This window comes from Muscardinus avellanarius (genome assembly GCF_963383645.1).
Source record: "Muscardinus avellanarius genome assembly, chromosome: 14".
Lineage (NCBI taxonomy): Eukaryota > Metazoa > Chordata > Mammalia > Rodentia > Gliridae > Muscardinus > Muscardinus avellanarius.
In genome coordinates, this window is record NC_137800.1 from 48,443,978 (window position 1) to 48,516,066 (window position 72,089).

Here is a 72,089-nt window from a genome sequence, read left to right on the forward strand (position 1 = left end):
GTAGTCCCCTCTGTGCTTACTGCCCTATTATATTATTCATAGAGAGAAGAGCAAAAGTAGCCATCCAGCCTACCTGGCCCGCGTGGAAAATGAATCCGTAACGCAGAGATAATTAAACAGAAGTGCAAAAGGAAAAGCGGCCCCTTGATACAATGATACAGGATGGAGGAAGAAGAGCTGAAGCCAATCCATTGCTACCTGGAACAGACACTGTCCCTTAAGTCCTTAACTCCTGCCTGAGAGGTCACAGCCAGGCTCTCTCGGGGGTTTTTATATGGTTTGTGAAGGCCCAGGTGAGCAAAAGCCAAACAAAAGCACTGGAGATAAGCAACATAAAAGTCTGCTTTCTGATAAGGGAGTGATACTATGGAAACAAAAACACATTTCAGTGTCATTACTTCATAATATGTGCTAAAAGCATCACTTTCAGAAGCTGTGGTTTTGACTTTACATAATGTGTTATTTGCTTTTCCAGTCATCACATTGTCATATTTTCTTCACTAAGTCAATGAAAAATCTCATGTTCCAATTGTGGACAGACAATTCCTAGGGCTGGGGAAGGGGAGTGAGAACATCAGCTGGAAGAAAGAGAGCAGGATCTTTTTATTCTGGGGGTGGGGTCTGGGGGTAGAACCCAGGAGCATTCTTGAGGTCTGACTATGAGGCCTGGCCAGAGGAGGTTGAGAACAGAGAGGACGTCAGGAAAGGCAGGAAAATGCCTCTAATCATTCCCCTGCTCCCAGCCCCATAAATTTTCCTGCCCAGGCCTGCTGTCCACACTCACCAATAAGAGAAATACATGACTGCTTTGCTCTCTCTCACTCCTAAGGCCCCATAGAAAGCCCATAGTCTTCAAGGAAGGGGGCTCCTGACTCTTGTGAACTCTCTCTCTGATCAGTGCCCCTCCCAAGCTTTACTCCAAATAAAGCCTGTTCTGGTCTATCAAGCAGTGTGTCTTATTTATTTATTTATTTATTTATTTATTTATTTATTTATTGCAGTACTGGGGATGGAACCCAGGGGCATTCTACCTCCAAGCTATACCCCCAGCCCTATTATTTAGTCTTTTTATTTTTGAACCAGGGCCTCATTAGGTAGCTGAGGCTGTCTGCGAACTGCCATCCTCCAGTCTCCACCTTCCAGATGCTGGGATCACCAGTGTGCGCCACAACAGCCAGCCACGTTGTGTCCTTTTCATCCCTATATTTTCTAACAATTCTCTCTCCTAGCTGCACCCTTTTTATTTTTTATTTTAAAGCAAGGTTTCACTAAGTTTCTGAGCCTGGCCTTGAACCTGTGATCCTCCTGCTTCAGCCTCCCAAGTACCGGGTTTACAGGTGTGTGCCACCACGTCCAACTGGGAGGAAGATTCTTAAGGCAGAGACAGAGACAAAGACAGAGAGAAAAGAAGAGGAAGAAGGAGGAGGAGGAGAAGGAAGGAAGGAAGGAAGGAAGGAAGGAAGGAAGGAAGGAAGGAAGGAAGGAAGTGAGTCTTCAGGCTGGGGATGTAGCTCAATAGCAGAGTACTGCACTAGCATACAGCGGCCCTGGGTTTCATTTCCAGTACTAGGGGAAGAAAGTAAAAAAGGAAGAGAGGAAGGGAGGGAGAAAGCCAACCAAGATTTCCCTTACTAACTGCTCTTTTTCTCCTTATATTACATTACCACATTAACACCCTTATATATCTATTTTTTATTAGCTTATTATCTATGCTTTACAGGCAATGTGAGCTTTACAAGAGAGGGACTCTGATTTGTTGGTTGCAGTACCCCCAGCACACAGAACAGTGGTACACATAAAGCTCAGGAGCAGACATGCAGTCCTAGAAACCCTTCAGCACGTATGTCTACAAAAGTATTTTCTTTATACCATTATGATGTATGAATACATTGCACCAATAAAAAATAAATAAATAAATAAATAAATAAAAATTAAAAAAATAAAAAATAAAAAAAGCAAAGCAGGAGTTTGACTTATAGATGTAACATGTATTGGTAGACTCCTGCGATGGTCTTTTGTGATACTTAATTTTTACATATCGGAGTCTCTGTATGTACCTGCATAGACAGGAAATATTTTAAAAGAATTTTTTTCAAGCTGGGTGTGGTGGCACACGCTTGTAATCCCAGCATTTGGGAAGCTGAGACAGGAGGAGCACGGTTTGCAGACAGGACAGCCTCAGCTACTTAGTGAGGCCCTTCACAACTCAGTGAGACCCTGTTTCAAAATAAAGAATTAAAAAATAGGGCTGGGGGTATAGCTCAGAGGTGGAATGCTCCTTGGTTCCATCCTTAGTACAAAAAGAAAAGAAAAGAAAAGAAAAGAAAAGAAAAGAAGAGAAAAGAAAAGAAAAGAAAAGAAGTTCTTCTTTTTAACTTCCTACAGGCAAGGCAAAAATGAAAGGCCAAGCTGGGCGTGGTGGAGCACACTTGTAATCTTAGCATTTGGGAGGCTGAGAGAAGGATCACAGTTCACCGACAGCCTCGGCTACTTAGTGAGGCCCTCTGCAACTTAGGGAGACCCTGTTTTAAAATAAAGAATGAAAATAGGGCTGGAGGTGTAGCTCAGAAGTAGAATGCCCCTGGGTTCCATCCCCAGTACCGCAAAAAAAAAAAAAAAAGAATGAGAGGCATCTCTCACCTAGTAAAGATCCGTTTGCTAGCTGAATGTGATGGCACATATCTGTAATCCCAGTACTTAGGAGTTTGACACCGGAAGATCGGAAGATTGCAGGTTCAAGGACAGCCTCAGCAAAGTAGCAAGACTCTCAACAACCTAGCAAGATCCTGTTTCAAAATAAATAAATAAATAAAGTTAAAGAGGGTGTAACTCAGGCTTTGAATGCCCCTGGGTTCAATCCCAAGTCACACACACACACACACACACACACACACACACACCCATCTTCTGGACCCCAGGCATTTAGGGCTTTCCCTGATTAGCTGCTTTTAATCTTCCAAGACAAAAAAGAACAAGGAGCCTTAGCAGGGCAGAATAGCACACACTTGTAATCCCAGCTACTCTGGAGAATGAGGCAGGAAGATCACGAATTTGGGGCCATTCTGGACAATGTAGTGAGATCCTGTCTCAAAATAAAATTAGAAAATGGGCAGTGGGAGACTGCATACCTACCATGTAAAAGGCCCTGAACTCAATCCCCAGCACACACACAAAAGAAAGCCTTAAATAAGTATGGGAAGGAGCACTGTTTGGAGACAGCCAGCTCTGAACAGAAGACAAAACCCAAAACTTCTTATTGACTGTGGGGCTCGAGCGAGTCACTTCACTACACTGACACTTAAGATCATACATAATAACGCCTTAGTAGAATTGTTATGAAAATTAGATGAAGCATAGGAAAACACAGAGTATAGTCCTGGCTGGCTGAATGTAGTAGAAGATAAAAATCACAGGCATTATTATGCTACCACTTGCTATGGTTTGGATGTGTCCCTACAAAGGCCCATGTGTTAAAATGGTGGGGCCTATGTATAGAGCATGGGATATAAAACAACTTTTAGAAACTCATGAACAACTTGTCTGATAGGTAGGGTCCCCCCACCCCCACAGGACCTCGCAGTGGGGACAGGAGGCAGAACTCCAGAAGCCAGAAGCGGGAATATTGTGAGAATCCAGGTGCCTCAAGACTCCAGGTATCACAAGGCAGACTCCAGATGTGTGCAAGAAGACTGGCATTCTAGACCCACCCCAAGACCCAGCTATATAATATCCTTATTTCCTTTCTGCCACGTGACTCTGCCCACTGACCAAGACTACTGGCTGACCACGTGGCTCATCAGTCCCTTCCCCCATGGCCAGGCAGACCAGCCCGAAGGTGCTAATTAATTAGGCTGATTAAAGCTGCTTTTAAATAACCTGGTTGGTAGCTGGGCGTGGTGGCGCATGCTTGCAATCCCAGCATTCGAGATGCTGAGACCAGAGGATTGTGGTTTGCAGACAGCCTTTGCAGACAGCCTCAGCTACTTAGTGAGGCCCTCTGAAACTCAGTGAAACCCAGTTTCAAATAAAGAATAAAAAATTGGGCAGGGGTTGTAGCTCAGAGGTCAAATGACTCTGGGTTCCAGCCCCAAAACCACACACACAAAAAAAATAAAATAACCTGGTTGGTGTTTGCCTCCTTCGAGACTCCCCAAGCTCAATTTCAACATTACATTGTCCAAACATGCCAATATATAGCTTCAGAAACTTGTCTGGACATGTCAGCATAGGGCTATGACAAGCATTTCTATGCTGCAGCTGGTAATGGACACTTGGATCATGAAATACCTTCTCACTGCTCATGGACTTACATCATCAATACATCTGAACTGGTGATAGGAGTCTGGCAGGTTTGATAAGCTTGATAAACTTCCCAAAGGCACTGGTAAATGCCCAGGAAGTTCTATAAAGAAACTAGCCTTCCTACGGGCAGTGCACTGAGCTTTACACCATAACAGTCTACCTGTGTGTGTGACACTTATCCAGCAACTTGCTCTAGTTCTGCTCTTCTCACTGACCAAGAATCAGAGTGATCAGCTGGCACTCAGCCAAGGCCTGGATCTTCTCTTCCATCCCTGGACTTGGTTCATTATTCCCTACTCCCTGTTTGTTTGTATTGCATTCTTTTGCTAATTATTTGAAGTGCTCTTAGGTTTTAGGATTTGTATATTGTTTAATATGCTTGCCCAACCTAAATTGTTAGATTTGCTAGTGTGAAGTGTATTGTTTGATGCTCATTCATTGCTAATTGGCTTTGGCAAAGCAGCCACCCAGCTTCCAAACTTAGAACTTAGCTTAACTTTACTTAGACAATTTTCTGATAAGTTTCTGTGTGCTATAACCTTTGAGTGGTGAATAAACCTGGTAGCATTGTGGAGAGACACAAATTATGTGTGACATTGTCATAGACAGCATGATAACTTCTGTGGGTTCTTGGTTTCCGTGGCGAAAATAATTTCAACACGGTCCAATTAGAGATAAAAGTGCTGGTATTGGGAAATGGCTTTGGTTCTAATTTCTAAATGTATTGGAAAATAGCTTTGGTATTAATTTTCAGAGTTTGGGTGTGGTGCAGACACTCAGGCAGGGAGGTGGAGGCTGCTGTTACCCTGCAGAGTTCCAGGCACCAAAAGTGATTTAGCAAGAACACAAAAGAGTTGTAGCCCAGGACTTTCGTTGTGTGTGTGTGTGTGTGTGTGTGTGTGTGTGTGTGTGTGTGTGTGTGTAGTACTGTGGGTGGAACCCAGAGCTCACAGTATTGTTTTATACTTTATAGAAAACTAATTTGCTGAGAGCCTCACTCACTGAGGCTGACTTTGAACCTGTGCAATCCTCCTGTCTCAGCCTCCCAAGTGCTGGGATTACAAGCATGCACCACCACCCCCAGCGGGCCTTCATATTTTAAAGACAAGTTCACATAATAAATAACTTCTAGTCAGGTGTGGTGGTGCACGCTTGTAATCTCCGCGCTTGGGAGGTGGAGATAGGAGGATTGTGTTGGTTTGAAGCAAGCCTCGCTGGCTTAAGAAACCCTGTTTCCAAATAAAAATATAAAATAGATCTGGGAGTGTAACCTGAAGGTAGAAGGGTTTCCAGGAACCCCAGTACCACCAAAAAAAATAATAACAATAATAATAACTTCTAACAGATAGGCTAAAACTCCCCAAGGACTGACAGGAAGGTATCTCTGACTTTGTTAAACCACTGGAGACAGGGGTGGACCTACACCTGCATTAGGTCTGGAGCAAATGGAAAGGCTAAACTGGATGTAAGATAGTGAATCCTCATAATCACATCAAAGGGCTTGACCTGGAGATCTACACCTAGTCATGTCAGGAAGACTATTGGTTAGGCTAGACAGAAGATAACAAATCTTATAAAAACTGTTCTGTATCCCAAATCTTCAGTGTCTTACCTTCAAGGCACTCCACTATACCTCTCTCTCTCTCTCTCTCTCTCTCTCTCTCTCTCTCTCTCTCTCTCTCTCTCTCTCATAGTGCTTTAATAATTTCTGCTCCTTCTTTCAACCTTTGTAATAATAAAAATTGCTTAAGCTTGCAAAAATAGTTCTGAGGTAGCTAAGAACAAGAACCCGCAGCTCCATCTCACACCATTACAAAAGTAGAGGTTTTAATTCAAGTAAAGTAAAGATACATGTTCAGAAAACACCGGCCATCTTGAAAAGCACGAGAGTAGCCTTAGGAGAGAGACCAATTGCTGCAAATGCTGCCCCAGAGCACCCCCAAATCAATAAAAATGACAAAATGGCTAAGAATGGCCAAAAAAAGAATGGCAAAGAGCTCCTCAGAGCTGTCCTTTTTATACTGCATAAAAGCCCTCTAGAGAGGGAGTGGCCAGGGGCACATTGAATGGCGGACTCTTTCTTTGAAGCTTTCTAATTCACAAAAGGTGGGAATTACTTTTAGATAAGAATCCCAGGGTGCAGAGACACAAAGCTGGTCTGTCTTGGTGCAGGAATCTTTAACAAAAAGTGGAAACTTTGACAAAAGATGACTTCTCAGGCTTTAATTGCCTCAGGAATTTTCTGAGCCAGCCCATTTTGATTTAAAAGTGTGGGCCTGGCTTTCTAAGAATAACCAAGCTCTGTTAACTGAAGATTTTGGATTTTAAAATCACATCTTGCTTCCCTTCCCAATGTGTCTTCTTTCTATCTAAAATTTATTTCTTCTATTCTACCTCATCAACACAACTCATTGGTCTTAGGACCTTGCAGCTCCATTGCTCATAACAGTCTAGTAGAGGAAAGTTAGGTCACTGGGGCATACCCTTAAGGGGGATATTAGGACCCTAGCCTCTTGCCCTCTCTCTTTGCTTCCTGGCTACCATGATGGTAGTAGCCTCCTCCACCATATGCTGCCAGTCACAATGTGCTATCTAACCACAGGCCAGATACACTAGGGCCAAGTAACTATAATCTGAAATCCCTGAAACCACGCACCAAAATAAATCTGTCCTTTTTTTTTTTTTTTGTACTAGGGATTAAACCCAGGGGCATTCCACCTCTGAGCTATACCTCCTGCCCTATTTTATTGATTTGATTTCTGTAAAAATTCTGACAGAGGAAAAAAAATTATGAAGGAGGCAATCAGCCAGCAATCTGCTTTAATCAGCGCCCTTCGGGATGGGTCAGCCAGTTGTGGGGGAAGGGACCAGTCCCAATGGCCAGTGAAGTCACCCACCTGCTAGAGCAGAAGTACTTCTGTTTTTAGGCCAATATTTTGGAGGGTGGGACTAAGCATGGTAACACTGATTCTCTCACAACATCCAAAGTCTCACGAAGCCTAGTCTCAAGGCACCTAGACTCACGATATCTCCACCTCCAGGGTTCTGCCTCCTGTCCTACTGTGAGATCACGTGGGGGAGGGGAGGAACCCGACTTATCATCCCCACCTTTTGGTGATAATGGGCAGAGACCAAGTCTTAAGCTACTTCCTGCTATCAGGAGGTGTCGCGGGGGGGGCCCTTGGCTGGGAGAGGTCGGGTCCTCCGGAAATGGTCAGGTGGAAGTATGGCTGCAGTGGGAGTCTGAGGTTACCCTGGACAGCTTGGTAATGTGCATTCAAGGAGACTTTAGCAGACGAGGAGCTATTAAAAAGCAAATTGTGAGAACGGGTCCCAGGTTGGGCAGGACCCTATCAGTTATTGGCCCTTGCCCGGAAGGGAAGGAGTCCAGCAGCTGCTGGCCCCTGGAGCCCTTTCAGATATGAGGTAGATTGTCACTAGATTTATTAATATGATAGCAGCATTTTTCCTGAGAAAGACATACACCACGCTTTTAGCAGTTTTTCCTCATTAGACCAGAATCATTAATACCAGTATTTTCCCTGAGAGAGACACAGGCCTCTCTTTTCAGCAGTGAGTGGGTATAGGTCAGTTTGGTCAAATGGAAAACATGCTATTGGGTCAGGAGCATCAGTAGCGAATTTTAGAGAGTTTAATGTTTATGGCCGTCTGGCATCTAGAGAGGGAGAGCACCGTACCATGTAAACAGGTAGACCTGCTGAAAAAATATTAAAGAGAATTATGCCAAGAAAGATGGAGCTTCCATGGTGGGGCCCAACACTGTACAAGAGAATTTGTTATGAGGCCATTGTAGTGGAGCCCTTTTTAGCCAAGTAAGGTGATGCCAGTTTGGGTACCCCAGCAGTTTGGCTGCAGTAGGTGTGATGAGGATCACTGTAAAGGGCCCAGTCCACCATGGTTGGAGATGTTTCAGTTGAAGCAACTTGAGAAGAACTTGATCCCCTGGCTTAAGAGCCTTGACTGCCAGGTGTGGAGCTGCTTCTTCAGTCTCAGGTTAGGGAAGATATCAGTCAGCATGTTCCCTAAGAAGGTGCCTAAGAAAAGACAAATAAGGGAGATAGGAAGCCAGAGGAGGGGGGGTCCAAAGGGAGAGCATGATTAAGCAAAAAAGGGCAACCATACAACAGTTCAAAGGGGCTTATAAAGGTGGGGCTTCAAGGGATGGCCCTCCCACAGGCCAGAGCTAGTGGCAGGAGTTCGGGCCATGATACCCGCAGCTTCAGAAAGAGTTGCGTTTTTTTGGGGGGGGGGGGGTTGTTTTTGTTTTTGTTTTTGGTGGTACTGAGGTTCCTGGAAACCCTTCTACCTCCGGGCTATACTCCCAGACCTATTTTTATATTTTTATTTAGAAACAGGGTCTCTTAAGCCAGCAAGGCTGGCTTCAAACCTGCACAATCCTCCTGTCTTTGTCCCCCAAGCATGGGGATTACAAGCATGCGCCACCACTCCTGGCTCAGAGAGAGTTTTGTTGGATGTATTTTAAGAATCCCATTTATTTATTCTACTTTCCTGATGACTGCAGTCAATATGGGATGTGGAGCTTCCAAGAAATGCCAATAGCTTGTGCCACCTGTTGAGTAACCTTATAGATGAAAGCTGATCCATTATCAGACTGTAAAGAATTAGGGAGTCCAAACCGAGGGATGATGTCCGACCATAGAACATTGGCCACTATGCTGAGCAATTCTGTCCTGTAAAAGAGGGCCTGTAGTGTGTGGGCAGGAGAGCTTGCCATCAATCCCCTGTACCAAGATCGGAAAAGGAAAACTAGGACTTGAAAGAATGGAAGGACTGAGCAGGCGACCAAAAAGGAGGTTGGCTTACCCATTACTTGAGATGGCAAGGATGATAGAGGCTGAAGAATCCAGGAGCTGTCAGTCTTCAACCAGGCTGAGTAGGGCCAGTGGCAGGGCCTAGTCTGGAAGAGTAGTCCCCCTATGTTGAGGTACCTGGGGCTCACCACTTTTCCAAGGGCACTCGCTTTTCCAGTGTCCTTCCTGGCCAAATGCCAGGCATGGTCTGGTTGGTGGACATGATTGAGGGCAACTATGCCCAGTGGCCATTTAGTCCACATTGAAAACAGACTCCTGGAGGTGGTTGTCATTGCTGCCCTCCAACCCTTGGTGGTGCTTGTCATCCAGAGGGCTGAGCCTCCTCTACTGGCTGTAGGGCAGCTACCAGGGCTCAGGCCTGCAAATCTGCCTTCTGGCAAAGTCGGAGTATATGCTCCACCTCAGCCTGTTCCTCTCCGGAATTAAAAACTTTAAATGCCATGTTCACCAAATCTCGAATAGGTGTTTGAGGACCATCCTGAGCCTTTCTTAATTTTATCCAAATATCAGGGGCTGATTGCCCAATAAAATGAGTTGCCAATACTATAGCGTCTGCCTCAGAAAACGGATCTAAGCAGGTATAGAGGGTAAAAGCCTTCTGAGTTGGTTTTTTAAGGGGGGAAGGAGTGGGTTAGAGTGGAAGGCTGTCCTGGGTTAGGATGGAGACTGGGGCGGTGAGAGAGAACCTGTGAATCAGGATCCTCAGAGAGCAGTGCCTGCAACCCAGCTCGGTCAGATGCTGGCTGTGACTCAGCAAAACAGCAGGCTGGCCCAAGCCAAGATGGCGACTGCGTAATGTCACAAGGTCACAACTGTGAAACGTTACAAGATGGCGACAAAGATGGTAACTGTGACGTCACCAGGTAGCGACTACCTGCCATCACAAAATGGTGGCTGACAGGAAAATGGTGGCTGATGGGGGAGAGCGTTTGGAGGGATGAAAGTGCAGGAAAAAGAAAGCCTAGACATAAAGGACTTCCAACCATATACCAGACCACTTAAAAAAGTTGCTAACCATTCTTGGGCCATTGCAACCCATTACCCAACTCATACGGAGACCAGACAGGCACTCGGGGTATAAATCTCCCACTTGCTCCCCATAATTGGTCTGCAGGCAAGAATGAAAAATAGGAAACAGGCGTCCCCCGATAATACTTGCTTAACGTCCTGAAATAGGGGTCGTGGTCGAGAAGGACGTCTTCACTCTTTTTACACCACTAAAGGGCAACCTTGTCTTCCCAGGGACAATGCGCACCAACTTTTGGATTTTGAGGTCCCAGTGGACTGGCTGAGGACCCAAGTCCAGAGAGGAGGCAAGAAGCCGGAACCCGCTGACCATGGGAAGGGGAGGGAGCTTACCCCGTTTGAAAGACCTGTAAGTGAAGGAGCACTGAGCTGGAATGGCGGTTGCGGGCACGTGACGCAGGATGCCTGTTGTGGGTGGCACTGGTGGCTGGCACGTAGGGGGAATCAAATGGTGGTGTGTGGGCGGTGTGGCTGCTGGGCCTGGGGCACGGAAATAAAATGGCTGCCAGGCGCCCAGCAGATGCTGAGGCCAGGCCACGGGACACGCACTGCCCAGCGAGCCTGGCTCCAGGTAGGTGGAATAAACGGCCAGAACCGGAACAGTGGTTGTATGCTACCGCATATCATGTAGATCTTGAGAAAGCTCCATCTGGGGATCCGCAATGGCGTAGATACCCCATGAAGTATGTCTAGCATTCCTTTCTTCATAAAATTATTTTAGGATTATTTGGATTAATATGTATGATTGAAATTTTATGTATAAACATTATAACTAAAACTAATGGGCAGCGGCTTGTGAGAGACTCAGACAGCAAGGATTTTTTCCCAAGCATGAAGGTATTTGGTCAAACAAATAGTTTAAACTGACCTTAGTTAGAGCCACTGTATACGATTAAGTTTGAGACAGCCTTGTGAAGTAAGACAAAATATACTATGTCTAGCACCCTTGCCCTAAACTTTATAAAAAATAATAATTTTTACTGTCCTTGGCAATCCTGCTTGAATGATTATGCTCTTGCTTTTCTGCCAAAAAATAAAGTATAAAAACTGTAACAAATCCTGAATAAAATGGAGAAAGATTTGATCTCGTGTGTCATTCTCTCATCGGCCTCGGTTTCCCCCTCATCAACACACGAAACCCGACTCTGCTAGGGCTGGACCCCGGCACTTGTTGGTGGAGCTGCGCCTGCAATCCAAGCCTGGCATGGGGCAGGCGGAGGTGCCTGTGGCAGGCATTACTGGTAGCTGGTGGCCAGGCAGCTGGCAGCCTGCTGCAGCTGCACAGAGCTGGCAAGCAGCGGCAGGAACGGAGCCTGCATGCTGGTAGTGGCAGCAATGGCGGGCGGAGGCGTGCCTGCAAGCCAAGCACCAGGCGCAGAACCTCGCGGTCAAGCCACTGATGGGTCGGAGAGTCCGGGCTCAAAAAGAGAGGAAAAAAGAGAAAAAAAGGGGGTGGGAATCCAAAATCTTCCCAGAATTGGCACTAATTGTAAAGATTCCAAAAGAGGCAAAAGATTACAAAGGAGGCAATCAACCAGCAATCTGCTTTAGTCAGTGCCCTTCAGGATGTGTCAGCCAGCTGTGGGGGAAGGGACTAGTCCCAATCGGTGGGCAAAGTCACCTGCCTGCCAGAGTGGAAGTACTTCTTTTTTTAGGCCGATATTTTGGGGGGTGGGACTAAGCGTGGGAACACTGATTGTCTTACGACATCCGTAGTCTTGCGAAGCCTAGTCTCAAGGCACCTGGACTGGTGATATCTCCACCTCCAAGGTTCTGCCTCCTGTCCCCTTGTGAGATCACGTGGCATAGGGAAGGGACCTGACTTATTTCTTTTTGCAGCACTGGTGTTAAAGGGTGACCACCAGAGAAGACCACTCAGACTTAGGTTAAGCCAAATAGAAAGTCTTTATTAGCTTGCTGGTGACCACACTGCAGGGTGTTTAGTCCTGAATGCAGCCCCAAGCCATTTCTTGGGGCTCTTTTTATATGTCAAAATGACAAGATCAGAAGCAAAGATGTTAGGTTCCTACAGAATCTTTTAGTGGATGTGCAAGTCAAGCAGAAAGTACAAAAACCAAGATCAAGATTGTGCAGGAGCTCAAAAATCCATGTTGGTCCCTTCTATTTTCCACCTTTTGATTGTTTTAAAGATAAAAGGTTCCTAACGCCCTATATTTCTCTGCAGATGCAAACTAAGCAGTAGTTACAGAAGCCAGACAGGCAGTTATGCATGACTAGTGAGGTACCTGGTAGCAAACATTAGTTCTCAGGATGATGAACATTAGTGCCTTGGGGTCCCCTAGAGTAACATCATGGTGTTACTGAAGCTAAGGCCTAGCGATCTGCTTTAGTCACTGCTCACTTTATCACATTTCTCGCTGGTTCTACAGGCATGAGTCAAATCACGGACTCATTGTTGGAGAAAGGATTGTATTGATCCATTAGTACAACCAGCCTGATAGAATTAATTTTTAGAGTACATATTTCATGAGGCAGTTAGGCAGGGTCCTGCTGTTAGGGCTAGAAGCAGAAGAGTAAGTGGGCCTTCCAGAGCTGTGATTAAAGTAGCTGACCATGGGGACCAGGAGAACAGAGACTTCCAATTGGTGGAAGCAAGCCTGACTTTTTTTTTTAGACTGTTTTTAACTAAGGCCAAACTATCCTGAATTACTCCCAACTGGTTGGCATAGAACAAGTTTTTTCTAGGGCCATACATAAGCCTCCCTGTTTTATGAATAGGAGGTCTAGTCCTCTCTGGTTTGGGAGTACTACCTCTGCCAAGGAATCTAGTTGTACTTCTAGTTAAGAGAGGGAGTTTATTAAGTGTCCTCAGTCAGCGTCAATTTGAGCATTGACATCCCAAGATTTTAATCTATTACTAGGCTGAGATTCTAATAACTGCAGCACTAACTAGGATTGGGACTAGAATGGCCCCAGCTCATTTTTTTTCTTTTAATTTTTTTTATTGGTGCATTATATTCATACACCATATTGGGGTAAAAAACTTGTGTATACAAACATGTACTCATCGCTGATTTAACCCCTACCCAATTCCCACCCCATTCCCTCCCCATCCCTCCCTCCCTTGCTTGGCTTAGTGATTGACTTCGATATGTTTAAGTACATTGTGAGCTTTAGAGATTTTCCTCTTCCCCCCTTCTTTCTCCTCCTTTAGGTTGCCTTGTTTGCTCCTCTATAGGAGTTCCTCTTTCAAGAGTTCCTCCTATGACCCATTTCTCCCTAACTCTCACATATTAGGGAAAGCATCTGATTTCGTATTTTTTGTGACTGACTAATCTCACTTAGCATAATGTCCTCCAGTTCCATCCATTTCCCTGAAAATGATGTAATTGAGGTTTTTTTTTAATGGATGAGTAAAATTCCATTGTGTACATATCCCACAGTTTTGTAATTTATTCATCTGTTGATGGACATCTTGGCTGGTTCCATAGTTTGGCTATGGTGAATTGTGCAGCTATGAACACAGATACACATGCATTAGTTTAGTAGTTTGGTTTCTTTTCTTTTGGGTAGATACCCAACAGTGGTATTGCTGGATCAAATGGTAGGTTTGTTCCCAGTCTTCTGAGTATTCTCCATACTGTTTTCCAAAGTGGTTGCACTAATTTGCAATCCCACCAACAATGTTTTAGAGTTCCCACTTCTCCATATCCTCACCGGCATCTGTTGTCGTTTGTGTTTTGAATGATTGCCATACTAGTTGAAGTTAGGTGAAATCTCAGGGTAGTTTTGATTTGCATCTCTCTGATTGCCAGTGATGTTGAGCATTTTTTCATGCATTTATTGGCCATTTGAATTTCTTCTTTTGTGAAGTGTCTCTTTAGTTCACTTGCCCATTTTGTTATTGGATGCTTTGTTTTCTTAGTGTTGAGTTTCTTGAGTTCTCTGTATATTCTAGATATTAGTCCTCTATCAGTGGTGTAGGTGGCAAAAAAATCTTCTCCCATTCTGTTGGCTCTTGATTGAGGTTCTTGATAGTTTCCTTTGTTGAACAGAAGCTCTTCAGTTTCATGCAATCCCATGTATTGATTCTCCTTTTAATTTGTTGTGCCTTTGGGGCCTTGTTGAGGAAATGTTTGTCTGTACCTATGTGTTGTACTGTTGGACCTATGCCCTCTTCAAGGAGCTTCAAGGTCTCTGGTTTAATTTCCAAATCTTTGATCCATCATGAGTTGACTTTTGTACAGGGTGAAAAAGTGGGATTAATATCCAATTTTCTGCATATGGTTAATCAGTTTTGCCAACACCATTTGTTGAAGAGGCTATCTTTTTTCCAGTGTATGTTTTTGGCCCCTTTGTCAAAAATCAATTGGCTGAAAGTGTGTGGACTTGTTTCTGGGTCTTCTATTCTGCTCCATTGGTCTATATATCTGTTCTTTTGCCAGTACCATGCTGTTTTTATTACAATGGCTTTGTAGTATAGTTTAAAGTCAGGTATTGTGATTCCTCCTGCGTGGATTTTGTTGCTGAGGACTACCTTGGCTATTTTGGGCTTTTTGTTATTCCAGATAAATTTAAGGACTGATTTTTCTATGTCTGTGAGGAATGATCTTGGTAGTTTAATGGGCATTGCGTTAAATCTGTAGATCACTGTTGGGAGGATGGCCATTTTAATGATATTTATTCTGCCAATCCATGAACACGGAAGGTCTTTCCATCTTCTAAGATCTTCTTCGATTTCTTTTTTCAGTGTTTTATAATTTTCTTTGTAGAGATCTTTTACCTCCTTGGTCAAGTTTATTCCTAAGTATTTTATTTTCTTGTGGGAGATCCTGAGTGGAAGTGTTTTCTGAATTTCTTTTTCAGTGGATTTATGTTCGATGTACAGGAAAGCTTCTGATTTTTTAATACAGATACTTTGCTGAATTTGTTGATCAGTTCTATAAGCCTTTTGGTTGAGTTTGTTGGGTTTTCTAAATATAGTATCATGTCATCTGCAAATAGTGAAAGCTTAAGTTCTTTTCCTATTTGTACTCCTTTGATTTCCTTTTCTTTTTTTTCTTTTTTTTTTCCTTTTTTCTTTTTTCTTTTTAATTGTTTATTGGTGCACTGTATTCATACATCATAGTGGGATACAAAAAAACTTTTGTAGACATACATGCACACATCGCCCAGTCAGCCCCCAATCGATCCCCATCCCATTTGCTCCCCATCCCTCCTTCCCATGCTTGGCTTAGTGGTTGACATCTAGTATTATAGCAATTTATCCAAAATTAAAAATGATAATCTCACATAACAGTTTCATTTGTTTGATACCAAGCTTTTGATAACTTAAAGATAGCATTTCAATATTTCTTTTTGCTTTCTTTCTTACCAGAGAATATTTTTTTTCTATTTTTTTAGGTGAAACTATCATATGTTTATATATTTATTTTTCAGAAAAAAATCTATCCTAATATGGAATATGGACTCTAGATACCCAAAATGATCTTGAAAAAGAACAAAGCTAGAAGATATATATTTTCTAATTTCAAACCATATAAAGCTAAAATAATTGAAACAGTGTAGTACTGTTATAAAGGCAGATATATAAACCATTGGAGTTAAATAAAAGCCTAGAGATACATTCTTCCATATATTGTCAAGTTATTTTTGACAAGGTTTCCACGAACATTTGGTGGAGGAAATACTAATCTTTTAACTAAATATTGTTAAAAAATAATAATTACATGAAAAAGAATAAAATTGGACCCTTACCTAACACCATATACAAATATTAACTCAAAATAGATAAAAGACCTAAATATACATCTTAATACTATACACTTTTAGAAGAGAATCTGGGTCATAAAACCTCACAATACTGAAATTGGCAGTGATTTCTTGGATATGATTTCAATGGCACAGGCAACAGAAGGGTATACAAACTCCCTAAAAAAAAACATATTGTATATCCAAAGACAATGTAAACAGAGTTAAAAGTTACTAATAGAATGGGATAAAATATTTCCAAATGTTATATCTGAAGGTAATTAATATTCCAACTAGAAATCCTAAAAATTAACAACAATAAAAACAAACAATATAATTTAGATATAGGTAAAAGACTAACATAAATAATGAATCTCCACAGATAATCAATCTTAGTTGTCTGTTGGATGGAAAATCTTGTTTCTCTGGTTCTGGTGTGTGTTACCTATTTCTTCTTTGTAGTTAAACTTTTAAGTATTTTCTCTAGTGCTGGTTTTGAAGACATAAATTCCTTCAGTTTCTCTTTGTCATGAAAGCTTCTTATTTCTCCATCTAATTTGATAGAAAGTTTTGCTGGGTAGGAAATTTTTGGCTGGAAGTTGTTTTCTTTCAGCGTTTGGAATATGTTACTCCAAGCCCTTCTGGCTCTCATGACTTGGTTTGGGAAGTCTGGAGTGATTCTAATTGGTTTGCCTCTGAATGTCACTTGGCCCTTTGTTTTTGTTGCCTTTAAGATTCTCTGCTTGGCTTCCACATTGGTCATTTTGACAATTATGTGGTGTGGGGATCCTCTTCTCTGATCCTGTCTAAAGGGAGTTCTATAAGTTTCCTGGACCTGTGCATCGACCTCTTGCTCTATGTCTGGAAAATTTTCTGCTATTACTTCCTTGAAGAGATTGTTGATCCCTTTGGTTTTACTTTTTTCCCCTCCTCTATTCCAATTATTCTTAGGTTAGCTCTATTAAAATGGGCCTATATTTCTTCAATATCAGATTCCTGCTATAGGATATTTTTTTCTAGATTAGAAACTATGCGTTCATTTTTGGATTTATCATCTTCTAGGAGCGAGATTCTATTCTCCATGTGGTCTAATTGGTTGTTTGTGCTTTGAATTGAGGACTTTACTTCATTAATTGCATCCTTTATCTCTTTTTGGCTCTCTCTGAATTCTTTTCGAAACACCTCTATTATTTCTACAGTTATTTTCCTGATTTGATCTTCTAGAAATCTCTGATTTTCTGTTTTATCGGGTTCTGATGTTGTGGGGTTGTGGGCATTCATTGCTCCATTGTTATTCCTCTTTCCCATGATTTTTGAAGTTTGTGCCTTCTCTGGGTTCTTCCCTTGGGTCACTACGACTTCACTTAAGGTGCTGTGGATCTCGAGTCTGTGGTATCTCAGACCCCACTACTCCTTTACTGGGTTGTATCGCAGAGTCTCAGACCCAGGGAGTCAATAGAGGCTGCTTTAGACTATGGGGGGTGCCAGGTTGTGTGTTCTCCTATGGTGTGATATCTCTGCCACCACCACTCCCCCACTGGGTCAAGTCCCTGGGAGTCAGTACTGGGATTTCTCCTCTGGGGTCCGCAATTTGACTCACTGTTGTTGAGTACGCATATGGAGCTCTCGTGGACTCAGTGAATTCGCTGCTGCTGCCGCCGGTGGCAATATGGTGCTGCTGTCACACTTTCGGCCATGAGGCTGGTGTATTTCTTCTCTGGTTTTGAGCTCCACTCTGAGTCCCTGTAGCGTGTGCTGAGCCTAGCCACTGGGAGCTTTAGATGCTTCCTGTGCCGAAAAATCTGCCAAATCCCGCCGGCTGTTCCACAGCAGCTCACCTCGGCTCGCTGCCTGCCGCTCCTCTCTGGAGTCTGGTGGGCTGTTGAGTGTGTTGGTCTGTAGCCGTAGCAATCCAGTGAACTTGTCACTGCCACCGGCAGTAAGGAATTGCTGCTGCGTCCTTGGCCGTGAGGCCAGTGTATCTCCTCTGTGGCTCTGAGCTCCATTCTGAGACCCCTCCTCTCTGGGGCTGGTGATTTTTTTGTTTCGCTGGTGATGATGTTTTCTGGCTATGAAAGGCACTGATTTTGTGGTAATAGAGATTGGTTGTTAGCGGGGCTCTTAAGCCCCACTTTTCTCGTTCGCCATCTTCCCGGAAGTCTCTGATTTCCTTTTTTTGCCTTATTGCTCTGGTTAGAGTCTCTAGTACTATATTGAAGAGAAGTGGTGATAGTGGACATCCTTGTCTCGTTCCAGTTTTTAGGGGGAATTCTTGAAGTTTTTCCCCATTTAATATGATGTTGGCAGTGGGCTTATTGTAGATTGCCTTATAATGTTGAGATATGTTCCTTCTATTCCAATTCTCTGCAGTGTTTTTATCATAAATGGATGTTGAATTTTATCAAATGCTTTTTCAGCATCTATTGAGATGATCATGTGGTTTTTCTCTTTGATTCTGTTTATATGATGAATTACATGGATTGATTTTCATATATTGAACCAGCCTTGCATCCCTGGGATGAACCCAACCTGGTCATGGTGAATAATTTTTTTAATGTGGTTTTGAATGTGTGTTGCTAGTATTTTGTTTAATAGTTTTCCATCCAAGTTCATCAGAGATATAGGCCTGTAGTTTTCCTTTCTTGAACTGTCTTTATTTGGTTTGGGCATTAGTGTGATGTTGGCTTCATAGAATGTATTTGGGAGAGTCCCACTTTTTTTCTATTTCCTGAAATAGTTTGAGTAGTATTGGGGTTAGCTCTTCTATAAAGGTTTTATAGAATTCACTTGGGAAACCATCTGGTCCTGGGCTTTTCTTTGATGGTAAGCTCTTTATTGCTATTTCAATCTCTTTGATTTTTATTGGTTGGTTTAAGTGTTCTTATATCTTCTTGACTCAGTTTAGGAAGGTTGTATTTATCTAGGAAGTTGTCGATTTCTTCCAGATTTTCCATTTTGTTGGAGTATAGTTTTTCAAAGTAGTTTCTGATAATCCTCTGGATTTCTACACTGTCAGTAGTAATGTCTCCTTTTTCATCCCTTATCTTCATAATTTGGGTTCTCTCTTTTTTTTTTAGTTAGGTTGGCTAGTGGTTTATCAATCTTTTTAATTTTTTCAAGAAACCAGCTTTTGGTTTTGTTGATTTTCTGTATTTTTTAATTCTCTATTTCATTAATTTCTGCTCTAATTTTAATAATTTCCTGTCTTCTGCTGGCTTTGGGGTTCAATTTTCCTGATTTTCAAGGGCTTTGAGGTGTGTCGTTAGGCTATTTATTTGAAGATTTTCTGTTTTTCTTATGTGAGCACTCAGTGCTATAAATTTTCCTCTTAATACTGCCTTCAAAGTGTCCCAGAGGTTTTGATATGTTGTATCTTTATTTTCATTTGTTTCTAGAAATTTCTTGATTTTCACCTCTTACATCTTCTATGACCCATTCTTCATTCAGAAGTGTGATGTTCAGTCTCCACATGTTTATGTGGTTTCTCTGGGTCTTCTTAAGAGTTGATTTCTAGTTTCATTCCATTATGGTCTGAAATGACACAGGGAAATATGTAACATTTTAAAAATTTGCTAGTGCTCATTCTATGTCCCAGGATGTGATCTATTTTGGAGAAGGTTCCGTGAGCAGCTGAGAAAAATGTAAACTCCGCTGTAGTTAGGTGAAATATTCTATATGTGTCCAACAGGTCCATTTGGTTAATGGTGTTCTTTAGTTCTGAGGCACCTTTACTAACCTTTTTTCTGGAAGATCGGTCTATTATTGTGAGTGGTGTGTTGAAGTCTCCCAGTATTATTGTGTTGGGATTTATGTGTGACTTCATGTCACAAAGAGTTTGATTTATGAAAGTAGCTGCACCTATGTTTGGGGCATAGATGTTGATTATTGTTATTTTCTCTTGCTGTACTATTTCTTTTACCAGTAAAATGTAACCTTCTTTGTCTCTTCTAATAAGTTTGGGTTTGAAGTCTAACTTGTCTGATATCATAGTTGCTACTCCTGCTTGTCTTCGAGTACTATTAGCATGGATTACCTTGCTCCAGCCCTTTACCTTGAGTTTGTTCCTATCTTTACTTGTAAGATGTGTTTCTTGTAAGCAGCAGATGAATGGATTCTGGCTTTTAATCCATTTTGCCACTTTATGTCATTTTATTGGGGATTTGAGGCCGTTTACATTCAGTGTGATTATAGAGAGATAATTTTTATTCCCAACATGTTAAGATCTTATTTCTGTTTGAGATACTGTTTATTCTTCTTTGGTTAGTTGTCTGCTGGATGGGAATTCTTGTTTCTTTGGTTCTGGCATGTATTACCCATTTCCTCTTTGCAGTTAATCTCTTTGAGTATTTTCTCTAGCGCTGGTTTTGAAGACATAAATTCCTTCAGTTCCTGTTTGTCATGGAAGCTTCTTATTTCCCCATCTAATTTGATGGATAGTTTTGCTGGGTAGGAAATTTTTGGCTGGAAGTTGTTTTCTTTCAGAGTTTGGAATATGTTACTCCATGCCCTTCTGGCTTTCATAACTTGGTTTGGGAAGTCTGGAGTGATTCTAATTGGTTTGCCTCTGAATGTCACGTGGCCTTTTGTTTTTGTTGCCTTTAAGATTCTCTGCTTGGCTTCCACATTAGTCATTTTGACAATTATGTGGCGTGGGGATCCTCTTCTCTGATCCTGTCTAAAGGGAGTTCTATAAGTTTCCTGGACCTGTGTATCAACCTCTTGCTCTATGTTTGGAAATTTTTCTGCTATTACTTTTTTGAAGAGATTATTGATCCCTTTGGTTTTACCTTCTTTGCCCTCCTCTCTTCCAATTATTCTTAGGTTAGCTCTCTTAAAATGGGCCCATATTTCTTCAATGTCAGATTCCTGCTGTCGGATTTTTTTTTTTCTAACTTAGAGACTATGCGTTCATTTTTGGATTGCTCATCTTCTAAGAGCGAGATTCTATTCTCCATGTGGTCTAATGTGTTGTTTATACTTTGAATTGAGGCCTTTATTTCAATGATTGCATCCTTTATCTCTTTTTGACTCTCTCTGAATTCTTTTAAAAAGTCCTCTATTATTTCTAAAGTTATTTTCCTGATTTGATCTTCTACAGATCTTTGGGTTTCTGTGTTATCAGATTCTGATGTTGTGGGGTTGTGGGCATTCACTGCTCCATTGTTATTTCTCTTTCCAATGATTTTGGAAGTTTGTGCCTTCTCTGGGTTCTTCCCTGGGTTAGTACGAGTTCACTAAAGATGCTCTGGATCTCAAGTCTGTGGTATCTCAGTCACCACTTCTCCTTTACTGGGTTGTATCACAGAGTCTCAGTCCCAGGGAGTCAACAGAGGCTGCTTAGACCATGGGGGATGCCAAGTTGGGTGTTCTCCAGCGGAGAGTGTGACTATGGTGTGATATCTCTGCCACCGCCACTCCCCCACTGGGTTGCACTGCTAAAATCTCCAACCCCAGGAAACTATCTGCGCAAATCCCTGGGAGTGCAGTACTTGGATTTCTCCCCTAGGGGCCGCAATTTGACTCACGGTTGTTGAGTGCGCCGATGGAGCTGTAGTGAACTCGGTGCATTCGCTGCCGCCGCCACTGGCAATATGGCACCACTGCCACGCCCTCGGCCGTGATGCGGCGTATTTCTTCTCTGGTTTTGAGCTCCGCTCAGAGTCCCTGCCAGCTGTGCTGTGCCTGGCCCTTGGGAGCTTTAGATGTTCCCTGCGCCAACAAAACTGCTGACTTCTGCCCAGCTGTTCAGCATCTGCTCACCTTGGTTCGCTGTCCACCCCTCCTCTCTGGAGCCTGGTGGCTGGTTTAGTGTGTTGGTCTTCAGCCGTCCCGTGAACTCGCCGCTGCTGCCGGCAGTAAGGCACTGCTGTCGAGTCCTCAGCCATGAGGTTGGCATAGTTCTTCTCTGGTTTTGACCTCTGCTGAGTCCCTGTGGGGTGTGCTCTACCCGGCCCTTGGGAGCTTTAGACCCCCTTGTACCAAAAAAAACACTGCTGACTGCCACCTGGCTATTCAGCAGCGGCTCACCTCGGCTCGCTGTCCACCCATCCTCTCTGGCGTCTAGTGGCTGGTTGAGTGTGTTGGTCTAGAGCCGCCTGGTGAACTTGCCGCTGCCGCCAGCAGTAAGGCACTGCCACTGTGTCCTAGGCCGCGAGGCTGGCGTACCTCCTCTCTGGATTTGAGCTCCATTCTGTGTCTCCTTCCTCTCTGGAGTCTGGTGCTGCTAGGGAGGATGTAGCCCGTGCCACTCTGCGCCACGGCTCCGGCCAGTCTGGCCGCGGCTCCGGCTGCTCCGGCCGCTTCGCGCCGCAGCTCTGGCTGCTCCGCGCCTCAGCTCCGGACACTCCGGCTGCTTCGTGCCACGGCTCTGGCTGTTCCACGCCACGGCAGCCGTGGCACTTTGGGCTGGTTTCTTTCTGGTGTCTTGTTTTTCCAGCCCTCTTTTTCTCTGTCCCTTGTATTTACAGTTTTTATTTCTTTGCTGGTGGTGTTTTCTGGCTCTGAAAGGCGCTGGTTTTGTGGTAATAGAGTTCAATTGTTAGCGGGACTTGTAAGTGCCGCTTTCCTCTGTCGCCATCTTCCCGGAAGTCCCCCAGCTCATTTTTTAAGCCTGTCCCAGATCCAGGTTGAAATTGATCCATCCTTTAGCCCCATTATATAATACATATACCTGAGGAGTGATATAGACTAGGATGCTATGGGTGCCATCTGGCCCTTGTACCATCATGTCAGAAGTTACATATTTGGTCAAACCATTTGACAAGCCAACCAGGTTGTTTTTGGAGCCAGAAAGTAAACTCTTTTAGTTGCATACTAATATTAAATTACTAAAAATTAGTTTTTTATTCCCCATCTTTCTTAATTTTTTAATTTCAGTTTGGAGGGCAGTGGGAAAATCCCTGTCCTCCCGGGAAGAGGAGCAGCTTGGAGAGGGCGAGGAGGAGAATGTGGTAGTTGGTGCAGTCTTATCTTTAGCAGGTTTGGGTATGGGAGACAGCCCATTGTTCACCATCTTTTTTGAGGGTTTTTTTTTTTTTAATTCTGAGTGATGTATCCAGGAAGTGATGCCAGCTACCTTTACTGATGTTGGGGTGGTGAGGATCACAATGTATGGGCCTTTCCAAGTAGGCTACAATGTCTGGGCAGGAATCCTCTTAATCCACACCAGGTCACCAGGCTAATAATGATGGGCTGGTTCAGAGGAGCATGGGGAGGTGTCTACTTTAACCAACCGGTAAATAGCCTGCTGAGTCTGTTGTAGAGTTTATAGGAACTTGAGAATGTGATTAGTTATCTCAGCCTGAGTGTCCCTAAGCTTAGGAAGGAGCAGTGAAGGACTCCAAGACATTGTCTATTTAAGGTATTTTGTTAAAGCACCTAAAATGGAATAAGCCAGATGGTCAAGGAGGGGTTTCCCGAATGTGATAGTCCATTTTTTGGTAACACTTTTGCTAGGCCACAGTATCACAGTCATCCAATAAAACACTATTCTAAGTGCAGCTATGAAGTTATTTTGTGGATGTGACTTACGTCCATAACCAGTTGACTTTAATGAAGGGAGATTATTCTAGAAAATATGAGAAGGCCTGACCCATGCAAGTTGAAAGGCCTTAAGAGCAGAGCTGAGGTTCCCCAAAAGAAGAAATCCCACCTGTGGACAGCAGTTCCATTATCTGCATAAGAGTTCCATCTCGGTCTATAGATTCTGCGTGCACCTATCCAGGCCCCACAGACATATAAACAATTCCCTGCAATAAATCTCTCAACATAAATCTCCAGTCCATTCTGTTTCTCTGGTTGAACACTGAGTATGTGACATCTGAGATTTGAAGGGTCGGAAGGGGTAGGGGGGAAAGTGGAAGTAGCAGGAAGTGGAATTAGCTTGTCTTCTTGCAGAAAGGCCACTGGACAGAGAGAAAAAATAAGAGGAGCATGACATGTAAGAAAAGAGAAGTGGTTAGAGATTGATCTAACTTGGAAACATGTTATGGCAAGTAGTTTTGTGTTACTGGGGATTGAACCCAGGGGCATTCTACCTCTGAGAGACATCCCCAGGCCTTTTATTTTTTATTTTGAAACAAGGTCTAAGTTGCTCCTCCTGGCTTTGAACTTGTGATCCTCCTGTCTCCTCCTCTCAAGTACTGGTATTACAGGTGTGCACCACATGCCCAGCTGTAGTTTGGGTTTTAAAAGGAATGAGAGGTAAAATAACTGTGTTTGGTTGCGGGGGAGTAAAGATTTAACACAGAGGCATTCTACCTCAGAGCTTTTTAATTTTCAGTTGGAAACAGGTTCGCACTGAGTTCCTGAGGGCCTCACTAAGTTGCTGAGGTTGGCCTCGAACCTGAGATCCTCTTGTCTCGGCCTCCCAAGTACTGGGATTATAAGCATGTTCCACCACACCAACCTTGCATTTGATTTTGTGTGTGTGTGTGTGTGTGTGTGTGTTTTACTGGGGATTGAACCTGGGGGCATTCTGCTTCTGAACTACAAGCCCAGCCCTTCTTTTTGTTTGGAAACAGCATCTCATTCAGTTGCTCAGGCTGTCCTTGAACCTGTGATCCTCCTGTCTCAGCCTCTCAAGTACTGTGATTACAGGTGTGTGGCATCATACCCAGCTCATGATTTTATGGCTGTTTTGTTTTGTGGTATTGGGGTTTGAATCGAGAGGCATTTTACCTCCGAGCTACACCCCCAGCCCTATTCTTTATTCTTTAGTTTGAAACAGGGTCTAAGTTGCAGAGGGCCTAAGTAGCTGAGGCTGTCTGCAAACCCGCGATCCTCCTGTCTCAGCCTCCCAAATGCTGGGATTACAAGCAGGTAGGAAGATGGGAGCATGGTTTTAGAAGTCAAGGTTAGGAGGAACAGATAACAGGGGAGAGACATGCTGCTGAGTTAGTTTAGAGATAGACTGTGGAGTAAATGGTCCAAAATGGGAGGCTGAGGAGCAGCAGAAGTTACAGGTGAATTGCCTATGCAGGGGTGAGGAGTGCCAAGGATGATTCTCCAGTCTGGCTAGAGTAACTGGGTAAAGTGCAGATTCCTTTATTGAGATGAAGATCAAGGAACAACAGATTAGAGCGAACATAAGGGTGAGGGTTGTATTTCCTTTGATAAGACTATGAGGCGTCCAAATGGAGGTGTCAAGTAGTCAATGAAATATCAGGTGTGAGGCTCCTGGGCACAACTCCAGATATCATTTGAAAAAGCCAGCAGGGAGCCTGGCGAGGTGGCACATGCCTATAATCCCAGTACTCGGGAAGCCAAGACAGGATGATCGGAGATTCAAGATCAGCCTCAGCAAGTGGCGAGACTCCGTAGCCTAGTGAGACCGTGTTTCAAAACAAACAAAAAAAATTTTTTTAAGGGCGGGGGGGAGGGGTGGTGGTGAAACTCGAAGGTAGCAAACCCTAGGCTCAACCCCCAGCACACACCATAAAAAGCCAGCAGATAGAAGGCAGCACTCAACCCTCGGGAAGGACGAGCTCGTCCAGAATGAGAAAAGGAGAACACCTAACCTACAGAGCACAGCTGGGAGACGGAAAGGACCACCCAGTAAGGTCAGAGGACAGCCAGCCTCAGCGTGATCGCGAGGACACCGGGAAGGGGGAGGGTGACGTCATAATGCTGCGCCCGCTCGGGGCTGTAGCTCAGCGGTCGACTGCTTGCCTGGGTTCGATCTCCAGCAACGCACTGAACTGGCATAAACTTTAAATTCGAATCGATCCACCCTGGGACAGCGTTAAAGACCTTGAGTGTCCACGCCCGGTGCGGGGCTCAAAGCCAACCCCCGGGAACTGTCAGACTCCCGGGCCGTCGCCAGGCCCCGCCCCCGCCCCGCCCCTCCGGACTCTGCCAGGGTTCGATCTCCAGCAACGCACTGAACTGGCATAAACTTTAAATTCGAATCGATCCACCCTGGGACAGCGTTAAAGACCTTGAGTGTCCACGCCCGGTGCGGGGCTCAAAGCCAACCCCCGGGAACTGTCAGACTCCCGGGCCGTCGCCAGGCCCCGCCCCCGCCCCGCCCCTCCGGACTCTGCCAGGCCCTCCAGTCGCGCACAGAGATCATCGCTCTGCCCAGGCCGTGGTGTCGATCCCAGCTCCAACTGGAGACCCTGCCCGGCCATGGCGGAGAAGACTCAGAAGAGGTGGGTCAACTGCTGGCCGAAAGCCTGTTCTCGACCCTCGGCAGGGGTGGAACCTGTTCCTGGTCGCGGGTGGTGGGGACTGAGCTGGCGTCCCGTCCTGGCGCTTGAGCCGATGAGACCTAAAGCCCCGAGCCGGGGTCGCGGGGAGGGAGAGGGCCGGGAGGGGAGGCGGGTCGGTACCGGGTCTCGGCGCCCAGGCCCCGCGGCTCCTCCGCTGCACGCCGGCCCAGGGCAGGCCGACCCGGCGCGGGCGTGTTGCTGGGCCGAGAGGGGCCCGGGACCCGCACTCGCTCCCGCAGAGCCTCCTGTAAGTCCCAGTACTTAGGAGGCTGAGACCGGAGGATCGCAGGTTTCAGGCCAGTCTCAGCAACTTAGACCGCTTCAGAATAGAAAATTTAAAGGGTTGGGAGTGTAGCTCGTAGGTAGAATGCCCCTAGATCCGATCCCCAATACTGCGCACGCAGCAGACAGAGGGGGCCACACCTGGGCCAGGTCTGTGACTTGCGCTGCCCGGCGACGACGAACGTCTGTGGCTGCTTCTCCCGCGTCTTCATCGCTGGGGACCGCTGGTGGGACGAAACGGCTCGCATCGGAGAAATGCTTAATTAAAAGCTTTTGTGTGTGTGTGTGGGGGGGGGTACTGGGGATGGAACCCAAGGGCATTCTACCTTCGAGCTCTACCCCCAGCACTGCCTCCGGGCTACAGTCCCAGAGCTATTTTGTATTTTATTTGGAAACAGGGTCTCACTGAGTTGCTGAGAGCTGAGCTCACAAAGTAGCTGAGGCTGGCTTCGAACCTGTGGGATCCTTCTGTCTCAGCCTCCCAAGTACTGGGACTACGAGCGTGCACCACCACGTCTGGCTTATTCTTTATTTTGAAACGGGGTCTCACTGAGTTGCAAAAGACCTCCGTAAGTAGTTGAGACTGTCTGCGAACGGAGATCTTCTGTCTCAGCCTCCCAAATGCTGGGATCACAAGCGTGCGCCATCACGCCCGGCTTCATAAAAGCATTTCTAAGAGCAACGGAGTTGAGCACCCTTTACTGGCTCTCTGACAAAACCTATATTGTTTCTGGTGCCAGAAATTAAAATTTTAGATTTTTTTTCCTATTTAAGCGGATAAACTGTAATTGTTTTTTATAAACTGAAGAGTCTACTATAAATATAATGTATTAGCCGGGCGCAGTGGCACACTTCTATAATCCCAGTGTTTAGGAGGCTGAAACAGGAATATCACAGGTTGGAGGCCAGCCTCAACAGTTTATCTAGATCCTATTTCAAAATAAAACATCAAAAGTGTTCAGGATGCTGCTCAGAAGTAGAATGCCCCTGGGTTCAATCCCCAGTGTTAAAGAGACAAATAAATCTATGCAATATAGAGGAGCACGTGGTGAAGACAAAGCTGCTGTTGACTTGTTCTGATAGGGCCCTGATTCTGCCCCCTCCCCAGCTGCTGCTCCTCGCTGCGCCTGTGCAGTGGGGTTCAGGGGAAGATGCTGGGAACACGTTTTGGATTAGTGTTTATTTTCTGCCTTATGGAGAAACAAACTGATGGTGACATAAACACTACCGAGGATTTCTTCCTAATAACCGGAGGCATCTGTGGGTCTCTCTGCCCTCAGTTGCGCAGGACAAATTAAAAATACTAGATAATGTTATTTTCATAATGAGAAGGAGCTAAGGGAATGGAAAATCACACCGGGAAATAGGTCTAAAACAAGAGACATCTTATAGAGGCTAATTTTATTTTATCAGGGTTTAATAACATTGCATATTTACACACACACTTTAAGTGGAAAGTATCAGAGAAACGGCATTTTTGTTAATTAGCTTAACAATAACCCACAGCGCTCAGACCAACTGAGAAACAGCATTTTTGAATGGAGCCTGGGGTCACAGGTTGGAGGACAGTAGTGAGACACTCAGCAACCTAGTGAGACCCTGCTTTAAAAATAAAAAGATGAGGGGGATATAAAAGCTCAGAGGTAGAATGTCCCTGGGTTCAATTCCCAGTAAAACACACACACACACACACACACACACACACACTAATAGTATGTATAAGAACAGCATCATTTATTTATCTCAGGAAAAGTAAAGTGGTAGGATGTTTCCAGGCAATTTTCAAGTAACAGAAGAGATGATTGATATGCCCCAGCAGGAAGCTTTGCTTCAAGAAATTTCTAGTCCCTGATTTCAGTAGTGTTCAACCTGTAAAGAGAGGGTTTTATTTTGTTACTTACTAGCCTTTGCTTTGATGTACAGAATTTGGTATTTGATTGTTTTCTTTATTTTTTGTGATACTGGGAATTGAACCCAGAGGCATTCTACCTCAAGGTAGACCTCCAGCTCTACTTTATTTTCATTTTTGAAACAGAGTCTCGCTACGTTGATGAGAGTCTAACTACTTGCTGAAGCTGTCCTTGAACCTGCAATCCTCCTGCCTTTGCCTCCCAAGAACTTATAATTGTGTTTTAATATTTTTACTTGAGCACTCTTTTTATAAACATTTACACTTTTCTGTTACTTAATACCAATTGTGCTTTTTATTATTTCTTACTGTATTCTATTTTTGTGGTGCTGGGGATTATACCCAGGGACATCTACCTCCAAACTACACTCTCAGCCCTATTTTATTTATTGCTCTGAAGCAGGGTCTCACTAGATGCTGAGTCTTGCTCAGCTGCTGAGGCTGTGATCTTCTGCCCCGCCTCCCAGTACTAGGACGAGGGGTGTGAACCACCACACCTGGCTCGCGCTTTTTACAACGTGCAGGGTTACATACCTCACTAAAAGGTCTTTGGAAGGTTGCAGCTGTGCCCTTTGCCATCCCACATTTGCTTTCTGGAAGCAGATTCTTCCAACTCTTTTAGCTCTTTCTTTTACAACTTGCCTTTGTCTTTCTAAATAATTGCTTTTTTTTTTTTTTTTTCTTGAACTGGGATTTAACCCAGGGTATTCTAACTCCAAGCTACAACCGCAGCCCTTTTATAAAGTATTTTATTTTGAAACAGGGTCTCACCAAGTTGCCAAAACTGGCCTTAAACTAGCCATCTTCCTGCCTCGGCCGCTCAAGTGCTGAGATTCCAGTCGTGTGCCACCACGCCTGGCTTGCTTATCCTATCTTTGATGTTATTGTATAAAATCTTTTTGTACTGAGCCAGAAAGCCTACCTTAGGAGTATAACTTATTTCTTTCCTCTGGGTAAGCATTACCTCATTTTCGTACTTTTCTGTTATTGATATTTTCCACATCGCCTACAGATAGTCAAATGCCTATTAGTAGTTAGTTTTTACAAATTCTCATTGGATAATCTATTACTTTTTTTTCTTGGAGCTGGTCTCCCTGAAGTCCTTTGTCCTCTTTTCTTTTTTTTTTTTTTTTTTTTTTTTTTTTTTTTTTTTTTTTTTTTTTGGTGGTACTGGGGTTCCTGGAAGCCCTTCTACCTCCGGGTTACACTCCCACACCTATTTTTATACTTTTTTTTAAATTTGGAAACAGGGTCTCCTAAGCCTGGCTTCGAACCTGCGCGATCCTCCTGTCTGTGCCTCCCAAGCGAGGATGACAAGTGTGCGCCACCACGCCCGGCCTTTGTCCTCTTTTCTTTGTAAGACTGATACACAGCTATTGTCCTTACTTCTGTCCATTCTTCTTACATGCTGAAGTCTATTTCTAGAACCTTTTGTCTGTTTACTTTTTTTTTTCTTTGTTGTACTGCGGGTGGAACCCAGGGGCTTTTCTACCTCAGGGCTATACTCCTAGACCTATTTGGTTTTTTTTTTTTTTTTTTTTTTTTTTTTTTTTGAAACAGGGTCTCACTAAGTTGCTGAGAGCCTCACTCAGTAGCTGAGGCTGGCTTCAAGCCTGTACGATCCTCCTGTCTCAGCCTCCCAAGTGCGGGGATTAAAAGTGAGCGCCACCACCCCTGACTTGTTTTTTTTTACTTTTTTTCTGTGAGGTACTAGGGATTGAACCCCAGAGGCATAGTACCTCTAAGATATCCCCCCAGCCCTTTTCTATTTTTTATTTTGAAACTGGATCTCAATTGCTGAGGGCCTCACTAAGTTGCTGAGGCTGGCTTCAAACCCGAGATCCTCTTGTTTCAGCCTTCCAAGTACTAGAATTACAGCTTTATGCCACCACACCTGGCTTATTGGTTTACTTTTATTTAGCTAAGCACATCTTCAGCGACTTTCTTTTTTTTTTTTTTTTTTTTTTTTTTTTTTTTTGGTGGTACTGGGGTTCCTGGAAGCCCTTCTACCTCGGGGCTACACTCCCAGACCTATTTTTACATTTTCATTTTGGAAACAGGGTCTCCTAAGCCAGTGCGTGGCTGGCTTCGAACCTGCTTGATCCTCCTGTCTCCGCCTCCCAAGCGCGGGGATTACAGGCGTGCGCCACCACGCCCGGCTTCAGCGACTTTCTAATAGGAAATTTTTTTTTTTTTTTACATTTCCAAGTCTGAAAATGGTTTTTATTCTCCTTCCATACTTGATTGCTGGTTTAGCTGGATACATATCTCTAGGTTAAACATAGTTTTCAGTCAGAATTCTGTTCTGGTCCTCTAGAATCAGTAATTTTGTGGAGGATTCTGATGGCCATTCTGATTATTTGATGCCATCTTTTTTTTTTTTTTTTTTTTCTGTACTGGGGATTGGACCCAGAGCCTCATGAATACTCTGCTATTGAGCTACAGCCTCAGCTTTTTTTTTTTTTTTTTTTCTTGAGACAGGATCAGTTTCCCAGGCTAGCCATGAACTTGAGATCCTCCCGCCTCAGCCTGCCAAGTACCTGGGGTTAAAGGCATGCACTTCCACTCGTAGCTATTTTATGACGTCTGTGTGTAACCTGCTCTCTTTCTTTTTTCCTCTAAAACATGAGGGTCTTTTCCATACCATTCCAAAACATCATGTTGCTCCCTGGTATGGGTCTTTTACATTCATTTTGCTAAGTATTCATTGAGCTTGCAGGTTGGGGATTGATACCCTTTAATTCTGGGAAAGTTTCTCTTATTCTTTGCTAATTTTCTCCCTTCTTTCTTTGAGATTTTTAAATTTGCATTCTGTATCTCATGAATCAATCCTCTATTTTCTCTCCTCTTTTTCTGTACTTTTACATTTTATTATATAGTGTGTGTGTTTGTTTGTATTGGGGGGTTACTGGGGATTCACATGGGCCTTCTGCCTCCAAGCTTTTTTTTCCCCATCCCTTTTCTTTTTGAAAACAGGATCTTACTAAGTAGCTGAGGCTGACTTCGAATGCAGTCCTCCTATCTCAGCCTCCCAAGTGCTAGGATTACACGTGTGCGCCACCACGTCCATTTTCTTCTACTTTCTGAGCGAATCTTGTCTTTACTTCAATCCTAGTGCTTCTTTTGTGTGTGTGTGGGGGGGGGGGGTGCTGGGGATTGAACCCAGGAGCGTCCTACCGCTGAGTCACACTGTCAGCCCTATTTATATTTTATTTCGAGATGGGTCTCACTAAGTGCCGAGAACCTCACGACGTTTCTGAGGCTAGCTTCGAACCTGTGATTCTCCTGTCTCAGCCTTCGAAGTACTGGGATTACAAGTGTGCACCATCACTCCCAGCTTTGTCAGAGAGCCAGCAGAGGGAGCGTACTCTCACTGTAGTTCCAGTGTAGCTTCAGTGACAATGTTTTTAACCTTGTATATGATGAATGTTACCCTTTTCTCCCTACAGTGTGAAGATTGCTCCCGGAGCAGTTGTGTGTGTAGAAAGTGAAATCAGAGGAGATGTAACTATAGGTAAGAAGATAGTTTATTTGTGTTGTTTCTCAAGAACTGATGCCTTGTAATATATTGTGATGTTTTACATTTCGATATTGTCTTCTATGTCTGTTCCATGGTTGTCCCAATTGTTTTCACAAAATAATGTAGTTTCTCCCATATTTAAAGGTTCTAAAAGAATATGGTGTGATGGGGGCCATGGGTAAGCCTCTGGTGGAAATAACTAGTGAGGCAGTAGGACACAGGCATTCGTTTACTCGAGAGGGAGCAGTTGTGTACCTGTGATATACCAAGCACTGCTGGTGCTAGGGGCACAGCAGTGAACTTAGGTAACAGACAGAGGCCCTGCCCGTGTGGGGCTTGCATTCTGCTGACCTGGAGTCCGCAGACCTGAGTGAGCTTGCTCCTTACTTGCCGGGTTACCTTGGACATGTTACTAACCTCTCTAACCTTCATTTTACTTAGCGTGTAATCCTGTGTACATCAGGATTCCATTCACCTGCATGTAGTGGTGGCTTAAACATGCAAAGGTTTATCTTGCATATAAAAAGTTTAGAGGTAAGCAGTTCAGATCTGGTCAGTTGATTGTCCAGCATAGACCTTTGGTCTTGGAGGCCAAGAAGCGATGCTAGAGCACCAAGAGTCATCTTGGATGAGAAAAGGGGGAAGTGTAGATGGAAGAGCTTGTTTCCCAGGTGAGGTAGCTCTTCTCTTCTCTTCTCTTCTTTTTTTTTTTCTTTTTCTTTTTGGCAGTACTATGGATAGAACCCAGGGGCATTATACCTCTGAGCTTCACCTCTGTCCCTATTTTTTAGTTCTTTATTTTGAAACAGGGTCTCACTAAGTAACTGAGGCTAGTCACAAACTTAAGATCCTCCTGTCTCAGTCTCCTAAGTACTGGGATTACAAGCATGCACCACCACACCCAGCTCCTTTTCTTTTCTTTGTTTATTTCTTACTAGGGATTGAGCCCAGGGACATTGTACCTACAGGCCACACCCGCAGCCTTTTTTTTTTTTTTTTTTAAACAGGATCTTGCTGCGTTTCTGAGGGTCTCACTGAGTTGCTAAGGCCGGCCGCTATCCACCTGTCTGAGCTTCCCAAGTACCAGGATTACAGGCATGTGCTACCACATGTGATGGCAGCTCCTTTTAAATAATCTTCCTGAAATTTCCACACAACCCTTCTCTTCTTAGTTTTATGGACACACTGAGCTACATACTGAAAGGAGAGATGGGAGATCTATACTTAGTTGGTCACATTGTTGTCCCTAATAAAATTAGTGTTTAGTTACAAGAAAATGAGAATGAATAGTGGCTGACAACAGTTTCCATCACGTGCAAATAGGAGTACCTGCCTCCTGTGTTTGTGGCAAGAGAATGTACAGATCAAGAATAGTAAGCACTTGATAAGTGTTACTATTAGTACTATTGAATCTTATCACTGCAGCATCCTAGGGGTCAGGGTCAGCATTTAGATCAAATGAAAATTCAGCATGTGGCAGTGTACTTATTTGAAGACTAAGTTCCCCAAACCCACATTTTTCTTCTAGCTCTTTTATCTCTGCTTTCCCTAGGTGTGGTGTGGCTGTATTAGTGTGAGCTCATCCTACCCAATAGCTACATGTCACCTACATGCCATCAGGGTAGAGCTTTCATTGAATTACTACTTTCAAAGAGAAAATACACCGTATTCACTTATATTAGCCTCAGCCAGGTATGGTAGGGCATGCCTATGGAATTCTGGTACTTGGGAGGCTGAGGCAGGAGGATCACAGGTTCAAGGCCAGTCTCGGCAACTTAGTAAGACCCTGTCTCAAAAAAAAATTAGAAATGTAGCTTAGTGATAGAATGTTTGCCTAACATGCACAAGGCCCTGGGTTCAGTCCCTAATAACAACAACAAAAATCAATAAGTAATATCTATTATATAATAGGTATATGTAATACAGATATATCTAAAGGCATAAATATACACACAGGCAAAACAAAGTGCTCTATCCTGTGAGAAGGAAAGGAACCGCCAGTGACCACTGGCCCCAGTGTTAGGATGTGCAATATCAGTAGGCAGCACCCACTTCTTGTTCCTCCTTCTGGCCTTTGCTGCTTTGTGCTCCTCTTTGTATATTCCTTTATCTTCCTACCCTAGATGTTGAAATTATATAAGGAAATATAGTTCTTAAATCTACTTGTATCTGGCATTTGAATACTAGCTGATAGCACACAGTTCTTTAGATTAACATACAAAATACTCCAACATATTTTCATTGCTGGATATACTGTGGGGGTGGGGGATGGTGAGGATTGAACCCAGGTTCTTTCTACCTCCAAGCTATACCTCCAGCCCATTTTTTATTTTTTTGTCTTGAAACAGGGTCTCACTAGGTTTCTGAGACTCTCACTAAATTGCCTAGACTGGTCTGGAACCTGTGATCCTCCTGTCCTGAGATTACAGGTGTGCACAACCAACACCCAGCTTGGTTAATACTTCTTTTTTTCTTTTTTTTTTTTTTTTTTTTTTGTGGTGCTGGGGATTGAACCAGGGGCATTCCTACCTCCGAGCTACACCCACAACCCGATTTTTTACTCTTTTTTTGGGGGGCGGGGGGTGGTACTGGGTTTCCTGGAAGCCCTTCTACCTCCGGGCTACACTCCCAGACCTATTTTTATATTTTTTTATTTAGAAACAGGGTCTCCTAAGCCAGCACAGCTGGCTTCGAACCTGCACGATCCTCCTGTCTCTGCCTCCCAAGCGCAGGGGTTACAAGCGTGCGCCACCACGCCCGGCTTAGTCTTTATTTTTGAAACAGGATCTTACAAAGTTGTGGAGGGCCTCACTAAGTAGCTCTGGCTGGCCACAAACCTAGATCCTCCTGTCTCAGCTTCTCAAGTACTAGGATGTACCACCACACCGACTCTCAACCCTTTTTTTTTTTTTTTTTTTTTTTTTGGCGATACTGGGGATGGAACCCAGGGGCATTCTACCTCCGAGCTACACCCCTAGCCCTATTTTTCTTTATTTTGAAACAGGGTCTCACTGAGTTGCAAAGGGCCTCACTAAGTAGCTGAGGTTGTCCACGAACTGCGAATCTCCTGTCTCAGCCTCCCAAATTCTGGGATTACAAGTGTGTGCCACCACGCCTGGCTATAATACATTTTTAAAGAAAGAAATCTAACTGGGTGTAGTGGCATGCATCTGTAATCTCAGTATTTGAGAGGCTGAGATAGGAGGATTGCAGGTTTAAGGCTAGCCTCAGCAAATTAGTGAAACTCTTTTTCAAAAAGTAAAAAGGCTGGAGGTATAGCTTGGAGTTAAAAATGAAAAATGATCCTGGGTTTAATCCCCATTACTAAATACATAAATAATTAAATAAATTAAAAGGGCTGGGGGTATAGTTCAGTAGTAGAGCACCTCTGGGTTTACTCCTCAGTATCCCCCACACACACACAAAAAGAACTCTTTAGTGATTTGAAGTTTATCACAGAATAGGTTCAAGTTAATATTTGTGGAGTTTGGGGGGTTTTTTTGTTTTTTCTTTTGTTTTTTTTGGTTGTTGTTGTATGTGTGCTTGTTACTCAGGCACATTCTACCTCCAAGATATACCCCCCCAGTCCTTTTATACCCCCAGTCCTTTTTTTTTTTTTTTTTTTTTTTTGGTACTGCTGGGGTTCCTGGAAACTCTTCTACCTCCGGGCTACACTCCCAGACCAGAAACAGGGTCTCTTAAGCCAGTGAGGCTGGCTTTGAACCAGCGCGATCTTGCTATCTCTGCCTCCCAAGCGTGGGGATTACAAGCTTGAGCCACCACGCCCGGCATATTTTATTTTTTGTTTTGAAACACTTTCTCACTAGGTTCCTGAGGTTGTCCTCAAACCTGGGATCCTCTGGTCTAAGCCTCCGAAGTACTAGGATTGCAGGAATACACTACTATGCCCAGAAATACTTTTGTTTTATGCATATTTGGTGGTGAGTGCTGGTTAGAAGACACAGGTAGTGTGCACTACTACAGATGGCTTAAATATTAATTTCTGTCATTATTGTATTTGACATAAATTATCTCTAATCTTTTGGCTGCTATTAGTTTATTTTTCTGAAAGAACATCAGATTAAGAAATCTTCTGAGAGATATAAAGTTAAATCAAAGAAGAGGGAAAAGATAAGTTATCTAATTACAGCTGTCCCACCATGCCTTATTTTATTTGCTATTTCAGGGCTTTAATTGTTTTTGGTTAGGTTATCAGAATAATTGATTTAAGTCTTTTTCTGTTGCCTTATAGAATCTGGAGATTTCAGTACTTATTCAGCTCTGTTTTTTGGATTAAGTAGCAGTAAGCTGAAATATACTTGGTCTATTTTTCAGGACTTTTTCTGTAACTTTCCATCTTAAAGTTATTTATACTTTCACAGACTACTCCATTCTGAAATATCTCAAGAAGAAATTAATGAAATGGGTGTTTTTCCGTACCGAGGTTGAACAACGCTCACAGATAACAGCAAAGCGAGCAGGAGGTTAATTATAAAGAGAACAGGGAAGGGAGAAAGAGGCAGAGCACCCTTTTGAGCATAGGGGACCCTGGTGTCTGGCAGCTGCCTTCTAGAAACTATTTGGGAGTTGCTCAAGCCATGTGCCATCAATTAAAAATTGCTTTCTCCCAAAGTTCACGCAGTCTACCGAAGAGAGTTGCAGGCCATCCTAGGGCCCACTCCCAGTTCTATTTTCTTTTCCAGTCAGCCATTTTGCAGCTATAATCTAAAAGCTGACCGTATAACGTAGAGGAAAGAGATTTATTTTCTCACAGTTTCAGGCTCAGCCCACGTGAGACCAGGGACTTTGGATGTCAGGGTGTGGCCGTGGGAGGCAGAGGGAGAGCGCAGGACTGTGCTCTTCACTCCTGGAGGCTGGAAGCCAGAGAGAGAGGGAGGGGAAGCCATATATAACCCCCAAGGCCACACTCACAGGGAGCCACCTCCTCCAGGCACACCCTACTACTGGCCTAATGGTACCGCCCAGAAAAATCCACTACAATAAGTTTATACAGTGCCGGGATTACAACCCTCATGACTCAACTAGATCAACCTTGAATATTAATAAGTGAGCTCTTTGGGGGACATTTTTATCTAACTATAACATTCCACCCTTGGCCCCTAAAGAACTCACACCCAACTCAGAATACAAATGCATTTTAGTGTTCTCCAAGAGTTCCCAAAGTCTTAACAGTTCCAACATTGCTGAAAAGTCTCAAGGTCTCCTCTGAGAATCAAGGTAAACTTCTGTGAGCCCCAATAAAAGACAGTGAAGATCAAGATAAAAAGCGAGTTATGTTCATCCAGTGTACAATGGCAAGGAGTAAACATTTGCATTCCCAAAGGGAGGAATAGGGCTCTAGGAAGAAGGGACGGGACTAAAACCTTGATGAAATGTTTGCCGGCTGGGCCGGCACTTGATTCTGCACCCTGCTTCTGGCCTTGGTGCACGTTGGCGGTGAGAAGCGATCTCCAAGGGGCCTTGGCAGCCCACCCCATGGCCTGGCTGGCTGCAGCACGCAGTGTACTTGCTCTAACAGCCTGGCTCCGTGGCTCACAGCTAGCAACCTTTCCTTGTGGTCATTCCATGTTTCTAGTGTTTCTAGATCTTGGGGTGTTTTTCTGCAACCTTGGCTTCACCCTCACAGCTTCACACAGTGCCCCATTTGGGCCTGCTTGCAAGGATTCCCACCCTGCCATACATTGCCTTGCTTCCCAGGCCTGCCTTTAAATCTGGCCTCCTCCATGGTCCCCTTTTTCTAGCAAAGCCAGCATTCTGTGGACTCTGAGATGGGCCACCAGCAGAAAATGTTGCCATGCCCTCCTTAGTCATTGCCACAAGGGCCTTTTGAGTCACTGCCCCTGGGCCCACTCCATCCAGACAGCCTCTGGCCCCAGGGCCTGCCATCAATTACATACCACTTTCACTGAAAGCCAGCTCAACCAGAGAGAGAAAGAGAGAGAGAGAGAGAGAGAGAGAGAGAGAGAGAGAGAGAGAGAGAGAGAATCCAAGTGGGAGCGGTTAGTGGGGGGCCCATTAGAGTGGGTTTTCTAGGAGTTTATATACTTCTTTGAGTTTCCTCTCCCAGTTGGGGTCCCAGACACTGTATCCTGGGATCTCTTGGGATCTTTATCAGCAAAAACAACTGGAGTTTTATAAACATCTGGTCATTCTCAGGAGGCTTTTGATCTTGTTAGCACTTGCCATTCAGAGGTCTTGTCCTTTCAGTTCTTGGAAATAGCATCTATTGCCTCTTAGGAGATTAAGTCTTTCCACCATGATACCTGCCAATTTCTTTCTACGTCCTCACTAATTTTTGTTTTGCTATGTTTCAGGCTAGTGAAACTTTTTTTTTTTTAGGGGGATGCTGGGTATTGAAACCAGGAGCATTGTATCTATAAGCTTTGCCACCAACCCTTTTTATATTCTTATTTTGAAAATAGGGTTATGCTAAATTGCTGAGGCAAGCTTTAAACCTGCAATCCTCCTCTCTCAAGCTTCCAAGTACTAGGATCGCAGACATAAGCCCAACTCAGGACAGTGGAAATTTAAATCTGGTCTTCTATTTTCTTAGAAAATAAGGTCTTTAATTTATCAGAAAGCTGGTCAGAAGCTTTGAAGTATAGCCTTAACCAGGGGTACTTTGATTTGAACCTCTGCTGTAGCCTCACTGGCTCACTAGTGCTGCACAGAAACAGTTCTTGAGGAAAGTAGTAGCTCTCTTCATAATTATAATCTGGGTAAATAAAGTTTCATAGCACCAAGGCTGTTTTTTTACTAGGCTGTCTTGATTTCCGAACCATGAATTATTTCCTGTAAATCTTCATTTTGAAAGCTGAAGAACATTTCAGAAAAGTTCTTCCAATTACCGTCCTGTAGTCCCATGTGTCTATGAACTCTGAGCTAAACTATATCCAGCCCTATTTTATTTTTATTTTGAAAACAAGGTCTCACTAGGTTGATGAGAGTCACACTAGTTGCTGAGGCTGTCCTCAAACCTGCAATCCTGTCTCTGTCTCCCAGGTACTGGGATTACAAGTGTTTGTCACCATGCCCAACTCCTGTAGTCCTTTAGAGGGGGAGGCCAGGGCTTGGCTGGGACATCATAATGTGAAGGCAGAACTCAACACAGTGGAAAAGCATTATGCTAAAAGTGCTTTGTCCCACTTCATTCATTCTCCCCGGCAGAGTTTTAATAAAGATACAGAGCCTCCCTTTTATTGTAGGAATTGTTTTCAGTAAGGCAGAACAGTGGCTTTGACTTGGAAAACCATCACCTATAAAGCAGGTACTTCAGCTTACAGGTCACAGGAATTGTTTAGTTTTCTAAAGAGAGAGCTTGGGGCTTTTTTTAAGTATTTATATGCACAGGGTGATTGTATTACAAAGGTAGACAGGAAAAGGATCCTTTACCAAAAGAGGGAAATGGAGATGTGATGCTAGGAATGTCTTTCTGGCTGCAGGGTGTGAGGCCCAGCCAACCCGTTAGAAAAATAACTCACTCACCAGTTAAGGCAGCTCCAACTCTAGACACATTTATCCAAACAAGGAGATAAGACATACGGTTTCAGCACATTTGCTAAAAAAATATACAAACTGCTCTGCCAGAAAGAGCTCCAAGAAGGTTCACAATAGACTTAACAAAAAGGAAAAGAAAAAAACTTTCCATGGTGACAAATTTTTATTTTTAAAACGTTTTAACCTCAGGACCTAAAACGTGGTTTGAATTCAGACCCATTATAGGTAAAAAGCGCTGTGGCATACAGGAAAGTGTGCGGCAAACTGCGCCTACATTTCCATGTGCTGCCACTAACAGTGCTTGAACTGCTGGGCACTCCGCTCCTGGACCTGCAGCACAAGCCCTGGCTTTCACAGAAGTCTAGCTTTCCTTTAAGAACGTCACCTAACCAAGGTCGTACGGTCACATACCCTGAAGTCCATGTACACAGACCTCTCCGTTCTGTGCCCAAAAGGACCTGCAGGAGGGTTTGGAGGACCTGTCCTGTTTATTACTGCCATCTCATTTGCTGTCACTTCAGAGTGTAAAGTTGATAGTTCCACCTAAGTTACTTCAGCCCTGAACAGCAGCTCCTGTAGTTTGGCAGTGCTGCCAGCAGGTGGAGGTGGTGTCTAAATCACAGGCCACCTAAACTGCCATGGTGCTTTGCTCTCGGGGCCCACAGATCCACAACCAGTTTTCCTGCTCTATAACTCAGTAATGGTAAAAACAAGTAGGAAACACCTGATTAAAGTATCAGTCGTTATTTTAAAATGTCATATATGACAAGGAGACTGGGGATGTAGCTCAGTGGTAGAGCACTTGCCTAGTAGGCACAAGGCCCAGGATTACACCCCTAGCACCACAAAGAAAAAAAAAGGACATCTTAATGGAATTTAGAATTATTTAATTTTTTAAAATTTGTGCTTATTTGGTTAGATTTTTATGTAATAAACATGTATTGCATATAAGTTTTGAAAGACAAAAATAAGAAATGTCAGTTGCTTTCAGAAGTACACTTTAGGGGAACTTTTTAAAGAAACATACAGGTCCTAGTGATTCTTCCATCTTATTAGTCAGTCCTCAGGTAGCTTCTTAAAGTGTCTTATGAGTGTTGCTAGTCAAAAGCTACAGCTAGAGGGCCGGCAGAATATATAGTACCTCTGGCCACTTATCTAGTAGTGGCAAAAGACCTGCTTTCTGTCACAGCCACGGTGAACTCTGCCCCTTGTCTGAGATTTTTCCTTTTATCATTCTAGAATGTGCTGTGGAATTTCCCCCTTGGTTAAAAGAGGTGTTACCCTGATACCTGAGTAGAGGAGGAAAGCAGACCCTTTTCTTTTGTTTCTCAGACCTGAATTAATTATTTTGCTTATTTTGGAAAAGTTATTTTTTAGCTCTTAGTTGCAAATAATGATGGACTTCTCATGTTTAAGAACTGTGGATCACATCTCATGATTTCCCTTTCAAATATTTTTTTTATAGAACCTACATTTCAAACCAATGAGGTAGGTTGCTAAGGATCTCCTCCTTTTATAGAAGAGAAAGCAGGCCTTTGATAGAGGAGGCACATAGTCTTTCAGTGAAAGAGCCCAGAGTCTGGACTTTCTAGACAAGGGTGGGTGCTAGCTGGGGCTTTCATTGCAATGAACCTAGCTGGGTATGGTGGCGCACGCTTGTAATTCCAGCATTAGGGAGGCTGAGACAGGAGGATGGCATGCAGTTCGCTTCCAGCCACAACTATTTAGTGAGGTCCTTTGCAACTCAGGGAGGCCCTGTTTCAAAATAAAAAATAAAAAATAGGGCTGGGGATGTAGCTAGGAGGTAGAATGCTCCTGGGTTCCATCCCCAGTACTGCCAAAAAAAAAAAAAAAAAGTTAATTACAATGAACTTCAAATAGATTGGGACCCTTTTGTATGGAACATTGTGAAGTAAAATATCTAGTATTGTGCAAACTACAACTTTAAATTGGCTCACACAGCTGGAACACTTAGAAAGTTTTCATTTCAAAGGAATCCAGTGTTCACGTCAGCATTGTTTAGCATCTCTCCTCTAATGATTGTAACACCTAAATGCCTGTTATTAGGAAATTAGTAAAGAAGATTATGGCATGTTAAAATGATATGAGATACTTACAGCTATTTAAAAGAATTAGCCGGGCGTAGTGGCACACACTTGTAATCCCCGCGCTTGGGAGGCGGAGACAGGAGGATCGCAGTTCGAAGCCAGCTGCGCTGGCGTAAGAGACCCTGTTTCAAAAATATAAAATAGGTCTGGGAGTGTAGCCCGGAGGAAGGAGGGCTTCCAGGAACCCCAGTACCACCAAAAGGAAAAAAAAAAAAAAAGAATATCTACCTAAGTATGAGTATATGGAGAAATTACTGTGATCAATAATTATAGAATAATAAGTACTACTCCTTGGCTTTAGAGAAGTATGTGCTTGTAATAGTTGTGTTTCTTTTAAAAAATTTAAATGGGATATAGCTTATATATAGTGATATTTATAGGTCATAAGTATACAATAGTATTTGGTTTAGAGTACTGTGCCCTGAACTTTGAAGAATAGCTGTTTCTAGGGAATTGGATTGGACATCAGTACAGAATTTTTTTAACTTTTTTGCCTTGCTTTGTTCGAATTTTTGGTAATAATTATGTTTTCTTTATAAAGAAGTGCATGTATATAGTTGTACTGTGCGTGTTATACAAATGCACATGTATGGGGATTTACATGTAAAGGAAAAGAGGCACACATGTCTACACTCCTGGCTGACTTGAGAAGCTTCCAGCGATCTCAAAGATCCCATCCTCTATCCTGAACAAGAGAATTTGCCTGGCGCATCAAGGCCATGCAGGCTGTTTCTTCCCAGACGGTGTGTCTTTGAGCTGTGCTCCCTGATTCGGCCCTGCCCTCTTTGTCAACCTCTGCAGCTCTTCCTTGCCAGGAAGAATAAGCTGCCTGGAGGCCCCTTCCAACTCTCAGAGCACCAGGAGCACCTCCTTATTTATTTTTAACACATTCATGGGTGAGTGTGTTAAGCAGTCCCAGTTTTCAAGATATCAAGCTCAAAGGGGCAACAATAGCATGTGTGCATTTTTTGTCTTCCCATAATATGTAGTAGTATATCCTACTCATCTCATCACAAGCAGATAATATTTTGTTTTTTTGTTTTTTTTTTTGTACTGAGGATTGAACTCAAGGGCATTCTACCTCTGAGCTACAACCCCAGCCATACTTTATTTTTTATTTTTATTTTATTTATTTATTTATTTATTTATTTATTGGTACTGGAGATGAAACCCAAGGGCCTTCTACCTCTGGGCTATACCCCTGACCATTTTTTTTTACTTTACTTGGAAACAGGGTCTCACTAAGTTGCTGAGAGCCTCACTAAGTAGCTGAGGCTGGCTTTGAACCTGTCTCAGCCTCCCAAGTGTAGGGATTACAAGTATGTGCCACCACGCCCGGCTTCAGATAATGATTTTTAATAAATTAACAATTGATGCAATTGAATACTGAATTTCACTGACAATGTCCTGACCCTCTCCCCTTTCTTGGCCCATCCTCTGTCCTCCCTCCTTTACCTTCAAAGGCAGATACTCCTTGTCCACTTGTTTGTCAGCAGAAATAGCCCTAGTGTGGAAGAGTTAGTGGGATGGGTGTTGGAGACAGGCTAAAAGGAAGATTTGTTTTCTGTCAGTAGTTTATCACCAAAACCTGTGGCCTGTGGGTAGATAAGAGCCCAGGGAGGGATTATGGGGACATTCCAGAGTCAGGGTTGCCTTCTTTACCTTGCTCTTGAAGTGGATGTGATAAGGCCCTTCCCTCTTCCTTTAGCTTTGAGGTTGCAGGCCTAAGGTCTCCATGCACCTGAGTCTTAGCACCTCAGTATTCACCATGGATCTTCCTAGCACCTCCCTTTCACTTTTTTTTACTTTAACTGAAAATGAAATCCTAGACCAGACAAAACTCTGCCTCCTTCTATTGGGTATGTTTGTATTAGGGATAATGACTAAGAAACAAAGATAAGGTTATAAGCCATTCTTTCTGACTTCTCTCCACCCATATTTCCTCTTAATCACTAAGTTAAAAGAGGAATCCTGTAGAATGCTAGCATAAGAAAACACCACATTGTCAGCAGAGAGCCTTATATTTCTGAAAGGGAAGAAGGGAATTAATTTTTATTGCCATCTATGTGCGACATAGTCTGTCTGCACCATCATTTTAAAGAACCTATCCTGTTCCTTCCAACAGCCTCACCCACCTCCCACCCTTGTGCTAGAAGCATACCCTCCACTGACAATTTGTTCTCGATGTTTTAACAGGACCTAGGACGGTGATCCACCCTAAAGCACGAATTATTGCGGAAGCTGGGCCAATAGTGATTGGTGAAGGTAATCTAATAGAAGAACAGGCCCTTATCATTAATGCGTGAGTAAGACTTACAGATACTCTGAACTAAGCACACAGGTAATGTGTTTTCATCCGTTTCGCTGTCTCTAAGAATCTTTTACAGCTGACATCTTGAAGGCCTGCTATTTTAGAGCTAGGGAAACACTCATGATCTTTTTCAACGTAAGTGAATGAGGAGCCCAAAACCCAGGTGGGGAGCAAGACTTGGTCAAGGTGAGAGCACATTGGTGGCTGACTGGCCTCCCCAGCTCTGGGTCTGGCAATCAGCTCCTCATGGTTACCTTCTCCTCCATCCTGGAGCAGACATTCCCTGAGCACCTCCAGCCTCCCAGTGATCACCTTGAAGATAGCTTTGATTGGATTTCTTGGTTCTGGCTGGAATGTTATTACTCATGCCCACATTTGTGAATTTAACTAATGAATATTTTCCTACATCCTGTACAGCTAAAACCCAGAATTACAGTTGAAAAATGTGGGGTCTTAGGGGCAATTTTTAAACTTTAAAGATTAAAATATAATAAGCTGAGTGTGGTGGCACACACTTATAATCCCAGTACTTGGGAGGCTGAGACAGGAGGTTCATGAACAACCTCAGTTACTTAGTGAGGTCCTCTGCAACTTAGTGAGACCTTGTTTCAAAGTAAAGAATTTAAAAAAAAAAAAAAAAAGAACTGGTGGTATAGCTTGGAGGTAGAATGCCCTTGGGTTCCATCCCCAGTACTGCAAAAAAAAAAAAGATTAAAATACTAGAACATAGATGTGATTTTAATGAACTAAACTAATGCCCATGAAATTTTCATAAATATATTAAGTCTTTCTAGATAAAAATTTGGCAAGAAATTTAAGCTTATACCTAATTTATAGCAACAACGTATGGAATTTTTAAGAAAGACCTTGAGAAAATATTTAATTGTGATAAAAAGACTGATTTGTCTGAATGCTTGCTTAGGATTTGGGAGTTTCTATATTAAGCAATTTCTCTTTAAAATACTCTTGGCACTTTCAGTATAAGTCAATTAACAACAGTGGTATTCTGCAGTAACTCAGCTGTCAGAGATAAAACACTATTTTAAAACAGCTTCCTCGTCTAAAAGCACATTTTATCTTCCAAATATTTTAATTAACTACCTAATATCATAAAATAATTATTTTATGTGAATATCTGTTTATTGTTTTACAATCGAGAATGCTGTGTGTGTGTGTGTGTGTGTGTGTGTGTGTGTGTGTGTGTAGCACTGGGGATTGAACCCAGAGGCATTCTAACTTTGAGCAGCACCTCCAGCCCAATTTTATTTCTTACTTGGAAACAGGTTCTCACTAGGTTGCTAAAAGCCTTGCTAAGTTGACAAGACTGGCTTTGAACCTGTGAACCTCCTGTTTCAGCCTCCCAAGTACTAGGATTACAAGTGTGTGTCACCACATCCAGCTCCTCAAATGCTTATTTTAAGGATTGAATATTTCAAGTTTGGCACGATTTTAGTTCTTATTTAACAGGAAGGAAGGAGGAAGGGTGGGCTGGGCATGGTACTCAGGAGGCTGAGGCAGGAGGATCACAGGTTCAAGAACAGCCTTAGCAATTTAGTGAGGTCCCTCAGCAACTTAGTGAGACCTTGTTTCAAAATAAAAAATAAAATAGAGCTGGAGCTGGGAATGTTACTCAGAGGTAGAATGCCTTTATATTAAGGAAGGAAGGAAAGAAGGAAGGACGGAAGGAAGGAAGGAAGGAAGGAAGGAAGGAAGGAAGGAAGGAAGGAAGGAAGGAAGGAAGGAAAGAAACCAGGCAGGCAGGCAGGCAGGCTGGCTGCTGGACCTGGTGGCACACACCTCTAATCTCAGCAACTCAGAGACTGATGCAGGAAGATCACACAAGTTTGAAGCCAGCCTAGGCAATTTAGCAAGAGCCTAACTCAAAATAAAATAAATAAAAAGGGCTGGGATGAGCCAGGCATGGTAGCACACATCTCTAATCCCAGTACTTGGGAAAGAGACAGGAGAACTCAGTAAGTAGTGAGATTTTCATCAATCTAGCAAGATACTATTTAAAAAAAATAAAATAGGGCTGGGGGTATAGCTTGAAGTAAGAATGCCCCTGGGTTCAATCCTCATTACTCCAAAAACAAGGGGGAGGGCTGGGGATGTTGCACAGTGGTAGAATGCTCCTGGGTTCAATCCCCAGTGCCACAAAGAGAAAAAAGTAAAAAAGGAAATCCTATACACCTATGACTTCCCTATATTTCAGTAGTTCTATTTAACTCCAAGCTTTCTCCGGCACACAGGAGAAATTCTCTTGGATCAAAAAAATAACTGACATAGTTATATATTTTAATCCAGATACAAATTAAAATTGAAAGAATTGACCCAAATTCTAAAATGAGAGAAAAACTAATACTTGTGTTACTGGCTTGATGATTCGTCTCTTCTTTTTCTAGTCACCCAGATAATATCACGCCTGACACTGAAGATCCAGAACCCAAACCTATGATCATTGGCACCAATAATGTGTTTGAAGTTGGCTGTTGTATCCTTTGCAATAATCTACCATAAATCATTCCTGGATGTCATTTGGCACCTAGGTCATAATTTATGTATCAAATATATTTATAATATATCATAATTACATTTTTCAGAGTAGGCCATCCTGCTCTTTGAACAGACTTATTTCCATTATATAAAAAATTCTTTTCTGGGGCTGGTGTTATAGCTCAATGATAGAGCACATACCCAGCACGTATGAGGTCCTGGGTTTGTGAAAAGGGAAAAAAAAGTACTGTGAAAAGGAAAAGAAGTACTTCCCATTCTGATCAGTAACTCAGTAGAATAAAGTAAGTGCCACATGCCATTTTCTGACACATACACATCTTTAGCTCAGCATTTTAAAACCCTTTTGCTGGACCTACAGCTTGTTGACAGGCAGCAATGACTGAGTGGCAAAAGAGAAACAGTAATTCTGGCTTATGTCCTGGCTCAAGAGCCACACCGTTGTCAGTTTGGTTTCTGTATCAAATTAGGTAAGTAATATGGCAAGCAGGGGTAAAAATATTTCATTCTTTATGTGTTTTTTTTCCCTCTCCCTTTGACCAATATCATCAGGTTTTTTTGGTTTTTTTTTTTTTTTTTGGCTTGGTTTTGTACTCTAAAAAGATAGTAAAAACCTTTTCATGGTGTCAGCAAAATGTTTAACACTGTTAAGTGTCTAAGTGACTGGGTGATAGATTGTTTTGATTTTCTTAAAATAATTACAAAAATAGACTCATAAAATCAGGATAAGGACTCATTTCTTTAAAAAAAAATACATAGGAGTCATTTGCTTATACCTAGAGATCTTTATGTTTAAGGATTAAACAAAGAATTCTCACAGGGGCAAGCCTACAGAGCCCTTTCCACACCCATGTACCCCTGTGCAATATAAGAACATACTGTAGTAGTTGGGGGAAGAGAGTGAACATATTTATGGTATTTACTTAACTCTGGCTCACAGATTCCCAAGCCATGAAAATGGGAGATAACAATGTCATTGAGTCAAAAGGTGAGCTGTGTGCAGTTTCATTGTTACAGTGATTACCTCCTTTCTCTTTGTCATATCCTGGGAAGCAACCTAAGTACAAACCAAGGCAAGGCGGTATGCTCTGAAGTGGTCTAAAATCATTGTTGAACTAATTCTTTGACTCAAAAGAACCTAATTTGGTTATATGGTTATCTGGTAATGTAGCTAAAGGCATTAAATTAAGAAGTCAAATTGAATGATTGAAACAGATTTCTACTAAATACTAATGTCAGTATTTTAGTTAATTGGTGTCATTATAGCATTAAAGAAAAAGATCAGTTTTTCAAGCAATTTTCTTTCTTTAATTTCAGGACTACTTTCCCTCGCCAATCAGAAACCAGTATACACATTGGGCCAGGCAGGGGCTTATCAGGTCACCAGCACTGCTGGGAACCAGCTCCAAGAGTTTATCCCACTAAGTGCAGTAAGAACCTGAACAGTGACATTTCTTTAGAACAGTGATTTATCTTTTTTTAAATTCTGATTGGTCCAAAATAAAGCGCTTCATTTTTTAATAATCAGATCATACTCTTTGTTAATCTCTTTAATAGTTTTAATTTTACTTTGGATTACCAATGATCATCATTGGCATTTCCTATTTATAATATGCTTCCTATGTGTCAAACTTGTGCTCAGTACTTTATATTTATTATCTCATGGTTCCTTAAACAGTGAAGTAGGGTAGTCTCTCCACTCTATATATAAACTTGAGCTTAGTGATTTTATAGTGTCTTGCCCAAGGCCACACAGCAAGTTAGCTGCAGAGCTCTGTTTTGAGTCCATCTGGCCTAGTTACACAGCCTGCCTGTGTGCTTCTATACACATTCTGCACTGAAGCATTTCTAAAACGTTTTTCTTAAGACCAGCTTGCATTTTTATACCCAAATCACAGAAAAAGAATTGTAAGTACATACACAAAAAAGTACTGTAATCATCTGAGTCTTAAATTGGAATCCTTTGTTTTCACTGCAGCATATGTAGGCAGAAATGTAATACTGACGAGTGGTTGCATCATTGGGGCTTGCTGCAACCTAAATACCTTTGAAGTCATCCCTGAGAATACAGTGATCTATGGTGCAGACTGCCTCCGTCGGGTGCAGACGGAACGACCACAGGTACTAGAACTGCTTTGCTTTTTATTTTTTTTTTCAGTACTAGGGAACGAACACATGAGCACTCTACCTCTGGGATACACCCCCGACCCTGTTTCTCACTAAGTGGCTGAGGTTCTTCCCCCTAAGCTGTTGAGACTGGCCTGGAACTTGCAGTCCTCTGGTCTCAGAAAAAAAGAGGTCTGTCAGAGATGAGTTTGGTGGTACATGCCTATAATTCTAGTTCTTGGGAGGCTAAGACGGGAGAATCGAAGGCTGGAGGCCAGTCTCAGCAACTTGGTGATACTCTCAGCAACTTAGCAAGACCCTGTTTCAAAAAAAATTAAAAGGGCTGGGCATATAATATAGCTCAGAGGTAGAATGACTCTGGGTTCACTCTCCAGTACCAAAAAAATAAGTATTAAAAAATTTCAGCTGGGAATGGTAGCACACATTTATAATCCCAGTACTTAGGAGACTGAGACAGGAAGATTACAGTTTCCCGGCCAACCTTAGCAGTTTGCTGAGACTCTCAGCAACTTAGCAAGACCCAGTTTTCATTATAAAAAATAAAATAGAGCCAAATGTGGTGGTGCATGCTTGTAATCCCAGTACTTAGGAAGTTGAGACTGGAGAATCACAGGTTTGTGGCCAGCCTCAGAAACTTAGCAGTGCTCTCCCCAATTTAGTGAGACCCTGTTTCAAAATAAAAAATAAAATAGGGTTTGAAGTTAGCTCAGAGATAGAATGCCCCTGGGTTCAATCCCTAGTACCACACATACACGTTCATTAACTAATTAAAAAATAAAATAGGGGTAGGCTATATGTAGCTCAGAGGTAGAATACCCCCTGGGTTCAATCTCCAGGACTACAAAATTTTTTTAAACTATATATGAGGATGGCAATGACAAGTTGATTATGAGGAAGGAAAATGTGGAGTTGCAATTCCTGGTTTTAAGCATCACCTTACAAACAGTATTGATTCTCTCTTAAAATCTTCAAGGGCAAGGAATGACCCTACCAAATTTATACTGTACCTCTGACTTGGGTTTGTATTTATTAGTTTATCAATATAACATAGCTTTATTTTAGGTGTGTGTGTGTGTGTGTGTGTGTGTGTGTGTGTGTGTTACTGGGGATTGAACCCAGGGGCATTTTACCTCTGAGATCCCCAGCCCAATTTTTATTTTTGAAGCAGGGTTTCACTAGGCTAAATTTTACTACTTGTTGAGGCTGTCCCTGACCCTGAGATCCTCCTGTCTCAGCCTCTCAGGTATTGGGATTCTAGGCATACGCCACCATGCTTGGCGCATACCTTGATTTATTTGTTTGTTTGTTTGTATGTTTATTCATTACTGAGGATGGAACCTAGGGGCATTCTACCTCTGACCTATATCCCCAGCCCTATTTTTTATTCTTTTTTTTTCTTTCTTTTTTTTTTTTTTTTTTTGAAACAGGGTCTCACTGAGTTGCAAAGGGCCTCACGAAGTAGCCAGGGCTGGTCACAAACCCAGATCCTTCTGTCTCAGCCTCGCAAATGCTGGGTTACAAACGAGCACCACCATACCCGGCTTCATACCTTGATTTTAAGCACAGCTTTTGAATAAGCAAGTATATTTGAATATTTTCCTGGCTTATAAAAAATTATCCCCTCCTAATAACCCAGATCAAGAATAATGTATTCATCCCAGGCACACACTTGTAATCCCAGAATTTGGGAGGCTGAGACAGGAGGATCATGGTTCGCCGACAGCCTCAGCTGCTTAGTGAGGCTCTCCGTAACTTAGTAAGACCCTGTTTCAAAAATAAAGAATAAAAAATAAGGCAGGGGGTGTAGCTCAGAGGTCAAATGCCCCTGGGTTCCAGCCCCAGACCTGCAAAAAAAAAAAAAAAAAAAAAAAGAAGAAGAAGAATGTATTCAGAGCTTAATGTTAGAATAAGAGTAAAAAAGATGGAACATTTGGGTCTTCATTTGGACACAAGACATGTAGATTGAAGTTTTAAGTCTCATTGCTTGGCATATTAAATTGTGTGGGGGGGGGTACTGGGGGTAGAACCCAGGGGTCTTCTATCTCTGGGCTACACTCTCAGACCTGTTTTGTATTTTATTTGGAAAAAAGGGTCTCACTAAGTTGCTGAGAGCCTCACTAAGTAGCTGAGGCTGGTTTCGAACCTGTGCTGTGCAATCCTCCTATCTCAGCCTCCTAGGCGTTGGGATTACAAACATGCACCACTATATACTTCTTTAATTTCCCAACCTCCTTTTCTTCTCCCTAAAGAAAATATTTTTAAGCTGTTTATCACTTTGCTTCTAATTTGTAGCCATATTTGGTCAGAAATTAAAACTCCAGTTAGTCTATTTTTATAATATTTGACTTTATTGTTATTATAAGCAAGTATTACTTTTATAACTAAAAGGGGAAAATCTATCATTTTTTAACTATCTTTCTGTACAACAGCAAATATGATTGCTAGTACAGATGGAGAAATGAAGTTGGAGTTGAGGAAAAAAATTAGAATTAAGTGAACAAGTATATCTGATTTTTTTTTTCTTTTTTTTTTTTTTTGGTGGTACGGGGTTCCTGGAAACCCTTCTACTTCTGGGCTACACTCCCAAACCTATTTTTATACTTTTTTAAATTTGGAAACAGGGACTCTTAAGCCCACACTGCTGGTTTCAAACCTGCGCGATCCTCCTGTCTCCGCCTCCCAAGTGTGGGGATTACAAGCGTGCGTCACCACGCCCAGCAACAAGTATTTTGAGATTTAGACAGGTTCAGTGTTGCACACCTATTATCACAGCTACTAAAGAAACTGAGGCAGGCTAGGCAATTGAGCCAGACCCTGTTTCAAAATAAAAAAAATTAAAAGGGGGTAGGGCTGGAGATGTAGTTTAGTGTAGAGCACCCCTGGATTGATCCCCAGTACACACACACACACACACACACACACACACACACACACACACGTCTGTGTGTGTGTGTGTGTGTGTGTGTATAGTTTAATTTTGTGGGGGGGGTTCTGAGGAAGGAACTACCCAGGGGCATTCGACCTCCAGCTATACCCCCTGCCTTACTGCTTATTCTTTATTTTGAAACAGGGTCTCACTAAATTGCGGAGGGCCTCACTAAGTGGCTGTGGTTGTCCTCAAACCGCAGTCCTCCTCAGCCTCCCGAATGCTGGGGTTACAAGCATGAGCCACCATGCCCAGCTGAAGTTTAATTTTTAATGTATAATACTATTTTCCAAATTTTACTGATTGTAAGAATTATATAGACATCTGTTAAAAACAGAGATTCCCCAGACTTATTGAATGACAGTATCCAGGACAGTCCTAAAATTCATGTTTTACAAGTACCACAAGTGAGTTTTACAATCAGAAAGTTTGTGCAGTGCTCGTGAATGGGAGAGTAAGGCTCACATGAGTGGATCTTAGCTGCATGCTTCTATAAATCATGTGGGAAGTCATGTACTCTGGGCATTTTAGTTTGGTGGTTTTCTATAATTGACACTCTTACTTTTTAGAAGCCAGAAGGAAATCCAGAAAAGCAGGTTTGAAAACCATTTTCTCTATATTTTTATGTGTAAACATGTTTTGGCTTTTCCTTATTATCAAACTTAATATATTTTTTATTATAAATTTTAAAAACAGGTAAGTAAAATTAAGACAATGAAAATCACCTATAATTCCACAACCTACTAATAACCGTTTCTACGTGGTAGTCTTGACTTTGCTTTTGGCCAGTCAGTCTTCTCTTACCTTTCTAGCCCCAGACACTACAGCTGGATTTCTTGATGAAAATTTTGCCAAATTACCACCACCTAAAGAAGACTATGAAAGGAAGCTCAACTCCAGTTAAGAACTAAGAATATATGATACCAAGATAACGTTTCCTCTTTGCTGTCTTTGAAAGGGCCATGATATTTGTACATTCTTAGAGCTCACAACATAATACATGTTAACTTTGTTTGGTAAAATTGAGTTAGAAAGTAATAGAGTCTCATTGTAACTGTCCTTTATAATTTATATAAAATGTATTATTTTCTTATACTCTTGCTCCTTTTCTGATAATTTGCAAATTCAATTTTTCTTTTGTTGTATAAAATGTTAGCCACAAATTTGTTATATAGAAGACTACTTGTGATATATTGTTATGTATTTATAATCTAGCATATACTAAACTAAATAAAACTGCTGGTTGATAAGACTTTTAAGAAGTATACTTCAGTTTGGCTACTTATATTAATCTTTACCAAATAGCTGTCTTAATTTCTATTATTAATTTGTATAATATATTAAAGTTAATGTATTTACTTACCTTTTTCTCTTGTGGATTTGTAGCTATTTAAAATGTCAGGTAAACTGGGTGTGGTGGTGCACTCTTGTAATCCTAGTATTTAGGAAGCTGAGTCAGGAGGAATGCAGGTTTGCAGACAGCCTCAGCTACTTAGTAAAGCCCTCCACAATTTAGTAAGACCCTGTTTCAAAATAAAGAATAAAAAATAGGGCTAGGGGTGTACCTCAGAAGTAGAATGCCCCTGGGTTCAATCTGCAGTGCCAAAAATTAAGTAAATAAATATATAAATAAATAAGTAGCTGGGCGTGGTGGCACACACTTGTAATCCCAGTACTTGGGAGGCTGAGACAAGAAGATCACAGGCTCTCCACCAGCTTCAGCTACTTAGTGAGGCTCTCTGCAACTTAACGACAACTTGTTTCAAAATGAAAAAAAAAAAATAGGGCTGGGGGTGTAGCTCAGAGGTAAAATGCCGCTGGGTTCCATCCCAGAACCACAAATATAAAACAAAATATCAGGTAAAATTTCAGCAGCTATTGAATAAATGTAGACCTCAGTATGGGCTTTATTTTTCCTTTCGTAAGTTTTTTGTTTGGTTGATTGGTTTGGTTTGGATACAAGGAATTGAATCCAGGGGCATTCTACCTCTGAGCTATACTACCAGCCCTTTTTATTTTTTTCTATTTTGAAATAAAGTCTCTAGGTTGCAAAAAATTTGAATTGCTGAGGCTGCCTTCAAGCCTGTGATCCTGTTTCAGCCTCCCAAGTACTGATATTACAGGCATGTGCCACCATGCCCAGCCTTCACCTTTTTTTTATGGAAAAAAAATAATATATATCATATATATTCTTTTCAGTAAAGCAAAATAAATCAAGGAAGGATGACTTCAGTATACTATAAATTTTATTTATTTATTTATTTATTTATTTATTTATTTACTTATTTATTTATTGGTACGGGGCATGGAATCCAGGGGCTTTTCTACCTCTGGGCTATACTCCCAGACCTATTTTTACATTTCATTTGGAAACAGGGTCTCACTAAGTAGCTGAGGCTGGCTTCAAATCTGCACAATCCTCCTGTCTCAGCATCCCAAGCACTGGGATTACAAGCATGCGCCACCATGCCTGGCTCATACTATAAATTTTAAAAAGATGGTGACTTACTAGATGACAAGTAAATGACCATTTAGTTAATGTTATTGTTGCAGTTTTGTGAAGATGATGTTATGGTTTTGGGGAAACTGTCCCCGGGGACCCCTGTTAGGGTCTTAGGGTCCCGGACACAATTTCCCTCAAGCCGCAACAAAAAACAGAAAAAGTGCAGGTTCTCATCCTGAGCTAAGGGTAAATACACATTAGCCCAGACTCTTGCTGAAGATTTAAAGAAGTTTATTAAAAAGATAGAAATAAAGAAGACAGTTACAGCCCCATGCCATTCAGAAATGGCACGTGGGGGTGGGGGGCGATTCGAGTGAATTCACCAAAGATATAACATGTGGACCAGACTTTTTATACCCATGACCTCCATCTTGTTTATATAATTCTGTAGTAAACGTCCCTGTAAGGTTCCTCCCCTTACCCTGTAAGGTACCTCCTCCCCACCAAGGTGTCTTTCACAAAGGTCAATCCCTCCTCCCATCCTAGCTAGATTATCCAATTATTATATAATTATGTAAACCTGTCTTTAGAATGAGGATAAGGAAGTCCTAGTTCCCCTCTCCTATAGACTTGCTAATTACCTTTAGCTAGGTTAATTTAAATTTCAATAGCTGTTTGCTTCCTGACTAAAATCAAAACTAAGTCTTTCTCACTCCAGGTCTGCCATTTTGACACAATTATTTTTGAAATATATCTATTAATAATCAGAACTTTCCCAAATCTTCTAAGCCATTCCCAATACTGGTACATTATTCCTGGGTTTCTGAGGACAATAAAACTGAGATTTTGAGTTAATGTGTGTGTGTGGGGGGGGGGTGCTGGGAATGGAACCCAGGGGCTTTCTATCCCCAGGCCACGCTCCCAGACCTTTTTTTTTCTTCACATTTTATTTGGAAACAGGGTCTCACTAAGTTACTGAGGGCCTCACTAAGTAGCTGAGTCTGGCTTCAAACTTGCACCATCCTCCTGTCTCAGCCTCCCAAGTGCTGGGATTACAAACATACACCACCATGCCTGGCTGAGTTAATTTTTCTGAGGTATTAGATATCAAAACCAGTGGCATTCTATCTCTAAACTGCACCCTCAGTCCTATTTTATTTATTTTGAAACAAGGTCTCACTAAGTTGCTAAGGGTCTCCCTAAATTGCTGAAGCTGGCCAACCTGCAATCCTCCTCTCAGCCTCTCAAGTACTGGGATTACAGATGTGCATTTTTTTTGGGGGGGGTTGCGGGTCTGGGAATGAAACCCAGGGGCATTTGATTTCCAAGCTACACCCCCTGCCCTATTTTTTATTCTTTATTTTGAAACAGGGTCTCACTGTGTTGCAGAGGGCCTTACTAGTAGCTGAGACTGCGTGAACCGCAATCCTTCTGTCTCAGCCTCCCACATGCTGGGATTACAAACATGCACCACCATGCCTGGCTATACATTTATTTTTATTTATTCATTTATTCTTATGGCACTGAAAATTGAACCCTGTGGTGTTCTACTTCTGAGCTATACCTCCAGTCCTTTTTAATTTTTTATTTTGAAACAGGATCTCTCTAAATTGCAGTACACAGACTTTAAAACCTGCAATCCTATCTCTGTCTCCTAAGTACTGGAAGTATAGGTGTGTACCCCTGTACCTAGCTACAATAGGAATTTTGTGTGCGGGGGTAGGGGAGTACTGGAAATTGAATCCACAGGCATTCTACTTTCGAGCTACCGCCCCCCCCCCAGCCCAGTTCATGAGTCTCACTACTTACTGAGGCTGTCCTTGAACCTGTGATCCTCCTGTCTCAGCTTCCCAAGTACAAAGATCACAGGTATGCACCACCACAGCCAGCCAGTAGGAATATTTTTAAAAGAATTGCTTGATCTTTCTAGTGAATTGATTAAGAATTATTCAAACAAAGAACCCTCATGCTGAGACCTTGGGCCTTCTGTCTAAAACTAAATTGGATCTGTTTAGGATTATAAATTAAATCTGGGGCAATTTGCAGTGAAGTTTAGTTTTTCCATTTTAGTTTTAGTCTGGTTTGGTTTTGGTTTTTGGTTTTTTGTAGATGTAGTATTAGGTATTGAACCCAGGAGGATTCTACCTATACCTCCAATCCTTGTGACTTCTTATTTTGAAACAAGGTCTCACTAAGTTGCTGATGCGAGCCTGTGGTCCTCCCATCTTAAAATCCCAAGTATTGGAATCACAAACATGCACCACCCTGCCCAGCTAGTTTTTGGTTTTGTTTACTAATAAAAGTAATCTAATTTCAGTGTAGACAGTTTAAGAGGTAGACAAGGAAGAAACACTTTTAATTGCATGTCCCATCCTCAAACACCACCACTTTTACCATTCAGGGGGCTAGTTCCTAGATCGCAGTGGCAGTTCGCCCACTAAGGAAGGCAAAGGAAGATCTCTCAGATGCTTTCATCTGAAAGCTTTATCCCTACGTGGCCCTGCTGTTGTATGGCAAGAGGACACAGGAGGCAGGATAGTTTCTCCTACTAGATAGCAGATGGGTGCTCTTGGAGACTTTTACTAACCTTAGTAATCTAACCCATTTTAAGCACACTTCAGTCTTCACTACACATAAACAGAACAATTTTCTTCCTGCCTCTTTCAAGTGGTGATATATTTAAATATTTTAGAGCATTAGCTGAAACCAGGCTCATGTCAACACGTCCAAAGGCAGACACAAGAACTTTGTCCTCCCATGAGAAGAATAAGTAGTCTCACTAGAGACTGAGCAAAGGCTCAAAGATTTGGCCAAATCTTCATTGTTAACATTCTCCTCTAGAGGGCTTGAACACTTCTTACCTTTGTATGAGTGTGAGTGGTTCCAAATGCCTGAAATTAGATTTTCCACCTAAACCAACTCACCTTTCCTTCTGCTACCTGTGTGGTACAGACCTTTGAGCCAGTCTCTGCTCTGTGTAGAAAATACTGCCTGACACTCAAGGCCCACCACGTTTTAACAACCAGTACGTAGCCTATGGCCCAGTGGGATGACCATGTCTCTCCCCAGCCGATGCTTTTCAAAAGTTAATTGTGTTTGTTCCCAACCTTGTGTATGCAAGTTATACTTTGTAATTACTTAATTTAATTCGGCATTACCCAAATCAAACAAGAGTGTGAAGAGACCTGTAATCTCTATGAAAATTAGTTGAGTGTTTGGGAAAGACCTGATGAAGAGGTGTTATTTTTTTCTTAAAATGTTATGAAATTATGTGTGAGCAAAAACTCTGTGAGAGTTTGGGTAGAGGAGGGGAGGACCAAAACTCAGACCTTTGCTCTAATTTCGCTGCACAGATGTCTCAAGTCCCTGCTCCACTGAAACAGAAACTTAAAACACTCCTGTGTTAATAGATGTCCTGTAAGCAGTGCACATCAGCAGGCCCACAAGCAAGGAAAGGGTTTACCTGACAATAAAGGAGTAATGGGCCAATATTTTATTTTTGTTTCTGTTTTAAATTTAAAAATAAACAAATAGCTGGGCATGGTGGCGCACGCTTGTATCCCCACGCTTGGGAGGCGGAGACAGGAGGATCGCGCAGGTTCGAAGCCAGCCTCTCTGGCTTAAGAGACCCTGTTTCCAAATAAAAATATAAAAATAGGTCTGGGAGTGTAGCCCGGAGGTAGAAGGGTTTCCAGGAATCCCAGTACCACCAAAATAAATAAATAAAATCAGGTGTGGTGGCACACACTTGTAATCCTAGTATTCGGGAGGCTGAGACAGAAGAATTACAGGTTCATGGCCAGCCTCCGCTACTTAGTAAAGCCCTCTGCAAATTAGTGAGACCCTGTTTCAAATAAAGAATAAAAAAAAATAAGAGATAGGGGATGTAGCTAAGAGATAGAATGTTCCTGGGTTCAATTCCCAGTTCCACAAGAAAAAAAATTAAAAATAGTTAGCCAGATGTAGTGGTTCACATATATAATGGTATAATAGTGGTTCCAGTACTTGGGATGTTGAGACAGGAGGATCTCCGGTTTGAAATCTTGCTGCCCAAACATAGCAAGACTCTCAGAAACCTAGTAAGACTCTATTTCAAAACAAAAAATAAACCAGGTGTGGTGGTGCACACTTATAATCCCAGTACTTGGGAGGCTGAGACAGGAGGATCACAGTTTTATGGCCAGCCTCAGCTACTTAGGCCCTCTGCAAATTAATGAAACCCTGTTTCCAAATAAAGAGTAAAAAATAGGGTAGGGGGTATAACTTGAAGGTAGAATGCCCCCTGGTTCAATCTCCAATACCCAAAACAAAAACATAGAGCTGGGCATATTATTAGCCTCATAATCCTCGTACTTGGTTGACAGAGCAGGATCACAAGTTCAAAGACAGCCTCAGCTACTTAGATTTTATCAACCTAATGAGACCTTGTTTCTAAATAAATAAAATTGGGCTGAGTGTATAGCTCAGAGGTCGAATGTTTCTGGGTTCAATTCCCAGTACCACAAAGAATAATTTAATTAAATAAATAAAATGGGCTTAGGGTTTATCTCAGAGGTAGAATACCCTTGAGTTCAATCCCCAGTACCAAAATAAAAAAATAAAATGTTGAAATGAAATGTTGATATGCTATCATTTTATGAATTACCACTTTCAAAAGCAGACTCTTTCCTTTAACTGCTGCAGATTCTGTCTGCTACAGTCTTTTACAGCACAACCCAGAGATGCCAGACAGAGGACAGGGAAGTGAATTGCCAGAGCCTCAGCCTTCAGCCCTTTCTCAGCCATCCTGTATGCTTTCAAAAGACTAACCTCTTTTTCATGAAGATAACTCTGTGTGTGTGTGTGTGTGTGTGTGTGTGTGTGTGTGTGTGTGTGTGTGTGTGTAAATGCGTGCACGCGTGTGTTTACTGGGATTAAACCCAGGGGTGCTCAACTACTAAGCTATATCCCTAGCTCTTTTTATTTTTTATTATGAGACAGAGCCTAAGCTGCCTAGGCTGCTCAAATTTGCTGTCCCCCTGCCTCAGCCTCCTGAGTAGCTGGGCTGTAGGTATGTGCCACCATGCCCAACATTAATGTATTCTTAATGACTGCATCCATTTGCATTTCTTTTTCAATGTTAATTGTGTGGTTAAGTCATGCATTTCCCATGGCTACCCTTTTTCCTAGTCAAGGCTTTTTTGGGTCATGAGGGGGAAAAAAAACTAGTTTAAGCAAAAAGCAGTTTCCTGGAAGGCTCTTGAGACAGCTAATGGAGTCCAAGGGCATGGCATATAGCTGGTGCCACAGAGGACTGGATCAGGAAGCCCCAGGCAGCTTCCATCACTTTCACTCTTGAATTTGCCTGCTCCACTGGTCTCGGCAAACCAGGGTTCATTGCCTATGCATGCACAAGACCCAACACAGTCTTCCTCATCTCCCTGGCTTACAGGTCCTTCATTCATTGACCTAGACCCGAAGGAATGACTGAATAGCATCTCACAGTCCCTGTTCAAAGCCCTCAGGATGTAAAATCCGTTAGCTCCATCAACTACAGGCAGGCAAGAATAAGACCCTGTATTGAGGCCTGTCTGCTGCCCTGGATGTGAACAAGTGCTACTCTCAGCAGAGGAGTTGGGGCAGAGAGACAGCAGGTGTGTCCTTTGCCACTCATTTGAAAAATAGTTTGCTTGTTAAATATTTTGGCTATTGTGAATTGTGCTTCCATGAACAGGGGTATGCACGTGTTACTGTAGTTCTCTGATTTCAACCCCTTTGAAAGATACCCATGAGTGGTAGAGCTGGATTATATGGTGGATCCATTCCCAGTTTTCTGATCTCCATAGCAGCTGAACTAGTTTGCACTCCCACCAACAATGTAAACAGTTCTTATTTTCCCACACCCTCGCCAGCATTTATTATTTGACTTCTTTATGCTTGCCACTCTGGTTAGGGTTAGAAGGAATCTCAGTGTAGTTTTGATTTGCATCTCCCTGATGGCTAATGATGTTGAACGTTTTTCATGTCATTCACAAGAAGATGGAAAGACCTGGAGAACATTGTTACGTGAGATCAGACAAGCACAGAAAGAGAAGGGACATATGTTTTCTCTAATATGCCCAAATTAGTATTAAGGATTAAGGATACCAGAGGGACTCCAGATAATGGAGGGGAAATCTCAGCAAAGCTAGAAAGGAAAGGTAGGGGAGGAAGAAGGCTGAGGTTGATTAATGGAGAAGCTATATTCAAATATGTGTATAATTTTGAAAGTAGCATAGTTAACCTGGACACTCATCCTTGGGAGGGGAGAAGGGAAAATGGGTGGGGAGGGGGCACCAAGTACTGTGTGAATGTATGCTGTTTTCAGTATATCCACATTATGATGTGAAACTATAGTGTACAATAAGAAAAAAACTCACTGAGTTGGGATCACACAGCTGAGACTCCCACTGTCTACACTGTAGATGAGATCTCTGACTGAAGCTCTCTGAGGGTTAAAATTTTTCTCCTATGAACATTGCCTTCTAGCTCTCTTCCCTTGTGCTCTATCTTAATGATTAATTGCAAGATTAGCTATTCCTTTAAAAATGAACTTTCTAATCAGTAACTTTTTTTTTTTTTCAGTACTGGAGATTAAACTCAAGTGCATTCTACCTCCAAGCTACACCCCCAGCCCCATTTTTTATTCTTTATTTTGAAACAGGGTCTGATTAAGTAGCTGAGGCTGGCTGTGAACCTGCCATCTTCCTGCCTCAATTCCCCAAGTACTGAGATTATAGGCATGCGCCACCACGCCTAGCTCAATCGGTAACTTTTATTTAAAGTCATAGATCCCAGAACAGTTGGTAACTTTCAGATTACATAAGAATATATGATGCCCCTCCTTATTCTTCAGTTTTGTGCATCAATTAATACAGAGTATATAAATCGTTGTCATGTTTAACTTGCATAATTTAATACTCTTTGTCTAAAGAATTATGGTGTTGCCGGTCATGGTGGCTCACACTTGTAATCCCCTCGCTTGAGAGGCGGAGACAGGAGAATCACGCAGGTTCAAAGCCAGTCTTGCTGGCTTAAGAGACCCTGTTTCCAAATAAAATATAAAATAGGTCTGGGAGTGTAGCCTGGAGGTAGAAGTGTTCCATCCACAGTACCACCAAAAAAAAAAAAAAATTATGGTGTTGCATCCATGTAATCTCAGTACTTGGGAGGCTGAGGCAGAAGGATCACAGGTTCAAAGCCAGCCTCATAAACTTAGCAAGACTCTGTTTCAAAATAAAAAATGAGCTAGGTATGGTGGCTCACACTTGTAATCCCAGATTTGGGAGACTGAGACAGTAGGATCACAGGTTCAAAGCCAGCCTCAGCAATTTAGTGAGGCCCTCTCTAACTTAATGAGACCTTATTTCAAATTTTTAAAAAAAGAATAAAATAGGGCTGGGGGTGTAGCTCAGAGGTAGAATGCCCCTGGTTTCATCCCCAGTATCACAAAAATAAATAAATATAAATAAATAAATATAAAAAAGAATAGGGCTGGAGATGTAGCTCAGTGGCAGGAAAAGGAAACACAATCACAACCCCCTACCCATAGAGAAACAGCCACTGGGACCATTTTATTCAGGTTTTTTTTTTTTTTTTTTTTTTTTTGGTGGTACTGGGGTTCCTGGAAGCCCTTCTATCTCCGGGCTACACTCCCAGACCTATTTTTACATTTTTATATTTGGAAACAGGGTCTCCTAAGCCAACGCGCGCGGCTGGCTTCGAACCTGCACGATCCTCCTGTCTCTGCCTCCCAAGCGCGGGGATTACAAGCGTGCGCCACCACGCCCGGCTCAGTTTTTTACTAATGTTTTTCTTCCCCATATTTTTATATAACTAAGCCTTACTGTACATACACAAAGACTAATTCGCTTTGCGCCACTTGGCATGACAACAGAGGCATTTTCTAGTCAAAGCAGGTGGTATGATTATCAATAACTAATAAGCAAAAATCCTCTTTCTGCCTTTCTTTGTCCATCTCCCCACCCACTCTTAGCCCTCCTAGGTCAACACAAGGACTCATTAAAGCGGAACATTAAAACACAGAAGCAGTAAGCCCAGGCTTGCTTGTTTTACCTCAGAGCCTTACCAGATAAGGGCTCCTTTCATAACAGAGCTCACACTGAACTGCCTTTGACTTCAGAAGCTGAGGACCCACTTGCTTTGTCCTGCCTTGAAATCCTTACTTGGACGCACCTGCGCATTCTTGAGAGGATGTTTGAGCCAAGAGCCCTGTATTTTGAGAACAGTCTAACCTCATGTCCCCTCCCTGCCTTCCTACAACCTCTCCCCAAGACGTGTAACTGGGATAGGAGATGGGATCCCTGCCTCAGAGGGAGCATCCACCCCCACGCCACCCAAGTGGCAGCTGCCTGCTGGCGGCAGGGTTCCTCACAAGACAGCTTGTGAGTGGCAATTGTCCTATCAGTGAGCAGCTCTGCACCCCCTGGGATTATAAATTCTCCTTGAACAGTTTATATTGCAATTAAGTGTGTAAATAATTTTTGCATAATTATCAAGTGCTACTCAGGAAAAAATGAAAGCCTAAAGAGATGATCATGTATACTATCTTATATGCAAGCACACATATAAATCACTTAGGAGTACACATTAAAGACTGTGTGTCTATGACTACAGATTTTTATTCTGAAAAGCAGAGTGAGACTTCATTTTAAAGACACACCACCCCACATGTCCTTTACAATCTGTTAAATAAGCTAGGAGACCACTGTTTTTCTTTTGTTTTTTTGTTTTTGCAGTACTGGGGAAGACAGCTATACCTCCAGTCCTATTTTTTATTCTTTATGTAGGAACAGGGTCTCACAGAGTTGCAAAGACCTAACTAAGTAGCTGAAGCTGTCCATGAACCGCCATCCTCCTGTCTCATCCTTCCAAATGCTGGGATTACAAGCATGTGCCAATATGCCCGACTGAGAACACTGGGGGTTTTTTGTTTGTTTGTTTTTTGTTTTTGTTTTTGTTTGTTTTTGGTGGTACTGAGGATGGAACCCAGGGACCTTCTACCTCCGGGATACACTCCCAGACCTATTTTTTATATTTTATTTGGAAACAGGGTCTCTGGCTTCAAACCCGCACGATCCTCCTGTCTCAGCCTCCCAAGCGCAGGGATTACAAGCGTGGGCCACCACGCCCGGCTAGACCACAGTTTTTGAATGAAACTCTTGCACAGGACTTTAACAAGCCAGACTACAAACTGAAACTCAGTTTTTATCTGACCTCAGAAATCAGGAGAGATAAGAGCCAAATTTCCTAAACAGGCCAGTCTCATAAAAATAAAGTTCTCTCTGCTTTAATTCCTACAAAAAAGCAACCAATTGTTTTCTATTATTCTGGCTCCCAGTCTCTCCCCACCACCATCCTGCCTGACAAGGAAAGCAACTTTGGTGCTGGGATTGAACCTAGGGTGTTCTACTTCCAAGCTAAACCCTTAGTCCTTTTTATTTTTTATTTTAAAACAGGGTCTCACTAGATTGCTGAGAGTCTTGCTGGACTTGAACCTCTTGTCCCAGCCTCACAAGGACTAGGATTGTGCATGTGACAGCACACCTGACTTGAAAAGTAACTTTAAAATGACCAATCCACTCTTGAATTTTTTGTTATTACTTTTTCAGCCCTTCTGTGCTGTAAACCCTTCTATTTGCTCAGCCCATTAGAATACCAACACCAGCTGGGCGTGGTGGCGCACGCTTGTCATCCCAGCATTCGGGAGGCTGAGGCAGGAGGATGACATGTAGTTTGCTGCCAGCCTCAGCTACTTAGTGAGGCCCTTTGCAACTCAGTGAGACCCTGTTTCAAAATAAAATATAGGGCTGGGGTTGTAGCTCAGAGGGAGAATGCCCTGGGTTCCATCCCTAGTGCCTCAAAAAAAAAAAAAAAAAAAAAAAGAACATCATTTTATGAAAAGAAGGGTTACCCAATCTAAAATAAAAATTTTAGGCTGATTAAATACTTATGTATTTATGTTTACATATGTATATATTTAGATTTAGATTGATTAAATATTTTATTTTTAGATTGGGAAGATTAAGATCTTTAACTTATAATTTTGCCCTTTGACAGACTTACAGGCAGGTGTGGAAATGACAAAGCCTTTCTCCCTTTGTCCCCTGCATAGCCCTAATTAAGACTTTCCGGTTTTATTTGCAAAACACACCACTGTTTTACACAGTAAACATCAGCAGAATAATTTAGCAAGAATGGTTATCTTTCTTCCCAATAAAAAAGCCATCAAGGAATGAATGGATAAAGAAAACATGGTAGATTTACACAAAGAATATTACTACTTAGTCAATAAAGAAAATAAATCCTGTATTGTCTAGAAACAGGAAGGTATCAGAAGAACGTTACATTAAGTGAAATGAGCACAGAAAAACACATACTGCGTGTTCTCACATGGGAAGGAGAAGGAGGTAAGGCAGACTGAGCAACAGGTAACAAAACTCAGTGACACAGAAAGAATAATTTCTACAGCACAGTAGGGTGAGTGTGGTTTATAACAATTTATTATTTAGATTTTATAAAAAAAATCAAAAGGAGGAGTTCAAAGTTTCCCGAACAAAGAAATAATACATGTTTACAGGAATGGAAATATTCATTATCCTGATTTGATCATTACACATTATATGCATGTATTGAATTATCACAGTGTACTCTATAAACACATGTAGTTATTATATGTCAATTTAAAAAGAAAAAAGTATGCCAGGCGTGGTGGCACATGCTTGTAATCCCAGTACTTGGGAGGCTGAGACAGGAGGATCTCGCAGGTTCAAAGCCAGCCTCAGGTACTAGTGAGGCTTTCAGCACCTTAGTGAGATCCTGTTTCCAAATAAAGTAGAAAATATGTCTGGGAGTATAGTCCAGAGGTAGAATGCCCCTAGGTTCCACCCTCAGTACCACAAAAATAAATGGAAAGAAAAAAGAAAGAAGCCAGGCTTGGTGGCACACACTTGTAATCCCAGCATTCTGGAGGCTGAGACCTGGAGGATCACGGTTCGCAGACAGCCTCAGCTACTTAGTGAGGCCCAAAATAAAGAATAAAAAATAGGACAGGGGGCGTAGCTCGGAGGTAGAATGCCCCTGGGTTCCATCCCCAGACCCGCAAAAAAAAAAAAAAGAAAAGAAAAAAGAAAGAAAGAAAGAGCCGGGCGTGGCAGCGCATGCTTGTAATCCCCGCGCTTGGGAGGCTGAGACAGGAGGATCACTCAGGCTCGAAGCCAGCCTCAGCTCCTTAGTGAGGCTCTCAGCAACTTAGTGAGACCCTGTTTCCAAATAAAATATAAAATAGGTCTGGGAGTATAGCCTGGAGGTAGAAAGTCTCTGGGTTCCACACCAAGTACCAACAAAAAAGAAAGAGAAAGAAAGAAAGAAAGAAAGAAAGAAAGAAAGAAAGAAAGAAAGAAAGAAAGAAAGAAAGAAAACTTTTCATTCTTTAAAAATTTATTATTTATTTATTTACTTACTTACTTAGGTACTGGGAATTAAGCCTAGAGACATTGCACCAAACTATACCTCCAGCCCTTTTTATTTTTTACTTTGAAATAGGGTCTGCCGGGCGTGGTGGCACACGCTTGTAATCCCTGTCCTTGGGAGGCTGAGACGGGAGGATTGCACAGGTTCAAACCCAGCCTCAGCTACTTATTGAGGCTCTCAGCAACTTAGTGAGACCCTGTTTCCAAACAAAATATAAAAATAGGTCTAGGAGGCCGGGCGTGGTGGTGCACGCTTGTAATCTCAGCATTCGGGAGGCTGAGACCGGAGAATCACGGTTTGCGGACAGCCTCAGCTACTTAGGCCCTCTGCAAATCAGTGAGATCTGGTTTCAAAATAAAGAATACAAAATAGGGCTGGGGCTGTAGCTTGGAGGTCAAATGCCCCTAGGTTCCATCCCTAGTACCACGAAAAACAGAAAGAAAGAGAGAGAGAGAGAGAGAGAGAGAGAGAGAGAGAGAGAGAGAGAGAGAAATTGTGTGTGTGTGTGTATGTGTGTGTGTGTGTGTGTGTGTGTGTGTGTGTGTGTGTTACTGGGAATTGAACCCAGAGGCATTCTACCTCCAAGCTACATTCTCAGATCAATTTTCTTATTTAGAAACAGGGTCTCATAGGTTACTGAGAGTCTTGCTAAATTGCTGCAGTTGCGGAGCCTGTGATCCTTCAGTCTCAGGCTTTCAAGTAGCAAGATTACAAGCGTGTGCTACCATGCCTGGCTCATTTAGAATTTAAGAAAAATAAAGCCTTTATAATTCAACACTCTTTAGAAAACTATCTTCCAAATTTATTTCATTAATTTGTGTGCTGCCTTTTTAAGGGTAATTTGAGGTAGTTCCAATAAAGAAGTACATGCATCAAGATTATAATAAAGTATAAATGAACAAAGCAACTAGAGAAATGTGGAAAAGCTGTGATGTCAACTTCAGCTAACCACAGTGGACAACAGCCACCATGTGACCAGTTGCAAGGTGGTTTGGTTTTGAGAACAGATATCCAAAGCAGTTTTAATAGGGAAAAAAAAATCAGAACATGGTAGGTAATAACAAATGGTAACTAAAATACGTCATAACCAACATTACATGTGTCTTCTCAAATATATGTTATTTCACCAAATGAAGTTCTAGCTACAACTTAAAGCCATTCTTTATTATTTTGTTGTTTTGATTTTTTTTTTACGGGTCTAGGGATGGAACTGAGGAGCATTCAACCTCCAAGCTACACCCCTTGCCCTATTTTGTATTCTTTATTTTGAAACAGGGTCTCACTAAGTTGCAGAGGGTTTCACTAAGTAGCTGAGGCTGTCTGTGAACCGTGATCCTCCTGTCTCAGGCTCCCAAATGCTGAGATTACAAGCGTGCACCACTATGCCCAGTTTAAGAGTTTAAAGCCTTTTTTTTTGGTGGTACTGGGGATGGAACCCTTCTACCTCCAGGCTACATTCCCAGACCTATTTTATATTTTTTTATTTGGAAACAGGGTCTCTTAAGCCAGCGAGGCTGGCTTTGAACTTGCACAATCCTCCTGTCTCCGCCTCCCAAGCGCGGAGATTAGAAGCGTGCACCACCACACCCGGCTTAAAGCCATTTTTAAAGGGTTCTTTTTCTTCTTCTTTCTTTCCTTCTCTCTCTCTCTCTTTCTTCCTTTCTTTCTTCCTTCCTTCCTTCCTTCCTTCCTCTCTCTCTCTCTTTCTTTCTTTCTTTCTTTCTTTCTTTCTTTCTTTCTTTCTTTCTTTCTTTCTCAGAACTGGTGATTGAATCCAGAGGCATGCATTCAACCTTTAAGCTACCCCCCCAGCCCTATTATTCTTTATTATAAAACAGGGTTTCAAAGCTGGGTTTTTTTGGTACATGCCTGTAATCCCAGAGACAGAAGGATTATGGTTCGCGGACAGCCTCAGCTACTTAGTGAGGCCCTTTGAAACTCAGTGAGACCCTGTTTCAAAATAAAGAATAAAAAATAGGGCTGGGGTATAGCTCCGAGGTAGAATGCTCCTGGGTTTCATCCCCAGTACTGCAAAAAAGAAAAACAAAAAAACAAGGGCTTTACTAAGTTGTAGAATGCCTCACTAAGTAACTGAGGCTGACCGCAAATCTGTGATCCTCTTGTCTCAGCCTCCCAAGTACTGGGATTACAAGCATGCACCACCACTTCTTCTTAAGGTTTTATTTTTTTATTATTTAGTGTGTGTGTGTGTGTGTGTGTGTGTGTGTGTGTGTGTGTTATTGGAGGTGGAACCCAGGGGCTTTTCTATCTCTGGGTTATACTCCCAGACCTATTTTATACTTTATTTGGAAACAGGGTCTCACTAAATTGCTGGGAGCCTCACTAGGTAACTGAGTACTGGCTTCAAACCTGTGAAATCATCCTGTCTCAGCCTCCCAAGCGCTGGGATTACAAGAGTGCACCACCACACCCGGCCTTCTTAAGATTTTAAAAGCATTTGGGAACAAGAAACCATTGAGTGGGGCCTTCCAGAAAATCCCAGCACCAAGTTCTCCTGGTGTATGTGAGCCCACTTCTTTTTTAATCCCAGTGTCCTCTCAGCCTGTGTTAAAGAAATAATGATTAAACTTACCATATGCTTTTGCTATATAGCTAGTTCTTTCCTCTCTGTCTGGGAAAATTCGAGGCAATAAAGGCCCCAATATATTGGTCTGAAAAACATCTCTGTCTCTTTGTAGCTGTGACAAATAAGAAACAGTAGGAACATTGTTCTTATTACGCATAAGGGAAGGTTTCAACTAGAAGGCTCTTAAGAAACATTTCCAGTGCATCTCAGAGCAGCTGCAGAACCCAACCAAACAGGAGTTTCCTCTTATCCCTCATTTGGGTCTGAGATTCCCAACCTCAAGTACCAATTGTATTCCCTTAAGGCCCCAGTGCAGTCCCAGAGTCTCCCAAAAAATGGCCAAATGTGGGGTTTGGGAGTAAAAGTCCCAGTTCTGACAGCAGATGGAGATTGGTATTGATGGCACCATTGCAAACCTTGGAAAAAAATAGAACCAGGGCACAACTCAGTGGTAGAGCATGTGCTTACCTTGCATGAGGCTCTGGATTCAATCTCCAGCCTCAAAACCAAATAATTAGGGCTCCATCTGGGCACATGGGCCACATTTTCTTCTGTCCTCTTTTTCTTTCTGCCTTCGGCCACAGCCTTAGGTAATCACAGCCTTTCCTTCGCCTGATACGACATCAGAAGGCAGTTTGCAGACATTTCACCTTGCCTCGGATGCTCTGATGCAGTGCACGGTAGGCCCAAAACTAAGAGAACTACAAAGCACTGAGAACAAAAGTGACCATAATGGTGCAAGCTCGTCACCAGCAGGATACATCCCAGCTCTTTTATATTTTATTTGGGAAAGGGTGGTCTCAATAAGTTGCCCGCGCTGGCCTTGAACTTGTAATCCTTCTGTCTCAGCCTCCCAAATACCTGAGGTTACAGGCGTGCATCACTGTGCACAGCAAAGGTGATTTTGTTTTGTTTTTGTGGTACTGGGATCTGAACCCAAAGTCATTCTTCTTCTGAGTTTCACCCCAGCTGTTTTTACATTTTTGTTTTTCAGATATACCACTCCTGGGTATCTTTTCAAGGGACTATAATCAGAAAAATTATAATAACATATGCATATCCATATTTATAGCAGCACAATTCACAATAACCAAACTATGGAACCAACCCAGGTGTCCATCAACAGATGAATGAACTACAAAATTATGGGATATACACACAATGGGGTTCTACTGAGCAATCTAAAAGAACAAAATAATGTCATTTGCAGGAAAATGGAGGGACCTGGAAAGCATCATGATAAGTGAGATTAGCTGGTCACAAAAAGTGAAGAGTCATTTATTTTCTCTGATATGCAGAAGCTAGGGAGTAATCGCGAGGCTTCAGATAATGGAAGAGAAACTCCAGTGGAGCCAGGGCGGTGGTCTAGGGGAAAGGGGGAGGGACAGGGAGGATCAATGAAAGAGTAACTTCCACTGACATTATCTACCTATGTGAGAATACCAGTGTCGATCTCAATGCTCTGCATGGGAAAAGGAGGCTATAATATCCTTTTCACTTGCCTTCTGATTCCAGAGGCCTGAGCCCTCCCAGCCTGGGATGCTTTTATCTTTTCTTGTGAAACACCCCCTTCCGTGTAGTCCAGTGAGACCCAGGCCCCCAGGCCCTCAGGTAGAGTAGTCTCTTTCCCCTGTGCCCGGCCTGTGGACTTAGCCCCCAGAACAGAACTGGGCAATGATCGTCCTCACCTGAGCACCCCGCGCCCTGGAGCAGCTCTCCCCTTTTTCCCCCTGCCACCTCCCTATGTGGTCCCATCCTTTGACATGACACCAGAAGAGCATTTATCAGAGTGACAGAGCAGGCATGCAACAACGTGGTCTTAATTTCACCAGAGTAAGAGCTGAAGAGTCACAGATCTTTTCCTAACGGTTTCATTACACTTCCATTACCTGCCCCTCCCCACACACACACTGTGCAAACAAATGGTCAGCATGACAAATATTTGCCAAAATGACACCTGGAAGCTAAGAGACAGCTCACGTTAGGGACTCTCTCATCTTGGAAGCCTGATCCTGAGGTAACAGAAATCTCCCCTTGAATCCTCACAGGGTCTTTCTTTGTTTATTTTTATTTTTTAATTTTTTGCAGGTCTGGGGATGGAACCCAGGGGCATTCTTCCTCCGAGCTACACCCCCTGCTCTATGTTTTATTCTTTATTTTGAAACCGGGTCTCACTGAGTTGCCTTAGTGAGGGCCTCACTAAGTAGCTGAGGCTGTCCGCAAACCGCGATCCTCCAGGTCTCAGCCTCCCAAATGCTGGGATTACAAGCGCGCCCACCACACCCAGCTCAGGGTCTTTCTTTGTACTCTCAAGAGCATGGCAGTAGGTGTGAAGCATATTTTTTTCCTTAAAAAAAAAAAAAGTTGGGTATAGTGGGGCACGCCTATAATCCTAGTACTTGGGAGGCTGAGACAGGAGGATTGTAGGTTTGAGGCTTGTCTCAGCAATTTAGTGAGCCGCTGTTCCCAAACAAAAAAGAAAAGGGCTGGGGTGTAGTTCAGAAGTAAAATGCACCTTAATTCAGCCCCCAGTCATCTTGTCCTCAAATAAAATATACAACATGCACACACTCTCACACACAGGCCTTTCCAAACACATGTAACAACACACAAGTAGACACATGAGTAGGTACACACAGATTCTCAGGCAAGTTCAGTAGTCTAAGACACATGAAAAGACACAAATACACCACAGATACTCAGACACACATTAGACATGTAAAGATAGTCACTAAAGCACACGCACAGATACTCAGATACACACCCAAACACCTATGCAGATACACAGACACTCAGAAACCTCATGCATACTGAGATACACACAAATACACATGTGTACACCTAGGCAGACACACACGTAGACATATACACAACTATCTCACACAGGCTCCTATAGCTCCTTATTCAGACCTCGACCACTACACCCACTGCTTTTACTGACAATCTGTCCTCCAGCCCAGTGATAAATCCTTGCGGGTCATCACCCTGCTCTCCACAGCCGTAAATATCCTGCCCTACTTCACACCTTGTCTGGTACAGTCACTTCATGGCAGGCTAGGACTGGGACAGAATGGCTCTCATAGTGACCCAATGTGAAATTTTTCCTCCTCGCCATTGTGGTGTCGCACACCTGTAATTCCAGTACTTGGGGGGGCTGAGACTGGGGGACATCGGGTTTGAAGCCAGCTTCAGTAATTTAGCAAGGCTCTCGGCAACTTGGCAAGACTCTGGTTCCAAATACAAAATAAAAGAGGGCTAGTCTAGGGTTGTAGCTCAGAAGTAGAATGTCCCTGGGTTCAATCCCCAGCACCAAAAAATAAAAATAAAAATTTAAAAAGGTATCCTCCTTGCCAAATCTCTGGACAAGGACATATTACTGTAACTGTAAAAGAAAAAGATGAAGGGGCTGCGGGTGTGGCGCAGTGGTAGAGCCCACACTTGGCAAGTACAAGGTCTTGTTTGTGTTCAACCCAAGCAACACTAAAAGAAAAAAGCAAGGCAATTTGGAAGCACCACCAGTTACCCGTCAAGTCTCACCCCTTCAAAAAACTCCAAGCTCAGCCGGGCGTGGTGGCACACACTTGTAATCCCGTACCTAGGAGGCTGCGACAGGAGGTTCTCGGACAGCCTCAGTAACTTGGTGAGACCCTGATTCAAAATAAGGATTGAAACATAGGGCTGGGGTGTAGCTCAGAGATAGAATGCCCCTGGGTTCGATCTCCAGTACGCAACTCCAGACTCCTGTAACACAACCGTTAGCTACTGAACTCAAGGGCTTCTCCAAATTGAGCTATTTGGCAGAATAAACCGAGTTGCTGCAGCTTCTATGCAGCCAAAGGGAACAAGGAAACTCGCTTTGAGCTTCATTCAGCCCCTATTTTGTCCTTATTTATCTCCCAGATGAGAACACTTGGAAGGCAGGAGCTGTGCGATAGCTTTGCATATTTCCCACAGCTCCTGGCAGAAAATTTTCAGGATGGAATGGCAAAGCCTAGGAGGAAGAGGAGGAATAGGAAGAGAGGGATGGGACATGGACTTCCCAGAGGTTTCAGAACCGTGGAACTGGGGTGTGTGAAAACCTTCAAAGATTTGTGACACCACTCACATAAATTGTGCAGACTCAGGTTCAATCCCCAGCATAAAAGCAAGGAAGGGAGGAAGGCAGCCAGGCAGGCATACATGCCTGCACAGAAAAACAAAGAAAGAAATTTAAAAAACTATAAAAAGCACAT

The 72,089-nt window shown here is 42.6% G+C and overlaps 2 protein-coding genes across 2 annotated transcripts in view; one reads left to right on the top strand and one right to left on the bottom strand.

Moving 5' to 3' along the window:
- Window positions 1–334, bottom strand: part of MBOAT4 (membrane bound ghrelin O-acyltransferase MBOAT4) — a gene marked incomplete at its 3' end in the record, with an annotated part of 10,724 nt that extends 10,390 nt beyond the window's left edge. Inside the window, exon 1 of the mRNA XM_080710708.1 lies at window positions 74–334. Within this exon, the coding sequence (XP_080566834.1) occupies window positions 74–192 (119 nt within the window). The 5' untranslated portion in view covers window positions 193–334. The remainder of the gene's footprint in view (window positions 1–73) is intronic.
- A 25,687-nt stretch (window positions 335–26,021) lies between these two features.
- Window positions 26,022–52,227, top strand: DCTN6 (dynactin subunit 6; the record flags this gene model as incomplete). The annotated part of the gene is made up of 7 exons (XM_080710174.1): window positions 26,022–26,044; window positions 31,745–31,809; window positions 43,638–43,743; window positions 46,155–46,243; window positions 47,204–47,251; window positions 48,242–48,384; window positions 52,129–52,227. 7 exons carry the CDS (start codon window positions 26,022–26,024, stop codon window positions 52,225–52,227), a joined length of 573 nt encoding a protein of 190 aa, XP_080566300.1.
- Between the last annotated feature and the right edge of the window lie 19,862 nt (window positions 52,228–72,089).